Genomic DNA, 52888 nt, shown 5'->3' on the forward strand with positions numbered 1-52888 from the left:
AGAACATGACCAAGATGTTCAAATGTTCATAAATGACCAGCATGGTCGAATAATAATAAGGCAGAACAGTTGAAACTGGAGCAGCAGCACAGTCAGGTGGACTGGGGACAGCAAGGAGCCTTCATGTCAGGTAGTCCTGGGGCACGGTCCTAGGGCTCAGGTCAGTTGAAACTGGAGCAGGAGCATGGCCAGGTGGACTGGGGACAGCAAGGAGTCCTCATGTCAGGTAGTCCTGGGACATGGTCCTAGGGCTCAGGTCCTCCGAGAGAGAGAAAGAAAGAGAGAAGGAGAGAATTAGAGAACGCACACTTAGATTCACACAGGACACCGAATAGGACAGGAGAAGTACTCCAGATATAACAAACTGACCCTAGCCCCCGACACATAAACTACTGCAGCATAAATACTGGAGGCTGAGACAGGAGGGGTCAGGAGACACTGTGGCCCCATCCGAGGACACCCCGGACAGGGCCAAACAGGAAGGATATAACCCCACCCACTTTGCCAAAGCACATCCCCCACACCACTAGAGGATATCTTCAACCACCAACTTACCATCCTGAGACAAGGCCGAGTATAGCCCACAGAGATCTCCGCCACGGTACAACCCAAGGGGGGCAGCCCAGACAGGCCGACCACAACAGTGAATCAACCCACCCAGGTGACGCACCCCTCCCCAGGGACGGCACAGAGAGAGCCCCAGCAAGCCAGTGACTCAGCCCCGTAACAGGGTTAGAGGCAGAGAATCCCAGTGGAAAGAGGGGAACCGGCCAGGCAGAGACAGCAAGGGCGGTTCGTTGCTCCAGAGCCTTTCCGTTCACCTTCCCACTCCTGGGCCAGACTACACTCAATCATATGACCCACTGAAGAGATGAGTCTTCAGTAAAGACTTAAAGGTTGAGACCGAGTTTGCGTCTCTGACATGGGTAGGCAGACCGTTCCATAAAAATGGAGCTCTATAGGAGAAAGCCCTGCCTCCAGCTGTTTGCTTAGAAATTCTAGGGACAATTAGGAGGCCTGCGTCTTGTGACCGTAGCGTACGTGTAGGTATGTACGGCAGGACCAAATCAGAGAGGTAGGTAGGAGCAAGCCCATGTAATGCTTTGTAGGTTAGCAGTAAAACCTTGAAATCAGCCCTTGCTTTGACAGGAAGCCAGTGTAGAGAGGCTAGCACTGGAGTAATATGATCAAATTTTTTGGTTCTAGTCAGGATTCTAGCAGCCGTATTTAGCACTAACTGAAGTTTATTTAGTGCTTTATCCGGGTAGCCGGAAAATAGAGCATTGCAGTAGTCTAACCTAGAAGTGACAAAAGCATGGATTAATTTTTCTGCATCATTTTTGGACAGAAAGTTTCTGATTTTTGCAATGTTACGTAGATGGAAAAAAGCTGTCCTCGAAATGGTCTTGATATGTTCTTCAAAAGAGAGATCAGGGTCAGAGTAACGCCGAGGTCCTTCACAGTTTTATTTGAGACGACTGTACAACCATTAAGATTAATTGTCAGATTCAACAGAAGATCTCTTTGTTTCTTGGGACCTAGAACAAGCATCTCTGTTTTGTCCGAGTTTAATAGTAGAACGTTTGCAGCCATCCACTTCCTTATGTCTGAAACACATGCTTCTAGCGAGGGCAATTTTGGGGCTTCACCATGTTTCATTGAAATGTACAGCTGTGTGTCATCCGCATAGCAGTGAAAGTTTACATTATGTTTTCGAATAACATCCCCAAGAGGTAAAATATATAGTGAAAACAATAGTGGTCCTAAAACAGAACCTTGAGGAACACCGAAATGTACAGTTGATTTGTCAGAGGACAAACCATTCACAGAGACAAACTGATATCTTTCCGACAGATAAGATCTAAACCAGGCCAGAACTTGTCCGTGTAGACCAATTTGGGTTTCCAATCTCTCAAAAGAATGTGGTGATCGATGGTATCAAAAGCAGCACTAAGGTCTAGGAGCACGAGGACAGATGCAGAGCCTCGGTCCGATGCCATTAAAATGTCATTTACCACCTTCACAAGTGCCGTCTCAGTGCTATGATGGGGTCTAAAACCAGACTGAAGCATTTCGTATACATTGTTTGTCTTCAGGAAGGCAGTGAGTTGCTGCGCAACAGCCTTCTCTAAAATCTTTGAGAGGAATGGAAGATTCGATATAGGCCGATAGTTTTTTATATTTTCTGGGTCAAGGTTTGGCTTTTTCAAGAGAGGCTTTATTACTGCCACTTTTAGTGAGTTTGGTACACATCCAGTGGATAGAGAGCCGTTTATTATGTTCAACATAGAAGGGCCAAGCACAGGAAGCAGCTCTTTCAGTAGTTTAGTTGGAATAGGGTCCAGTATACAGCTTGAAGGTTTAGAGGCCATGATTATTTTCATCATTGTGTCAAGAGATATAGTACTAAAACACTTGAGCGTCTCTCTTGATCCTAGGTCCTGGCAGAGTTGTGCAGACTCAGCTACATATTTGTTACCAATTTTAATTGTTTTAACAATAGTTTTTTTTAGCTCAAGGAGCATCATTTAGGCCTCATAGAAATGCTTTGGGTTGTGGTTGATGAATATTGTAATCCACAAATTCCATAACTTTCCACGCTTCACTGTATACCCTGTATTTATGGATTTCGTCATTCTTGTGAACCAACAAATAATCTCCTACTATTGGTGTTGTTTTCACCTCATTTCACTAACTGGGCAGCCCTGCACCTATCAGCATCCCCAGACTACAGAACATGGAACCCTGAGATAAACCGCACACAATGAAATTCCACCAATGATCGACAGAGGACAAAGTAGCGGCCAGCAGCTGCAGTCACTTTTAAATCTCAACCTACAATTCAGTCACAAACAAAACAATGAGCACGGAAAAAAACAATAGACACCCTCCACAACTAATCTTGACTGACACATTCTGTATGTCAAAGACACTACGGCAGGAGCAGAGCTCATTCAAACCATTTGTGTCCTGAACATTGCATCATGACATATTGCATTTCCATTGGCTTTCTCAAATCACTCTGCTCATGCTACTTCCGAAACAATTACAACTATTTGGGACTTCATTAGCTGTGATGGCTGTTCCATTTATGTTGGCCGTGCCTGTGCCGTGATGTAGCAAGCAAAGACAAACTGAACACAACTCATCTTTTTCATTGAGTGCTTTTAGATTTACATTTTTGATTTAAATTTGAAAATGTTTGTTTTAAATATGGCTCAGTATAGTCACTTGCTATACTTACAAAGCATAAAAGGTAACACTAGTTTAATAAAGACATTGTTAGCACCAGCAAACCTCAAGAATAGTTTAACATAAAACAGAGCAAGCTTTTGTTCGTCTCTGGGTACTGATTATTAGGGATAAGCAGGTCAAGGTTTCATCCACAACATCTGTTGGTTTTCAACACTGACTCACTCCCAATGGTAATGAGTCTTGTTCATTTTGGAAAGCCTTTGAAACAACCCCTAGGATATCTGATCAAATGAAAGCCCCAAGGCAAGCATTTCTCTCTGAGGTTTTGGGGAAGAAGAAGATAGTGAGAGCTCCACCAGACTCATGCATATTGTATCACAAAATGTAGAGGCAATACAAATGTACTGACTATCCATATCAATACCGTAGAGCAGTTCAACTCCAGTTTCCTTTTCTTGTACTTCTATAACCATACACCCTCAGTAACAATGTAACACCCCCCTAGAAAAGGCAATTCCATTTGAATGTTAGTCCTTCTGTTCCCAGTTTTCTGCAATTAACAGTCTGAAAAAAAGGACACATCTCAGGCTTACATTTCCTGTCTCATGACTCTCCTCTCTCCCCTCCCCCATCACTAGCAGTCTGTCTCCTTTCTCTCTCTCTTTCTTTCTCTCTCCTCTCTCCTCTCTCCCAAAGGTGTTGGTTTATTCCCCCCTCCAGGCTGTAGGACTGAAGCCCACTCCCGCTGTCAAAGAAACCACCGACAGAGACCAATAAAGGACCCAGTACAACTGGTGTAACTCTGCTGACCAAACCATCGGTGCCTCTAAGAACACATCGGAAACAGCATAGAACACACACTGCCGTTAACAAATCATTTCCCCCCCCCCACACAGATCCCGTTAACAAAACATTTTTTTCGTCACAGATTATATTGCATTTCTGCTTTGGCGTCTTGTCGTTTCTGCATTCCTGTTTAGGAATAATAATTTTGAGCACAGTTTGGATGGACGAAAATTACAGACGTGTTAACGTTGGGCCAGTAACCCGGAAGGTCGCTGGTTTGAATACCTGAGCCGACGGGGGGAAACATCTGTCAATGTGCCCTTGAACAAGACATTCAAGGGCGCCGTAATACTATGGCTGACCTTGTAAAACAACATATTTCACTGCACCTAAAAAATATATTAATGGTTGGCCATTCGCAATTACATTCATTTTACATTACTAGCTTGGTCATTCTTAAAATGTTGTGACAATGTCTGCAACAATGAAAACCTCACATTTTTGAAGGGTCATTTAAATGTAAAAAGCTGTTTGAATAATAATTGTAATTGTTCTGTATATTGCATAAATTGTGTGTGTGCGTGTGTGTACTAGCCAGTCTTGTGAAGTTTTGAAAGACAGTGCAGTGTAATAGCCTCCCCCTGTGGTTCATGCAAAACATTTTATTTTTCTCATTGTTTTTTTTATTACTCACACAAAATGTCACTTCCAAAGTGACAGTTCATTTAAATAGGCCTATGCTAAAATACATTATATTTTACATGCATTGGTGGGGTCCCTACTAGCTACTCCCTTTCAACTGAAATGGTGTTACTTCTGTCTTAAACAAAACATCACCTATTTCCAATTTAAATACATGCACACGGCATAAGCCATAAAAAAAAACATTTCAGGGTAATTTTAACTGCATATAGGGCCGCAACGAGATGTGTAACAAATACTACTACTTCGTCTACATGAGATATGGAACACTCTTTCATGCGCTAGCCAGCGCAGGCGCGGTGGCCAAGTGGTAAGGCGTCGGTCTCGTAAACCGAAGATCGCGGGTTCGAACCCCGTCCGTGCCTTTTACGAGATTATCAATAGCGTTTCTGCTAAATCAAAAATCAATGTACCATTTCCGTACTCGAAATATAATTTATAATAGTAAGCGTGATCAGCCACAACAACAGTCATATTTGTGTTAATTTTCACTTCGACTGAATACCTGACTTTTAAAACATTGTGTGGGACTACTTTAGCATCAATAGGGGGCAGCAAACACTAATGGTTTTAATGCGTCCATACAATCTTTTTCTTTACAATGAATGAGTACATAACATTGTAGCTACCTTAGAGTGAAACTTGACATATAGGCAACAACTGACTAAATTAGTGTGCTAAATTGCGCAATATATTCATATTTTAAAAGAGACATGGGGACTTTTGTAATAATTTTTACAAAATTTTACGCAATGTTTTGTTTTTCTTATATCCCATTTCATCTGCATTTTCAAACCCTTTCACCAAGTCTTATTGTGAATTCCTTTTGGCGCGCGCGGAACCCTGTTCTGGGCACCATAAACGCACAAAACAGTGTGACGCTCCATGGATTTAGATGAATCCATTTCCCAGTCTCAATATTTGTATAATACTTCTAGGAAAATAAAACTCATACTTCCATTTACAGTAGGCCTAGCATATGCCAAACTTTCCCCCCAATAGCTGCAGAAAACAACGCAGGACAACGCCGTATCTGACTCTGATACGACAGCCCTAGAATGATTCTCTGAATTTCAACAGCCTATAATTAACAACAAAAACACATTTATTTGGATAAATGCCATATTGCTGTTGTCTGTTTTTGAGACTGCATCACCCCATTCACGGCCTCTCTTACCTCGTGGCGTGACCATGAAGCAATGTATCGAGATTTTATTTTAATGCATTGAGTCAAATCCGCCAGACACTGCTGAGCTCACCACTAGGAGCACGGATACTTAAAGAAACAACAACACATAAAATCAGACAGTCGTTCCTTCCTATCCTGCTGACTGGTCTGATATTATCATGGTAAGTTTAAAGCGACGTTATATCCATGATACACGGAAGATGTTTTGCTTGAGAGTTCGGAGCGGCTGTCATGTCGTCTGTCTACTAGGGCTGGGAGGGCCAGCAGGTGTGAGGGGGATTCTTATTGCTGTCATTATCTAATAATTATAGGCCTATGTTATTGATCATTTTGAATAGCACAATGAACGCTACACTTGTCAGTGAATGTTTAGATAATGCTATTGTTTTGACATTAGGTATGCATGATTAGTTGTCGTATTAAATGTGCTGGTTTTTTTCACGGGGTGGTCTCTCAGAGTAGCAGACAGATTGTGTCTGAGAGTACCTGAACTCTCTAGGGACCACCAGACAATGTCTGGGACTCAACTAACGCCCACTGAATTCACTAAATGCACACAAGAGCTGTATATTAAAACCTGTTGTTTTACATTCAATACAGAGGGACATATTGCAGCAATATGATATTAATGTGCATGTTATAATCCAGTTGTTGTACAAGGAAATGTCAGCTTGATGCTAATCAAGTGTGTAGTTTATGAAAGGAAATGTTCAAGGATTGCACAGTGATTCAAATCATGAGGATTGCATAATCAGTAATCACATCATTCCTATAAAATACACAGGCTACTGTAAAGCCATTGTTCTTATGAAACCAGCCTTATTGTAGGTCATGTAGGATGTAGCTAGATTAACTCATTATTATAGCAGGCTGACACTGACACATTCTCAATAACAGTGAGTGGAAGTGTGTTATCTATTTTATAGTCAGACAAAACCCCTACCTAGACCATAACCCAATGTCAGTTATGCAATAGCCTACACACAAACTGCACTCTTTGAAAATGAGTTGAGGATAAAAGCTGAGGATGATGTAATATTGTATCCATAAGTAATTGTAATGTGTATGAGAATGTCAGGTGGCCTTAGTGTGGTCTCAGTCACGGGATCTTGTGGGCGAGATGAGTTTGATTAGAATCCAACTGGCCCGCAAAGTCCCGCTTCTGTGACTCACCCTCTCATCTTACCCAATTAGCCCAACTTTCTGTGTGTTTGTGTGATACTGTGGTTATGTTGGGACAGAATAAATAGTCAAACTAGTGGCAGGCGGGGGTGCCCAGTGAAGTTCAAATCTAATGCCGCAGGGAGAATGAGGGGCTTTTGGGGGCACTTGTGTTTCAGTTTCACCATCATAATGCCCCTAAAAATCCTTATTGCTCTTGCACTGATCTCCTATCGCTGTGTTTATGGGGGTGTATAAAATACATATCAGATTAAACTAAAATACATATCAGATTAAACTAATCCAACTCTTTCCCCTCTATACATTTCAGAGTGCCCTTGGATTAATGTCCTAACTATCTTTATTGTATTGGATTCCATTACATGGGCTGATGTTGATGATGATGTTGAAGATGATAATAATAATAATATAATATATGCCATTTAGCTGACGCTTTTATCCAAAGCGACTTACAGTCATGTGTGCATACATTCTACGTATGGGTGGTCCCGGGAATCGAACCCACTACCCTGGCGTTACAAGCGCCATGCTCTACCAACTGAGCTACAGAAGGACCACAATGTAATCATCATTTTTTATGTTTAGTTTCAGTTCAGCATATTTTTTATGATGATGCTGTTGACTTGATGTATTTGATAAGGTACTTAACTTCTATCTAGGTTTTACTTTGTACTATTAGTGGTGCTAATGTTGATCATTAATATTGATATATTTATATTAATGGCTGCCCACCCATGACTAATGCACTAGCATTGTATGTACTACCTTTGCATTCAGTATCTTTGTGATTCATATGTGTTTTTTTAAATGTTTCTAAATCTTATGTGCTCCTTGTTGCAAAACCAAATGCCTTCTGGGACAAATAGAATTGAAACATGAACTAATGTAGACCACCGTTCAAAAAGTTTGGGGTCACTTAGAAATGTCCTTGATTTTGAAAGAAAAGCAACTCCGGGATGCTGGCCTTCTAGGCAGAGTTGCAAAGAAAAAGCCATATCTCAGACTGGCCAATAAAAATAAAACATGAAGATGGGTAAAAGAACACAGACACTGGACAGAGGAACTCTGCCTAGAAGGCCAGCATCCCGGAGTTGCCTCTTCACTGTTGATGTTGAGACTGGTGTTTTGCGGGTACTATTTAATGAAGCTGCCATTTGAGGACTTGTGGGGCTTCTGTGTCTCAAACTAGACGCTCTAATGTACTTGTCCTCTTGCTCAATTGTGCACCGGGGTTTACCACTCCTCTTTCTATTCTGGTTAGAGCCAGTTTGAGCTGTTCTGTGAAGGGAGTAGTACACAGCATTGTATGAGATCTTCAGTTTCTTGACAATTTCTCGCATGGAGTAGGTATAATTTCTTAGAACAAGAATAGACCGATGAGTTTCAGAAGAAAGTTCTTTGTTTCTGGCCATTTTGAGGCTCTAATCAAACTCAAAAATGCTGATGCTCCAGATGCTCAACTAGTCTAAAGAAGGCCTGTTTTATTGCTTCTTTAAACAGAACAACAGTTTTCAGCTGTGCTAACATAATTGCAAAATGGTTTTCTAATGATCAATTAGCCTTTTAAAATGATAAACATGGGTTGCTGATAATGGGCCTCTGTACTCCTATGTAGAAATTCCATTAAAAATCAGCCTTTTCCAGCTACAATTGTAATTTACAACATTAACAATGTCTACACTGTATTTCTGATCAATTTGATGTTATTTTAATGGACAAAAAATGTGCTTTTCTTTCAAAATCAATGAAATTTCTATGTGACCCCAAACTTTTGAACGGTAGTGTACATCTCTGTCAAATTGTTAATTTCATGTCTAAGGATAAAGAAAAGGTTATACCTGTATTTTGTTTATTGGTCATATATGCAAATAGGTCCACGGTGTAATGTTTGTACAGTGCCTTGCAAAAGTATTCGGCCCCCTTGAACTTTGCGACCTTTTGCCACATTTCAGGCTTCAAACATAAAGATATAAAACTGTATTTTTTTGTGAAGAATCAACAACAAGTGGGACACAATCATGAAGTGGAACGACATTTATTGGATATTTCAAACTTTTTTAACAAATCAAAAACTGAAGAATTGGGCGTGCAAAATTATTCAGCCCCCTTAAGTTAATACTTTGTAGCGCCACCTTTTGCTGCGATTACAGCTGTAAGTCGCTTGGGGTATGTCAGTTTTGCACATCGAGAGACTGAATTTTTTTCCCATTCCTCCTTGCAAAACAGCTCCAGCTCAGTGAGGTTGGATGGAGAGCATTTGTGAACAGCAGTTTTCAGTTCTTTCCACAGATTCTCGATTGGATTCAGGTCTGGACTTTGACTTGGCCATTCTAACACCTGGATATGTTTATTTTTGAACCACTCCATTGTAGATTTTGCTTTATGTTTTGGATCATTGTCTTGTTGGAAGACAAATCTCCGTCCCAGTCTCAGGTCTTTTGCAGACTCCATCAGGTTTTCTTCCAGAATGGTCCTGTATTTGGCTCCATCCATCTTCCCATCAATTTTAACCATCTTCCCTGTCCCTGCTGAAGAAAAGCAGGCCCAAACCATGATGCTGCCACCACCATGTTTGACAGTGGGGATGGTGTATTCAGGGTGATGCGCTGTGTTGCTTGTACGCCAAACATAACTTTTTGCATTGTTGCCAAAAAGTTCAATTTTGGTTTCATCTGACCAGAGCACCTCCTTCCACATGTTTGGTGTGTCTCCCAGGTGGCTTGTGGCAAACTTTAAACAACACTTTTTATGGATATCTTTAAGAAATGGCTTTCTTCTTGCCACTCTTCCATAAAGGCCAGATTTGTGCAATATACGACTGATTGTTGTCCTATGGACAGAGTCTCCCACCTCAGCTGTAGATCTCTGCAGTTCATCCAGAGTGATCATGGGCCTCTTGGCTGCATCTCTGATCAGTCTTCTCCTTGTATGAGCTGAAAGTTTAGAGGGACGGCCAGGTCTTGGTAGATTTGCAGTGGTCTGATACTCCTTCCATTTCAATATTATCGCTTGCATAGTGCTCCTTGGGATGTTTAAAGCTTGGGAAATCTTTTTGTATCCAAATCCGGCTTTAAACTTCTTCACAACAGTATCTCGGACCTGCCTGGTGTGTTCCTTGTTCTTCATGATGCTCTCTGCGCTTTTAACGGACCTCTGAGACTATCACAGTGCAGGTGCATTTATACGGAGACTTGATAACACACAGGTGGATTGTATTTATCATCATTAGTCATTTAGGTCAACATTGGATCATTCAGAGATCCTCACTGAACTTCTGGAGAGAGTTTGCTGCACTGAAAGTAAAGGGGCTGAATAACTTTGCACGCCCAATTTTTCAGTTTTTGATTTGTTAAAAAAGTTTGAAATATCCAATAAATGTCGTTCCACTTCATGATTGTGTCCCACTTGTTGTTGATTCTTCACAAAAAAATACAGTTTTATATCTTTATGTTTGAAGCCTGAAATGTGGCAAAAGGTCGCAAAGTTCAAGGGGGCCGAATTCTTTCGCAAGGCACTGTAAATAGTATTACATGTACTGTAGGTAGGAGACAATTTATACTTTTATAGATTGTTATCTCACTTCTAATGATGAATAAATAATGATTGCATTGCATAAATCATAATTCAGTATGGTTATTGGCTTTATATCAATTGTGAGAGGTTTGCGTCAATTACAACACGTAAGGAGGCGTTCATGTTCCTCAAAATATTAACGCAGGGGACTTCTTAGAATTTCCCTGCAAAGAAAGGAGCCGTGTCTTCTTTCAAAGCCACGGATTGTTCCATCCTAGTCCTGAGGCAAAGGCCAGAACACACTCTTTCAGTGCTCAGAGCATGTGACACAAACACAAGCCACTGCTCAATATTTGTTTGTGTTAACATTGCCAATGTATCTCCTTGGCTTGAACAAGCCCTTTGGTAGGGAGTTCACATAATGTCATGCCTACAATTTGTGCTTCTCACAGATGGCCTTGAGTGCACAATTAAGTTGTTTTGCACCAAGATCCGCTCACAACCCCTGTGTGTGTATCACTTTCCTGTTAAATTCCAGCTGACTGGGATCACTGAATTACTATACACTGTAAAAACAAAACTGTAACGGCGTTCTTCGTTTGTGGAAAGAGAGTCGGACCGAAATGCAGCGTAGTGGTTACTCATGACTTTAATAGAAAAAGTGACACATGAAAAAACGATACAAAATACAAAACAACAAACGGAACGGGAAACCTAATTACAGCCTATCTGGTGAAACTACACAGAGACAGGAACAATCACCCACGAAATACAAAGCGAAACCAGGCTACCTAAATACGGTTCCCAATCAGAGACAACGAGAATCACCTGACTCTGATTGAGAACCGCCTCAGGCAGCCAAGCCTATACAACACCCCTAATCAGCCGCGATCCCAAATACTACAAACCCCAATACGAACATACAATATAACATAAACCCATGTCACACCCTGGCCTGACCAAATAATTAAAGAAAACTCAAAATACTAAGACCAAGGCGTGACAAAAACAAAATGTGCTTGGTTCTACTTTTTAAAAATGAACTGTTTGCCTCAGTTTTTTGAGTATTTCCAACATGAGGTATTACTATGTATAATATACAATTCCAAAACAGTTAGATCTACTTCATCTTTTGGATCAGTTACTTTCAGTGATCATGTCAAATGTTTTTTTATGTCTTTGATTATTTGCCATTTTAACCCATTGCTGAACACATTGTGCATTCCACTAGCAGTCAGTGGATGTAGAACTGCAGGCATTGTAAGATGCTGCATGTGCCTCTATAGCATTAAGGGTAGTGTAACCTTGTTGATGGTGGGAATCTCATCGTTGAACGTCAATTTGCCCGATGCTTTTCATATCAGTTCATCATTATCCATTATAACTCATAGCACAACAATCTGCTTAATACTGATACAGAAACATGCATATAAAGTTGTGTAAAAGTATCATAAAGTCAAACAATTTTGAATTACCCACAATCCTCTAGAAATGAGGCCACATGGCAAGTTGTTGAAAAATATATATATTAAGCTGAGAGTAAATATTATGAAAATATAGTAAATTATACACTGTATATTAAATTGAATTGACATTTTCAAATGTAATGCTTTTTGAAAACATACAAATGAAATAAGGTATTACAAATATTGAAGTAAAACCCGAAACCTGAATTTGTATGTGAAAATCATATATTTTTGGGGATAGTATTTACTAAGCCCCTGAATATTTTTTTACAGTGTAGTGCAGTCACAGCAGCTGTGGATTCATGATCAACGAATTGAAATACCAAACCGAGGGTTTAGTTCGATTACCAAAATGTTTTGCAAATTAGATGAGGGTGAACAGATGAAGACCAAAGGAATGTTGATTAAAAGAACACTTTCAGTAGGCCATTTGCAATTCTGCTCATCTTCATGAAATATGCTGCACAGCAAGCGGGCTAAGACATAAAACAGGTGATTAGTGGTCATTCACACACATCAATGTCCACAAGCCTGTAGCTACTGCTATCAGGAGAGCATTTCCTTCTATGTGGGATATACTGTGAGTGAGCAGAATAGATATTTAGCTCTCTTCATCTTTACCTTGTAATTGATGACGGAATCAGAATGATCTTGACAGAATGGGTCATGAAACAAAAGTATTTGGGATTTCATTGTTGTATTTGCATTCATAGAAGAATATCAGTGGAGGTGAACCCTCTTCAACTAAGCCCATCTAAATAATCTCTCAAAATATCGGCGCATAAACACATCTATATCATTGTAAACATATCCTAGCCATGGACATATGGAATCAAAACTGTAATAATTTGCATCGTGAGATGTGATGGTGGAGTCGTAAACACCTTCCCTTGCTGTGAAGGCGCTGTGTGTGAAGAATATGGTCAGGCTGTGTTGAATCACAGAGCATTTGCTGGCTTTCCAGACAGGTTTGTCCTTGCTTATCGTGAGGGAGGCAGTTACAGCTGGGGAAGTCATTATTGACACCCTATACCTTCAACGGAACGTTCCAGTCTAAATGACATGGCAGAAAGGATCTGTGCCTTCATTGATTTTAAATAAAACATCACAGCGAATGCCTATGGTAATAATATTGAAATATGAATATTGCAATATGAGTATTTAAAATATTAAACTGTGAATGACAAGACGAGAAAACAACAGATAAACTATTAATAGACTATTAATAGACTGATTAATAATGATAGTAGAAACTCTAATTGTTGGTATAATTTCTGCATCATGTGGTGCCTGGTGCCTCAGAAAGTAGATGATGAAGTGAATGACTGTCATAGTTGAGATTAGAGGTCGGCCGATTATGATTTTTCAATACCGATACCGATTATTGGAGGGCCCAAAAAAAGCAGATACCGATTAATTGGACGATTTTTAAAAATTGATTTATAATAATAACAATTACAACAATACTGAATTGAACACTTATTTTAACTTAATATAATACATCAATAAAAATCCATTTAGCCTCAAATAAATAATGAAACATGTTCAATTTGGTTTAAATAATGCAAAAACAAAGTGTTGGAGAGGTAAAAGTGCAATATGTGCCATGTAAAAAAGCTAACGTTTGAGTTCCTTGCACACAACATGAGAACATATGAAAGTTGGTGGTTCCTTTTAACATGAGACTTCAATATTCCAAGGTAAGAGGTTTTAGGTTGTAGTTAATATAGTATTTATATGACTATTTCTTTCTATACCATTTGTATTTCATATACCTTTGACTATTGGATGACTATTGGATGTTCTTATAGCCACTATAGTAACAGTATAGCTTCCGTCCCTCTCCTCGCCCCTACCTGGGCTCGAACCAGGAGCACATCGACAACAGCCACACTCGAAGCATCGTTACCCATGCAGAGCAAGGGGAACAACTACTCCAAGTCTCAGAGCGAGTGACGTTTGAAACGCTATAACTAGCTAGCCATTTCACATTGGTTACACCAGCCATTAGGCTGGTAGGCTTGAAGTCATAAACAGCGCTGTGCTTGCGAAGAGCTGCTGGCAAAACGCACAAAAGTGCTGTTTGAATGAATGCTTACGAGCCTGCTGCTATACCTACCATCGCTCAGTCAGACTGCTCTATCAAATCATAGACTTAATTATAACATAATAACACTCAGAAATACGAGCCTTTGGTCATTAATATGGTCGAATCCGGAAACTAGGTATATTATCTAACGGGTGGCATCCCTAAGTCTAAATATTCTTGTTACATTGCACAAATTTCAATGTTATATCATAATTACGTAAAATTCTGGCAAATTAGTTCGCAATGAGCCATATTGGCCAAACTGTTGCATATACCCTGACTCTGCGTGCAATGAACGCAAGAGAAGTGACACAATTTCACCTGGTTAATATTGCCTGCTAACCTGGATTTCTTTTAGCTAAATATGCAGGTTTAAAAATATATACTTCAGTGTATTGATTCTAAGAAAGGCATGGATGTTTATGGTTAGGTACAGTCGTCCAACAATTGTGCTTTTTTCACAAATGTGCTTTTGTTAAATCATCCCCCAGCGTTGCATCGATTATATGCAACGCAGGACTCGCTAGATAAACTAGTAATATCATCAACCATGTGTTGTTATAACTAGTGATTATGATTGATTGTTTTTTATAAGATAAGTTTAATGCTAGCTAGCAATTTACCTTGGCTTCTACTGAATTCGCGTAACAGGCAGTCTCCTTGTGGAGTGCAACGAGAGGCAGGTGGTTATAGCGTTGGACTTGTTAAGTGTTATATTGCAAAATTGGATCCCCCGAGCTGACAAGGTGAAAATCTGTTGTTCTGCCCCTGAACAAGGCAGTTAACCCACCGTTCCTAGGCCATCATTGAAAATAAGAATGTGTTCTTAACTGACTTGCCTAGTTAAAAGGTCGATTTTTTTTTTTTTACATCTGCAAAATCTGCACCCAATAATACAGATTTCCGATTGTTATGAAAACCTGAAACCGGCCCTAATTAATCGGCCATTCCGATTAATCGGTAGACCTCTAATAGAGATATCTTTAAAAGGGACTGCAAGATATTCAGAGACATTTGATGTTCAATATTATGAGATAATAGCATAAGCGTGTTTGACTTTTTCCAATGGATGTAATCCTTTGAGTAATCTCTATTAAAGGATCCCTCAAATCCTAACAACGGAGAATGTTTTCTGACGCATTGCTGTGCATAAACCAAAACTATGTTGATTAGATTCTGTGATAAACTAGGAAACGTTGCAAAAATGAATCCCCAAAAGCCTCTTGCTATGATAAGCTGATGTCAGAGGAGAGGAATGCACTGGAGAACATCATTTTTATTTAGTACATTCACAATGACCTACAAAATGGTTTGGATTGTCACAACCACCTTTAAGATTCCAGATGTGACCAATATTTGCTGGTCCTTGCAGTCCTTAGACTGTTGTGTTTCTGATTGTATAACCTTCCTCTATAGAGGCTTCTTCTACATCAACGTATAGTACTCTACTACACTGAGTATACAAAACATTAAGAATGCCGGCTCTTTCCATGACATAGACTGACCAGGTGAATCTAAGTGAAAGCTATGATACCTTATTGATGCCACTTCAATCAGTGTAGATGAAGGGGGGGAGACAGGTTAAAGACAGATTTTTAAGCCTTGAGACAATTGAGACATGGTTGTGTATGTGTGCCTTCCAGAGGGTGTTTTTAATGTTTTGTACACTCAGTGTATGTGTCTGTCGTCATGAACCTTCCCTCTACTCATCATGGGATGAATGGATCTGTATGTATGAGTGAATAGAAGATGGTGGCAATGAGTCTTCCTAGTGTTATTTAGTGGTCTTCAGACAAGGCAGAGCAGGACACACAACCCCAGTTTACTGTTTAATAATCTCTGCTCGCAGGTCTCCACACTGACAGCCTGCCAGATACAACAAGCTGAGGGTGTGAGAGTTAGCAGGCCAAGAGCACACACACACACACACACACACACACACACAGAGCTTTTAAACAAAATACCAGGTGGCATAACAAGATGAAATGTGCTTTTTCTTGTCAATGCACATAATATTTGAACAGGACCACAAGATGGGATGACACATTTAGTTTCAGTCTTTCAGCATACATCAGATGCTGATCTTACGTGTAAGTAATACAACAAGTATTGTAATTACAGTAATCCTGACCCTAAATACAGCGTAAGAACAATGTCATACCAACACTTGTTACAATGTTAAGTGTCTGATGATAAAAAAGTTTGGAATTGTTCCATTTGGGAATGCTTTACAACAATGTTAGTGAGGAAAAATATATATTTCCTTGTCCAAAAAAATCGAGACATGTGTGAAGCAATAGGCACGGTATGAAACCCTTACAGCCAAGACTCCCACCCACATCTAATCCTATTGTAGATATGGCCATATTGAGTGCTCTACAGTTGCTGATGTCAGATTCCTTTGACATTCACACTGAGCTGCACACACTGTTGAAGTCCCATTTTGAAGCAGGACTACTTACACAGAGGGACACACAGAGAACTTGCAGGGGAACTCTGCAGGGTAAAGTATATTGAAAAATCTCACATGACAAGCCACCCTCACACAGCGAGGGGGATACATTTACCCTTTCTGCCTCAGCAGTTATATTTAGAGCTTCAGTAGAAATGGCGAAGAGAGGACATCATGATGCATTTGAAGCTAAATGGGAAGGAATTTAGATGATTCTCTTGATTCTTATGCCCGAATCAGACACCAAACATGATTAACACAGTAAGATTAATGAATGTAGGCGGTAATGACAATAGAAATGTGTCCAGCCAAATATGACCAAGTTGTCGCTCTCACTTAAACAAAATTCATATATGGCCATCCAATATGTCAAGATGGAGCTGGCTCTGAACTCGGTAAGTGGCTGTCTCCTGGGCACATGTGCATCCAACACTGTCATCAAACGCTGATTTCTCACATAAATGCACACATTGATTCAGGTTACAGACCATGTAACTAAGCCTAGAACCCATAGATAAAGCAAGTGAAACAATATTAGTCAAATTCAAATGTTATTGGTCACATACACATGGTTAGCAGATGTTAATGCGAGTGTAGTGAAATGCTTGTGCTTCTAGTTCCAACCATGCAGTAATATCTAACAAGTAGCTTCAGTAGGCTAGTTATTGGGTTTGTAACAATATACATTTGTGTAACTACTGTGCCAAGGTCCCATTTGAATCACGAGATATTATAATATGTCCAGTGTTAGAAAAAGTACTCAATTCTCATACTTGAGTAAAAGTAAAGATACCTTAATATAAAATGACTCAAGTAAAAGTGAAAGTCACCCAGTAAAATTATACTTGAGTAAAAGTCTACAAGTATTTGGTTTTCAAATACACTTAAGAATCAAAAGTAAAAGTACGAATAATAGAATAGAATAATAGAATAACCAGATAGCACCATTTTTTATTTATTTACAGATAGCCAGGGTCACACTCCAATACTTAGAGATAATTTACAAACAAAGCAGTTGTGTTTAGTGAGTCCGCCAGATCAGATGCAGTAGGGATGACCAGGGATGTTCTCTTGATAAGTCTGCGAATTGGACCATTTTCTGTCCTGCTAAACATTCAAAATGTAACGAGTACTTCTGGGTGTCAGGGAAACTGTATGGGGTAAGAAGTACATCATTTTCTTCAGGAATGTAGTGAAGGCTGTGTAAAAGTTGTCAAAAATATAAATAGTAAAGTGAAGTACAGATACCCCAAAAAAACAACTTTACTTAAGTACTTTACACCACTGAATATGCCTTTGGGGAGTGCAGATCATATGACTCATCTCACATGTCTCGTTTTCTAAGACTGCTTTGTGAAGGCAAAATGTGTTTAGCATTGAGCAGATTTGGACAACATTCATTGTACTAATCACATCTATAAACCATACTTGAACGTTGTCCTGTGACTGATGTGAACACATCAAAAGTGGACCAATTACTAGACATATGGGGATGTGGACTGCTTTATTTCACTGTCATGCTGCTAAGCACGGTTTTTAACCACACAAGTGCATGGACAAACCACACAATTGGACAAGGTTATTAAAAATCTAAGTGCATGTACAATTCCCAAACAAAACTGGGGGCGGTTTAAAAGTTCCAATTCACAGCATAGCACATTTTCCTCACTGAGCAATAAGTAGGATTTACATTAACCGAATCTATGATTCTTGTTAAATCCAGAATTCTTGACAGGCATCCCTGGAGACCAGCTCTGTGCAGTAGAGCTCAGCTTCCTCATATGACTGCCAGGCCTTGGAGAGAAGCCCCCAAATTAATCAGTATCAGGCCCTGCTGACTGCATTCTGGCCCAGTGCTCTCTAGCATGCAGACCCAGGAGTAACATCTTAATTAACAACCACAATAGACATGTACGGTACCTAAAGATAAAACTACATTAGGCAAAGCTGCCAGAAAATAAATGCAGGTAGTGGTGTTATTGTCTTTAAATAGGCAGGTAAAAACACAGGCGAAAAAAGATCCTCCTGTTGATTCAGTGGTTAAGAAATGACTCAGAGATATTTTGGCTGGTTGGGTTATGACTTTGGGTTGTAGCCATGGGGTTGTGGGTCAATGACAAGCTGCACTGCCAGCTATTATGAGTCCACCATAGTCTCAACATTGTGGAAAAGAGGCAGGTAATATGTCTCTATGATTCGGGCCTCTGGCAGAATGTCAACAAACCCCTTAACAGTGTTTCAAGGATGCTGTATTGACAGGGTTCTGAAAAAATGACCACTATTCACATGACAGACATGCTCCATTTTCACCAGGATCTATGCTTTGTCGTCTAGCCCTAACTCGGCACAATGGTGCTTATTTGACTTTTTCTAACATCAAATGGTGACAAACTCCCTTTGTTCAATCCATCATTGCAAATTATCATGTTTCTTACCTTTGCGAGGCCTTTTGTCTAATGGAAATGTTACTGTAAGTTGAATATAAAACAATATGGAGTGCATTCTCTCCTCCCGGTTGAAAAGATCAAATAGGATTTAAAATGCTGACTGGCACAACTTACACAGAATATCGTACAAGACCTACTCCACTGGGCGGGCACACACTGGTTGAATCAACGTTGTTTCCACATAATTTCAATGAAATTACTTTAAATCAACATGGCACAGACGTTCAATTGAAAGCTTCAAATTCAAATCAAATCGATTTATATAGCCCTTTGTACATCAGCTGATATCTTAAAGTGCTGTACAGAAACCCAGCCTAAAAACCCAAACAGCAAGCAATTCCGGTGTAGAAGCACGGTGGCTCGGAAAAACTCCCTAGAAAGGCCAAAACCTAGGAAGAAACCTAGAGAGGAACCAGGCTATGAGAGGTGGCCAGTCCTCTTCTGGCTTTGCCGGGTGGAGATTATAACAGAACATGGCCAAGATGTTCAAATGTTCATAAATGACCAGCATGGTCAAATAATAATAATCACAGTAGTTGTCGAGGGTGCAGCAAGTCAGCACCTCAGGTGCTGAACAGTTGAAACTGGAGCAGCAGCACAGCCAGGTGGACTGGGGACAGCAAGGAGTCCTCATGCCAGGTAGTCCTGAGGCATGGTCCTAGGGCTCAGGTCCTCCGAGAGAAAGAAAGAGAGAGCATACTTAAATTCACACAGGACACCGGATAAGACAGGAGAAGTACTCCAGATATAACTAACTGACCCTAGCCCCCCAACACAAACTACTGCAGCATAAATACCGGAGGCTGAGAGAGGGGTCAGGAGACATTGTGGCCCCATCCGATGTTACCCCCGGGCAGGGCCAAACAGGAAGGATATAACCTCACCCACTTTGCCAAAGCACAGCCCCCACACCACTTATTATATTATATCTTCAACCACCAACTTAACATCCTGAGACAAGGCCGAGTATAGCCCACAAAGATCTCCACCACAGCACAACCCAGACAGGAAGATCACATCAGTGACTCAACCCACTCAAGTGACGCACCCCTCCCAGGGACGGCATGAAATAGCACCAGTAAGCCAGTGACTCAGCCCCTGTAATAGGGTTAGAGGCACTGAGTCTGCGTCTCTCACATGGGTAGGCAGACCATTCCATAAAAATGGAGCTCTATAGGAGAAAGCCCTGCCTCCAGCTGTTTGCTTAGAAATTCTAGGGACAATTAGGAGGCCTGCGTCTTGTGACCGTAGTGTACGTGTAGGTATGTACGGCCGGACCAAATCAGAGAGATAGGTATGAGCAAGCCCATGTAATGCTTTGTAGGTTGGCAGTAAAACCTTGATCTCAGCTCTTGCCTTAACAGGAAGCCAGTGTAGGGAGGCTAGCACTGGAGTAATATGATCAACATTTTTGGTTCTAGTCAGGATTCTAGCAGCCGTATTTAGCACTAACTGAAGTTTATTTAGTGTTTTATCCGGGTAGCCGGAAAATAGAGCAGTGCAATGTTACGTAGATGGAAAAAAGCTGTCCTTGAAACAGTCTTAATATGTTCGTCAAAAGAGAGATCAGGGTCCAGAGTAAAGCAGAGGTCCTTCAAAGTTCTTTGAGACGACTGTACAACCATTAAGATTAATTGTCAGATTCAACAGAATATCTTTGTTTCTTGGGACCTAGAACAAGCATCTCTGTTTTGTACGAGTTTAAAAGTAGAAAGTTTGCACCCATCCACTTCCTTATGTCGGAAACAGACTTCTAGCGAGGGCAATTTTGGGGCTTCACCATGTTTCATTGAAATGTACAGCTGTGTGTCATCCGCATAGCAGTGAAAAACATTGTTTTTGAATGACATCCCCAAGAGGTGAAATATATAGTGAAAACAATAGTGGTCCTAAAACGGAACCTTGAGGAACACCGAAATATACAGTTGATTTGTCAGAGGACAAACCATTCAGAGACCAACTGATGTCTTTCCAACAGATAAGATCTAAACCCGCCTTTGCGGGATACACAGGGGATATGGTCACTAGTGTAACCAGGAGGTGAGGCCTCACACAGTAAATTCATCAGGCTTAAGCCGTGTTTCAGTCAGGCCAATCACATCAAGATTATGATCAGTTAACTTATTAACTGCCTTTGAAGTAAGGGATCCAACATTAAGTAGCCCTACTTTGAGATGTGAGGTATCACAAACTCTTTCCATAATGGCAGGAATTGAGGTGGTCTTTATCCTAGTGAGATTGCTAAGGCGAACACCGCCATGTTTATGAGAGTTAATGCGAGTGTAGCGAAATGCTTGTGCTTCTAGTTCTGACAATGCAGTAATATCTAACAAGTAATCTAACAATTCCCCAACAACTACCTTATACACACATCTAGAGGGGAGAATGAGAATATGTACATACAAATATATGGATGAGCAGCACAGGCAAAGTGCAATAGATGTTATAAAATACAGTATATACATATGAGTAATGTAAGATATGTAAACATTTTTAAAAGAGGCATTATTTAAAGGTGCATTGTTTAAAATGACTGGCGAGCCATTTATTAATGTGGCCAGTGATTGGTCTCAATGTAGGCAGCAGCCTCTCTGAGTTAGTGATGGCTGTTTAGTAGTCTGATGGACTTGAGATTGAAAAACAGCTTTGGTCTCTCCGTCCCAGTTGACGCACCTCTACTGACCTCACCATCTGGATGGTAGAAGCGTGAACACCATAACCAAAAACAATACTCACAGGTGAGGACAAAGTGATATGGAGGTGCTCAAACAAACGAGAGCTCAATACATAAAGAGAGATAGAGACATAGTAGGAGAGAGTGAAACAGCGATATCTACAGACATATGTCATTTAGAGAGAGATTGCGCTCTAGCGCAAACAACTGACAGGGTTTTTAAACCAAGGGAAAGGAACTGTGATTGGGTAGGAAACAGGAGGAGGTGTGTCTTCTGATTGATGATTGATTGGTGACTGATTGGGGAGTGATGATTTTCACCTGTGAGGGGAGAAGGAGAGAAAAGGACACAGGATACACACACACACACACACACACACAGGATACCTGTATCCGTAACACATTGCTCATCCTAATATTTATACATTTCTTAACTCCATTCTTTTCATTTAGATTTGTGTGTATTGTTAGATATTACTGCACTGTTGGTTCTAGAAACACATGAATTTCATTACACCCGCAATAACATCTGCTAAATATGTGTATGTGACAAATATAATTTCATTTGATTTGAATTGATATCTGTGCCCAGTGGGACATTTCATGAACCATAGCCAAGTGTTTTTTTCTCTCGCTCCCTCTTTTTCTGTTATAGGATAATTGCGTGGCGACCTAGTCATCTGCATTCTTTGTTTTAGTATTGCCTGACTGAGAGAAGACCATTGCTAGTCCACACAGAACCATGCTCCTAATTTTCATGAGTCATGGGGTCAAGGAAGAGGGATGGGGAGATAGGCTGAGCTGAACCACACCTCCTCTGCTGATTAATGCAGTGCAGCACAGTCTCTAACCAGAAGCACATGCAGGCCTTTTGCAGCCAAACCAAATGAATGAATGTCTATTATGAGACAAGTAGAGGACAGGGACAGAACAGATCAAATGTTTTTGACAAACAACTTTGTTGCATGGCCTCTTGTTTGGCAGAATCTGTTTGGGCCGTCTATGTTTGCATCTATAGTGTCTAATTAAAAGTGCAATAAAATAGAGCCAAAATGCATTCTCATGGTGAACACATGATAAAAAAGGATGCTATATCCACTTAGAGGTGTCATGGCCATAGGTGCCACAAGGGGACCTCATATTTTTCCTGTTTTTGTTCAAATAAATCATTATTATTATGCATGAATTATTTCTAAAAAGGCCTGTCAGCAGTATTTTGCAGAGCGGGCACACTGATTGGACCAGGCAAAGAGTACTCCTACATCCTCCCAAGTAAGTGATTCCTTCCAAGGTGCATCATGAGCAAAGATATGCTAGGCAGGACGTTAGATACTCTAGTGTGTGCAGACAGTATCGCCAGTGAAGGAGGAGAGAGAGTGTTGATTGACACACAGCATTTGATTCGATTTTAGCTGCTAGTGATTAGCAGAACTTGCTAGAGGTATGTTTGTAAATTAAATTGAACAAGCTTTGTAGCCTTTTGATTCCTTCTTGATGAATACATGAGACAATTTTTTTCTCTCTCTGTAATACTAAACTCAAGCAAAAAAAGAAATGTCCTCTCACTGTCAACTGCATTTATTTACAGCAAACGTAACATATGTAAATATTTCTATGAACATATGATTCAACAACTGAGACATAAACTGAACAAGTTCCACAGACATGTGACTAACAGAAATGGAATACTGTGTCCCTGTCAAAATGAAAAGTAACAGTCAGCATCTGGTGTGGCCACCAGCTGCATTAAGTACTGCAGTGCATCTCCTCCTCATGGACTGCACCAGATTAGCCAGTTCTTGCTGTGAGATGCTACCCCACTCTTCCACCAAGGCACCTGCAAGTTCCCGAACATTTCTGGGGGAATGGCCCTAGCCCTCACCTTCTGATCCAACAGGTCCAAGACGTTCTCAATGGGATTGAGATCTGGGCTGATGACAACAAGCCAAGTCCGATGATGCTGTGACACACCACCCCAGACCATGACGGACCCTCCACCTCCAAACTGATCCCTCTACAGAGTACAGGCCTCGGTGTAACGCTCATTCCTTCAACGATAAATGTGAATTTGACCATCACCCCTGGTGAGACGAAACCGCGATTCATCAGTGAAGAGCACTTTTTGCCAGCCCTGTCTGGTCCGGCGACGTTGCTGCCGGTGATGTCTGGTGAGGACCTGCCTTACAACAGGCTTACAAGCCCTCAGTCCAGCCTCAATCAGCCTATTTCGGACAGTCTGAGCACTGATGGAGTGATTGTGCATTCCTGGTGTAACTCGGGCAGTTGTTGTTGCTATCCTGTACCTGTCCCGCAGGTGTGATGTTCGGATGTACCGATCCTGTGCAGGTGTTGTTACGCGTGGTCTGCCACTGCGAGAATGATCAGCTGTCGGTCCTGTCTCCCTGTAGCGCTGTCTTAGGCGCCCTGGCCACTTCTGCAGTCCTCATGTCTCCTTGCAGAATGCCTAAGGCACGTTTACGCAGATGAACAGGGACCCTGGGCATCTTTCTTTTGGTGTTTTTCAGAGTCAGTAGAAAGGCCTCTTTAGTGTCCTACGTTTTCATAACTGTGACCTTAATTGCCTACCGTCTGTAAGCTGTCTTAACGACAGTTCCACAGCTGCATGTTCATTAATTGTTTATGGTTCATTGAACAAGCATGGGAAACAGTGTTTAAACCCTTTACAATGAAGATCTGTGAAGTTATTTGGATTTTGCCCGAATTATCTTTGAAAGACAGGGTCCTGAAAAAGCGATGTTTCTGTTTTTGCTGAGTTTAGCTACAGCTCTGCTTTAACTAGCCAACTAGATAGGGTCCCAATGCCCTCCCCCTCCATCATCACGTACTTTGTGCACCCTCTAAAATAATGGGTGCACGACGCCCCTGTATCCACATACAGGTTATACTGAGCTGAATTGCATGGCTCCATCCCTCTGTATTTTAATGAGAAATACTCTTCTAACCCAACCTCAATTAATCAAAAGAACTTACATTTCGCTCCTATTTAGCTAAAGTCATATCCCACAAGACAGGTTAATACATGTTTCACTGCACATAGAAAAACCCTGTTGCTGCAAAGCGTTTTCACCTTCTTCTGTTGCAAGTCAGGACATTTCCTTGTGAATCATCACACATTCCCCTTTGTCTTTTCTCAGAAAAGAAGTGAAGATAAAAGTCCATCATATCCCTCATTCGGTTTGACCCGCTGGTGATTAGAAATACAGTTTACTGAATGATTTTCATAATCATTGTATAGGTATCTACAAGAGAGCTACTTCCTCTCCAAGTCATGACAGAGAGGAGACGGATCCCTCTAATTTCATTATCAGATTACTCACACTCCAGTCATCGGTTGATTACAGGTGTAAGTTGCCATGTGAATGATGGTCAACATGGTGACTCAGCAGGCTGAGTGGACCTGAGTGGTAGGTTTGTTGGGTGATGGTAGCATTAATGATCACAGCTGCTCCTCATCATGTCTGCATCAGTGGAGTCTACTCAAAGGAGGAAGGGGAGGACCATCCTTAAAAATAAAAATAGTTAAACATTAAAAAAGTTATTGTTTTTAGATAAACCTACACTAAATATATTCATGTCACCAAATAATTGATTAAAACACACTGTTTTGCAATGAAGGTCTACAGTAATCTCAACAGCACTCTGTAGGGCAGCACCATGGGGCGGCAGCGTAGCCTAGTGGTTAGAGCGTTGGACTAGTAACCGGAAGATTGCGAGTTCAAACCCCTGAGCTGACAAGGTATGAATCTGTCATTCTGCCCCTGAACAGGCAGTTCAGTGTTCCCAGGCTGTCATTGAAAATAAGATAATAAGAATGTGTTCTTAACTGACTTGCCTGGTTAAAAAAAAAGCCTGAGGATATCAAGTTTCCATCTTCCTCTGGGTACATTAACAGAGAGGAATGCTATGTTAGCTAGCTGGCTATCCAACACTGGAACTCTTCCAAGTAAGTGTTTGTTTGAAAAAATGTCAGATGTAAACAGCTTTTCAAGACAGTGAAACATTGTTGTGTTCACTTTTATGAGAAACAGCAGAGCCTGCCAAACAGCTACAGTAATTTTCAAAACATTGAAGCACATGAAAAATGTTTTCCAGTTCAGTCTTTGGTCATGTGACAATAGGTGTTGTGATGCAACACCACATTTCCCACAAAGGGCTGCTCCGCTCCAAGAAATGAACTCCTTGGCAGTCCGAGGCTCTTTTCTTGGCTTGGCCTGTGAGGTGGGAAATGGTAGAACAGGAGGCCCACAAGGCAGCAGCCGACTGTTTGAAAATCTAGTAGATTTTAACTTCTTGTGGTTCCTCATACTTGTTCTTGTCTTGTTAAAATGTCTTACGAACCAGTGCCACCTTGAATTACAGGTAAGAGAGATTTTATAGCTAATAATGTTATTTGACGTATTGTATGTAATTGTCACGCCCTGGGTGTGATTTGGTGTGGGTATTCTATGTTCTATTGTTTGTATTTCTATGTTTTGGCCGGGTAGGGTTCTCAATCAGGTACAGCTGTCTATCGTTGTCTCTGATTGAGAACCATACTTAGGTAGCCCTTTTTCCCATCTGTCTTCGTGGGAAGGTGACTTTGTTTATGGCACATAGCCTTTAGTTTCACGGTTTGTTTGGTAGTGTTTATTGTTTTGTTCGGTGTCTTTTTCCTAGTAAAAAGAATGTACACTAACCACGCTGCGCCTTGGTTCTCTTTCAATGGTCGTGACAGTAATATGAATATACATATTGTATAATGTAATGGAGAAATTGTAGCAGTAAACTCAACATTTGGGTTGCAAAAGCAAAAGGATAGAGTTAAATGATGCACCAGATTATGTCCTCTTAGTCAAATTAAAGTGAGGAGCTTCTAAAAGGAAGTTAACAGGCCCCTGTACCTGGACTTTGAATTACTCCCCTCTGGGCACAGGTATAGGGCACCCCTCAGCAGGAAAAACAGAACGAGACAATCATTTGTGCCAGGTGTGATATCTCTCCTAAATAACTCTGTGTGACTGTTCCCATTGACTCCATAAGGCCAGCAGGCTAGTCTTTTCTTCTTTTTTATTTAATGTTTTATTTCTTATTTCTTTACTATTATTATTTTTATTGGTGCGTAACTGTTATGAAAGTTGTATTGTCAATTTTGTTTTGTATTTAAATGCCACTTTAAATGTGTACATGACACTGCAACTAAATTTCCCCATGGGGACAATAAAGTCAGTAAGTAAGGCCGACTTGAAAATTAGGAATTAAAAGCACCCTCTCTCGTCCTGCCTTGCCATGTGACGACCACAGCATATGACTTCCATAACTTCATCGCTCATTACCCAGTGAAGGGCTGGACACAATTGAGTGAGTGTTGTTTGGGTCATGCCCTAGATACTTGGTTCTCCCAGTCCTCAGCTCTATCTGGCCACTGTGCAGAAGCATCCACTACCATTTCAGGCCAATTCGCCACTGGTCACACTGTCTGCAGGCTGCAAGGGGCTTTACATGATGACCCATACCCAAGAAACAAATACATTTTAATATATTTAATGTCATGCAAAATGCACGTATTTCAAATAAATATAGATACATTTGCATCTTTGCTCAAATGCATGTAATGCCTGACAATATTCCAGAAATGCATGGCTATGACATCTAGTCATAAGGATGGCCAAAGTGGTTCCTAATTTTTTGGGCCACTAAGCCAAAACTTTGGCAGTGATATCATTTAAATTGTGATGGTGAGTAAAAAAAATATAGGATTTCACTGAATTAAAATTATTTAATACAAAGCACATGTTCAACTTCATAAAAAACACATTTTCCTATCTCTCCCCCAAAAATATATAGTAAGTTCCTCTCTTCAGCGTAATTAAATAATTAATTTTTTTTAGTTGTTTTAGTTAATGATTTAAACAAAACAAAAATACATTGTACAACGCTCCACAATATGTCAAAATGTGTTGTGTATGTGTTATACAGCTCTACAGTGGATGGTAAGCGGTGTTTTTGTGTGTTCGTAGCCAAGTGGAAATTTAACACATCTGGGGAAAATCCACTTGTACAGCCCTTCAACTGGTAATTACCAATGATGTACACAAACGCTGGATTGTTGATGCCATGTATTGGCCATTGGGAGGCTTTGAAGCCACCAGTCGTCCATATTGGCTCGTCGGAGCACTCCTCCATATTAATTCATGTAATTCTACAGTATTTCGATTAAATGTTTTAAGGACAATAACATGTATTTTTGTTTTTGTCGTGGGGACAGTAACATCTATAATTTATACTTAGGGAAAATGTTATGTATTTTTATGTTTAGCTCACATAGTACACTGTAAAACTATGCATCAAGTTGTCTATAATATAATACAGTCGGCAAACCCGAATGTAGACATTAATAAATGCATTTCTATAGTTTCTAAAATATTTTCTACAGTGGGGGAGTTGCAAGATTGAGACACAGTGGCTTCAACACAGCTCCCCCTATCAGTCACCTAGTGTATACAGTGCCTTCAGAATGTATTCACACCCCTCGACTTTCTCCACATTTTGTTGTGTAACAAAGTGGGATACATGTTTTTAATTGGCATTTTGTGTCACTGATCGACACAAAATACTCTAACATTACATTTTTTTCATGAAAAATAAAATACTAATACCTTGATTAGATAAGTATTCAACCCCCTGAGTCAACACATGTTAGAATCACCTTTGGCATTGAATGCAGCTGTGAGTCTTTCTGGGTAAGTCTCTAAGAGCTTTCCACACCAGAATTGTGCAACATTTGCCCGTTATTGTTGTCAAAATACTTCACAATCTGTCAAATTGGTTGTTGAGCATTGCTAAACAACAATTTGCTGGTCTTGCCATAGATTTTTAAGCAGATTTAAGTCAATCCTGTAACTCAGAACATTCACTGTCTTGGTAAGCAACTCCAGTGTATATTTGGCCTTGTGTTTTAGTTTATTGTCCTGCTGAAAGGTGAAGCAGGTTTTCCTCTAGGATTTTGCCAGTGCTTAGCTTCAGCTAATTTTTGTTATCCTGAAAAACTCCTCAGTCCTTAACAATTACAAGCATACCCATAACATGGGTATGGTCAACCTACCTATGTGAGAGACACAGACTCGGTCTCAACCCATAACATTTACATTTACATTTAAGTCATTTAGCAGACGCTCTTATCCAGAACGACTTACAAATTGGTGCATTACCTTATGACATCCAGTGGAACAGCCACTTTACAATAGTGCATCTAAATCTTTTAGGGGGGAGTGAGAAGGATTACTTATCCTATCCTAGGTATTCCTTAAAGAGGTGGGGTTTCAGGTGTCTCCGGAAGGTGGTGATTGACTCCGCTGTCCTGGCGTCGTGAGGGAGTTTGTTCCACCATTGGGGGCCAGAGCAGCGAACAGTTTTGACTGGGCTGAGCGGGAACTGTACTTCCTCAGTGGTAGGGAGGCATTTCAGGCCAGTTGAACGCAGTGCCATTGTTTGGGTGTAGGGCCTGATCAGAGCCTGGAATGCCGTTCCCCTCATTCTTGTAGCGGATGCGAGCTTCAACTGGAAGCCAGTGGAGAGAGCGGAGGAGCGGGGTGACGTGAGAGAACTTGGGAAGGTTGAACACCAGACGGGCTGCGGCGTTCTGGATGAGTTGTAGGGGTTTAATGGCAAGGCAGGGATTGTAATCCAGACACAAGTGCCTGGATTAGGACCTGCGCCGCTTCCTGTGTGAGGCAGGGTCGTACTCTGCGGATGTTGTAGAGCATGAACCTACAGGAACTCCACCTATGTTAGTTGAGAACGACAGGGTGTTGTCCAGGATCACGCCAAGGTTCTTAGCGCTCTGAGGAGGACACAATGGAGTTGTCAACCGTGATGGCGAGATCATGGAACGGGCAGTCCTTCCCGGGAGGAAGAGCAGCTCCGTCTTGCCGAGGTTCAGCTTTTGATCCGTCATCCACACTGATATGTCTGCCAGACATGCAGAATGCGATTCGCCACCTGGTCATAAATGCATTTTAATGATAGGAGAGACCATGTTTATGACAGAGCCAAGTGACTTGGTGTATAGCGAGAATCACACCAGTGGTGAGAGCGCGTGGTGAGGAGACAGATTCTCGCCACGCCACCTGGTAGGAGCGACCTGTCAGGTAGGACGCAATCTAACGTGGACCGCGCCGGAGATGCATTGGTTCACAGTATCGAAGGCAGCCGAAGAAGGATGAGAGCAGAGGAGAGAGAGTTAGCTTTAAGTGCGGAATGATGCAGAGAAGAGCAGTCTCAGTTGAATGACTAGTCTTGAAACCTGACTGATTTGGATCAAGAAGGTCATTCTGAGAGAGATAGCGGTAGAGCTGGCCAAGGACGGCACGTTCAAGAGTTTTGGAGAGAAAAGAAAGAAGGGATACTGGTCTGTAGTTGTTGACATCGGAGGGATCGAGTGTAGGTTTTTCAGAAGGGGTGCAACTCTTCTCTTGAGGACGGAAGGGACGTGAGCCAGCGGTCAGGGATGAGTTGATGAGCGAGGTGAGGTAAGGGAGGAGGTCTCCGGAAATGGTCTGGAGAAGAGAGGAGGGGATAGGGTCAAGCGGGCAGGTTGTTGGGCGGCCGGCTCACGAGACCGAGATTTCATCTGGAGAGAGAGGGGAGAAAGAGGTCAGAGCACAGGGTAGGGCAGTGTGAGCAGAACCAGCGGTGTCGTTTGACTTAGCAATCGAAATCGGATGTCGTTGACATTCTTTTCAAAATGATTGGTTGAAGTCATCTGCAGAGAGGGGGGAGGGGAGGAGGATTCAGGAGTGGCTTCCTAGGGTTAGAGGCAGATGCTTGGAATTTAGATTTTTTAAGAGACAGATTTAAGGATGCAATCCTCCATTTCCGTAACGGAGAGGGAGGGGAGGACCGAGCCGGCCTGGAGGATAGGGGACATAGAGAGTCAAAGGATGCAGAAAGGGAGGAGAGGAGGGTTGAGGAGGCAGAATCAGGAGATAGGTTGGAGAAGGTTTGAGCAGAGGGAAGAGATGATAGGATGGAAGAGGAGAGAGTAGCGGGGAGAGAGGCGAAGGTTGGGACGGCGCGATACTGTAGGGGCAGTGTGGGAAGTGTTGGATGAGAGCGAGAGGAAAAGGATCAAGGTATGGTTGGAGACTTGGAGGGGGGGAGTTGCAATGGGGTTAGTGGAAGAACAGCATCTAGTGTTTTAGTTTATTGTCCTGCTGAAAGGTGAGAGGGTGAGGTCAAAAGAGGAGAGGAGTGGAAAGAAGGAGGCAGAGGTTTTCCTGTGAGAGGTGAGCCGTCCTCAGGAAAGGAGCTTATTTCATGCTCTCCGAGGAACCTGGAGGGCGAGTAAGGATGTTAAGCTTGAAAGGGCTGGTAACTGTGACAGCATGGAATTCAAAGGAGGCGATAGACAGATGGGTAAGGGAGAAAGAGAAATGACCACATGGGAGAGATGAGGATCCCGGTGCCACCACCCCGCTGACCAGAAAAACTCTCTGTGCGAGAACACGTGGGCGGACGAGGAGAGAGCAGTAGGAGTAGCAGTGTTATCTGTGGTGATCCATGTTTCCGTCAGTGCCAAGAAGTCGAGGGACTGGAGGGAGGCATGGCTGAGATGAACTCTGCCTTGTTGGCCGCAGATCGGCAATTCCAGAGGCTACCGGAGACCTGGAACTCCACGTGGGTCGTGCGCGCTGGGACCACCAGATTAGGGTGGCCGCGGCCACGCGGTGTGGAGCGTTTGTATGGTCTGTGCAGAGAGGAGAGAACAGGGATAGACAGACACATAGTTGACAGGCTACAGAAGAGGCTACGCTAATGCAAGGAGATTGGTACGGCAAGTGGACTACACGTCTCGAAACATGGAATGGTCTGCCTACCTATGTGAGAGACGCAGACTCTGTCTCAACCTTAAGTCTTTACTGAAGACTCAACTCTTCAGTGGGTCATATGATTGAGTGTAGTCTGGCCCAGGAGTGTGAAGGAGAACGGAAAGGCTCTGGAGCAACGAACCGCCCTTGCTGTCTCTGCCTGGCCAGTTCCCCTCTCTCCACTGGGATTCTCTGCCTCTGACCCTATTACAGTGGCTGAGTCATTGGCTTACTGGTGCTCTTCCATGCTGTCCCTAGGAGGGGTGCGTCACTTGAGTGGGTTGAGTCACTGACGTGATCTTCCTGTCTGGGTTGGTGCCCCCCCTTTGGGTTGTGCCGTGGCGGAGATCTTTGTGGGCTATACTCGGCCTTGTCTCAGGATGGTAAGTTGGTGGTTGAAGATATCCCTCTAGTGGTGTGGGGGCTGTGCTTTGGCAAAGTGGGTGGGGTTATATCCTTTCTGTTTGGCCCTGTCCGTGGGTATCATCGGATGGGGCCACAGTGTCTCCTGACCCCTCCTGTCTCAGCCTCCAGTATTTATGCTGCAGTAGTTTATGTATCGGGGGGCTATGGTCAGTTTGTTATATCTGGAGTACTTCTCCTGTCTTCTCCGGTGTCCTGTGTGGATTTAAGTATGCTCTCTCTAATTCTCTCTCGGAGGACCTGAGCCCTAGGACCATGCCTCAGGACTACCTGGCATGATGACTCCTTGCTGTCCCCAGTCCACCTGGCCGTGCTGCTGCTCCAGTTTCAACTGTTCTGCCTGGAACCCTGACCTGTTCACTGGACGTGCTACCTGTCCCAGACCTGCTGTTTTCAACTCTCTAGAGACAGCAGGAATGGTAGAGATACTCTTAATGATCGGGCTATGAAAAGCCAACTGACATTTACTCCTGAGGTGTTGACTTGCTGCACCCTCGACAACTACTGTGACTATTATTATTTGACCATGCTGGTCATTTATGAACAGTTGAACATCTTGGCGTCTGTTATAATTTCCTCCCGGCACAGCCAGAAGAGGCCTGGCCACCCAGTCACCGTGCTTCTACACCTGCATTGCTTGCTGTTTGGGGTTTTAGGGTGGGTTTCTGTACAGCACTTTGAGATATCAGCTGATGTAAGAAGGGCTATCAGTCATCTAGTGTTTCTATAAATGATTGGTAATTACTCGTCAAATCTGCCATGACGGGGAATGGAAGCTTGTTTTGTGCAACGGGGAGGGCCAATTGAATGCAAAAGCTACCCAGTACACATTAAGTTGGACGTTGGTTACAATGCTCTCGTTAAGTTTATTTGTCACACACTGTCACTACATGACGGATAATGTATCATGTGTGTAGTCATGTATGTAGTAATTTAAATGCTTCTTAGTGCTTTTGGCATGTGTCAAGTAAAATAATTGGCGGCAGCCTATTAGAAGACTTGGAGGCGTGGCTTGTTGGGAGTGTATCTCCCATGGGACGGTTTGTCATGCCAGTTAAAGTGTTAAATTGTGTTCTGTAAAGGTTAAACTCCTGGGGATTCGCAAGATAAAGGGGTACACCTGAATGGTTGTCGGACTTGGGAACCCATTAAAGTGGGTAGGAAAAAAGGGAATAAAGTATAATATTAAGAGTAAATAGAGTGCTGGAGAATGAAATTGAACATAACGAGACTGAGGATTAATTAACTGCAGTGGCAGGTGTCGGGAAGACCGCCGAGTTTGAGCCTCGTCTGATGAGGAAATTTTTGTGAGTGTGAGTGTGAGAGTTGGAGAGAATGTGTCCTTGACTTCTGGCTGATCCACATATGGTTTCGGGTTGAGTGGAGTAGAGGTTGGAGAATGTTGGGTCGGTGAAAGTGACTCGAAGTGGAATCATGTGGATTTTTGTTTTTGCGTTTCTGCCATCCAGAAGGACAAGAACTGAGACTTGCTTTCCTCTCCATTGCAGGGCGCCGTTGAAAGGAGTGATAACTGGAGTTGAAGATTCCTGGTGTCTGTGACACCTGCCGTTTGGTGCGATGCAGACCCGGTGGAGAGCGTGGTGAAACAGAGAAGACACTCTCTGTAATACTGAGTTTTGATGCAGAGTTTTTACCAGATAAAGTCAAGTTATGGTCATGTGGCAGCTGTGAGTATGAGGGAGATTCATAGATGTGAGAAGTGTGCCGGAGGAATGCTTAGTGTCGTCGGGAAAAGTTGTGTGTGTGTGTGTGTGTGTGTGTGTGTGTGTGTGTGTGTGTGTGTGTGTGTGTGTGTGTGTGTGTGTGTGAGAAACTGTAGGGGTACCCATTGCTTTGTCTCAGATGTGTCAGGTGAGAGAAAGGCAGGTTTAGGTTGCCAGGATCAGAGCTAAAAAAATATATTTGACATTTTCTTTTTTTTTCTTCGTGTCCCGTGTGAGCTCGAAAATGGGACACCGGCTTAGCTACTTCACTGTGCTCTGTGAAAAGTGGATGCACTTACTGAAGTAATCAGATTACACTAATATGGTTGTTTACATTAGTTCTCATGATGAAGACCGTTGTACTTCTGAGTTTACTGGTCAGTAGTGTAATACAGTATATAGCAACAGAGATCATCGGATCATATAAGTGGGAATGAATTTATGTGCAATATAGTTGGGGTTCAAAATAGGAGTCAGACATAATTATCTCTTGACCCTACTGCTCACACTTATTGGGAAAGTATTTTAATTCATTTTGGGTCCTTGTGCATTACATGAGGTACAACAGTAGACACAATGTTCAGCCAAACTAAAGTACAACTATTTATTTCTTATCAATTGAATTGAAATATGATTCAGACACAATAAACATCTGTGTTGTCTTGTTCCTTCTCCATTCAGGTCTAGTTAACTATGTGTATGACACCACCTACTGGTGCTGAGTACTCGCTGACACTACCTACAGCAGATTATGAAACAAGGAAACCATTCAGCTGGGGGAAGAGCTTCCACCACCACACCACTAACACACAAACAGATTTCCTTCCTAACCTCATCTCCTCAAACTCAGGTCTGGAAACTGAGGCCATCTCTGTAAGGAACTCACTGTTGGTCCATGTGAGAGTGAGGTGGGAAAAAGCATCATACCAATGACTGTATTGAAGGAGGAGGGCCTTCTTCTAACAGCCGTTTCCTGTGCCCATAGCGGGAGCCAGATTCCTTTCATGAGCATCTGTAGAGCTGCATCTGCACTGCTGAAGGAGAATGCCCAACATTCCCAGAATACGAACACATACCGCTGTAGATCAGACTAAAGCAGGACTTCTATACAGACTACTTATAGTCATAGCATCTGTATGATATATCCAGCTTATTACATGAGTTTGGGTTTCTAATGAAATGTCTCTCTTTAAGGCTATTGTTGTCATTAATCATTTCAAAGAGCCATGCCCAAAAACAGAAATACCAAGACATTCTAAACAGCTTAATCTTTTGAAGTTAGGAATGCAATTTCGGATGCAGCGTCGCAGGACAAACATGCCCAAATAAAGTATAAGACAGACTTCAGTTGCCTCAAATTTGACCTTCCCTATGCTGGTCATATGTCACAAACGTAGACAAGAAATGTATCTACCTCAGAGCAGACCTGGGTTCAATACATGCATATCTGTGTATTTTCAAATGATTTCACCAAATCAACTCCTTTAATTTTAAGTATTCTTTAATAATTATATTAATAGCCATTCTCAGTTACTTCAAATACCCCTAGGACCAAATGGACAAATGCAAAGAGTATTTTAATATTTGTATTCGAAAATACACTTCTGTGTATTTAAGCATTTAAGTACATGCCAGTACTTTTAAAGTGTATTTCCAAGTACATTGCAATATTCAACTACTTGTATTTCCAAATAAAAAATATCAAAATATTCACTTCAAGTGTTTTTGTAAGTAATTGTGTCACGTTCGTCATCACGCAGCGTGATACGAATACATACTCTTTAATTAAACGAAGAAACACTAAACAAACTTACAAAACGAACGTGACGCTATATAAACCGATTGCTGACACAGGCAACTACACATAGACAATAACCCAAGGAATATGGCTACCTAAATATGGTCCCAAAATCAGAGACAACGATAAACATCGTTGATTGAGAACCAATCTAGGCAACCATAGATATAGATTAGAAACATCCCCATAAACATAGAAAAACCCGAGACAGGGTCAACACATATATCACCCTCGTCACACCCTGACCTAACCAAAATAATAAAGAAAACAAAGAATACTAAGGTCAGGGCGTGACAAATTGAAATACCCTAAATAGTATTTGCACCCAGGTCTGCCTTAGAATTCATTAGGCTAGATGTAAGTATACAGTATGCTACTAATAGTGTATGAACGTGTTTGCATCTTTACTGTAAACTGTAACATGAACATGCATCTTAGCTTTGCAGTAAACATTCAACATCGCCATCTGTTGGCCACGTGCTGTCTATTATAATTTACGGCTACTGAGCTCCAGCAAAGTAAACATTAAGTTGAAAACGTAAATCCGGTGAAAACCTCAGGATGCTTTTAGAATCCTTTTTAAGGGGTGAAATATCATGCTGGGTTAGTTAGAGAGGATTAGAGCAGTGGAAACAAGACCTCGGCAGAGCCTCAGGGAGTATAAGGTAAGGCACAACACACACTATTGTAAGTACTTAGGCTACCTGATCTCACCTTGGCTGCAACATTTCACCCGCTAAGAATAAACCCTGGGATGTTATGTAACCACTACTGAGCTCTCTCTGTTTTGTACACTAGTTTGTTACCTGTGCTTGTAATTTCTGGTCACTATGCTCAATTTGGAGAGCCTCATCACACAGTTTGTTTATCTAATGACATATTCACACTGTGATAGTGTTTCTCCTTTTCATATAAATGGAAAAAAGGAGATATCCATACAAAATGCCCTGAAATATTACTGCAATTACATGTCATTATAATGTTGTGAAGGAGATACATATGATATTCTATTAACATAAATAGACACACAGCAAATGTAAAAATCAACAAGTGTACATTTATTGAATTAGTAGATATTACATGTTGGCAGTGTACACCCACAGAGAAAGTCTGGCCACATAGCATATTTCCGTATGAAAGGTGCCTTTCTCAAGCATTTGGCTGCCTCCCTGTCACATTTGCAGAGAATCTTCTCACATTTGTCCTTGAGATCATCTGGAATGAAAAGAGGGTTAAGTGGGTGAGTAGTTCCCTTAAATGACAGCTGATGTGAAAGGAGTGGTCTGTGGAGGATGTGAAGGAAACACTCTTGAGTTTTAGAAATGTTAGAAAATGTCTGATGCTCAAATAAACACCGTAAACATCCTGAACTGTGTTGCTTGTCCTATGTGCTTTTGCGATTAGCAATTATGGTGAGAGCTTAAAATACCTGAAAATGTGGGTGAGAAATGATTCCTTTCGTGCCCATTCCCTCCTAGCCCTCCTGTCCCCTATAACGTCTGCAGTGTTTGTAAACTACTTAGATGTTTGTTGATGACACATCTGTTATTTTCCATGCACTGAAAAGACCCATTCATTTTCAACAGCAAAACTATACAAAAATGACAAAGTCATAGCATGCAGTATTTTCTTTCTCTAAACAACCACACCTCTGTAAGGGGAGGGATAGGCTTACTCAGCTTGATTTAATCATTATGTCTCATTCATGTGCATAAAACTGAGATGGCATACCACATTCTGCAGTCCTGTCTTCACATGTCCATTGATACTTTCTTGTCTTGGTTCGGCAACCAGCAATTTCTGCATCTCCGTAGCAGCAGTCATGTTTGTGACAGCACCTTAATCAAGGAAAAAATACACTACCGTAACACTTAAAAAAGAGCATTATAAGAACTATTTGCTGTCTCAGTGATGCATTACATAAGTAATACAGGCCCTTTTTTTAGTTAAAAAAAGACCCAATTAAAACTATTATTGTATAAATAATGTTTGAGAAACTATTAACAGAAAAGGCAGAGAATGGGCGTTTTTCCATATTATTGTAGCTTGGACCAACATCAGCTCTATTTAACACAAAAGGAAATGAAAGAGGATGGGCTCAACTATTGTTAGTAGGCAGGCATATGAGAGATCTGGAGGCTGGAGGTTCTGTAGTTTAACAGTGTTGTGGGCATTCATGTCTGTGATTAGTGGACAGAAGTAAGTTATGGTTAGGATTTTGAGTGTGGGAGTGCTGGTTGTGCATGTCTATTTCCAAATATCCAATTGACGAGGGAAAAATCTCAAAAGAAAACCCCAAATGATACACTTTGCAGTTTGAACTGCATCGCATAATGCAGGTTGTTATTGTGGCCTACCAGACGGAACAGTTGATTGAGGGGTTTTTCATTCAGTGGTACTCTAAATGATCTGAGTTTGTTATGAAATGGCACTCCCCCCCCCAAAAAAATATATATGTTTATAACATGTTTATAACACATCATTACAACTATATAGCTCATCAGCTTCACAGAACATGCCAGACTTTTACATGCTAGAACATCTCATCGCGCCTCTGTCCTACTGCCTCACCAGTCTGCTTTATCCCTGGGCCAGCCCTGACCCCCCAGTCCACAGTAGCAGCCATACATCATATAAGCCAGGGCTGATCTGCCTGTGCTGCACTTGATGACTCCTGCCAGCTCCAGTAGCCCTCTCTTAGTTCGTGGAGGCCTCTGTAGTGCCATAGAGGCTATTACCACTGCAACAACAACAACAACAGAAGAAGAACATGAATCTCAGCCCAACACAGGTACACCAATCACGTGTGCACACATCTTGTTCAAAATGTGCACTTGCTTATACTTGTATGGATGTAGCAGCCTTGCTTAGTATGTGCCATTTGCTTCATACTATCTCTTTAGTCATATGTCCTGTCATCAAGTGAATATTGAGAAGTGTAGCTCTGTGATTAGCCTCTCATATGAAAATGATTCTGAATGTCTAAGTGTTCAAAGTGTATGGATGGACATGCTGTATTATTACAAGTCTATTTATGAAGTGACAACCTAATATTGCAATTGCAAGTCCCTCACATTTTCCAAGAAAGATGCTCTTTGTAATGGGGGAATATTTAAGACGAATGAAGTTCATATTCAGTTAAGAGTAATTAACACAATGCTTAGCAAATGTTTATGTTTTCCCTTTCTGTCAGACACATGATTTCCAGTGTTCTATTTGTGACACTCATTTGTGTACGGGTTGATGGTCACGAGACTTGTCCCTGAATGTTATGGATTGTTCTCATATCGTTTGATAGTGATTGACGCCAGAGCTACTGAAGGTACAAGGACTGAGGTCACAATGACATTTGGAGCACCGTGATTCTGTAGCTGCTGGCAAAGTCACTGTCTTTTGTTTTGACTTCGTACAAGCCTCTCAGGCTGATGTTTCGAGAACATTTGATACGGTCTGATTAATATATAAGTACCTTCGCAGAGAAGGCCCGTTCAAAGTTTTCTATGCTTCTATGCTGGGGTGTCTCCTTTTTGCAACTTGTATTAAACCAAATGTGTTTATGATTGACTATACTTTCTCTGACACTGATGTTTTTAGACAACCACAGCTTATGAAATTAATACAATACAAAACAACTTCACACGTTTTATGGCACTGATCTCCTTTTTGTTCAGCTGGAAATTCCCTTTACACTCTTATACTCTGGTCTAGTTCTATAACATCTTTTCCCAGATCAGATTAACATTCATTTGTAATGTGCATATTGGTTTTCAACATACAAGACATGGCAATTGACATTGGTAGTGATTTGTTAAATCATTAAACATGTATTAAAGTACAAATTTAAACATAAAATGTGCTCTATATAAAGATCACAAGATTATTGAAATAAAAGATTCAACCATTTCAAGATAATACAGTTGTATTGTTGTGTGAAATTAAGGAGTTAAATCATCAGACTATAACAGATCTAAGTTCCTTTCATGTTAGATCTCTGAAGGCACTCATAACATTGTCCTTTAACATGACTTCACTCCCTCTCAATCCCTCTTCATCATTCCCTGCAAAATGTGTTAAAAAGGTAAAGAAATTCAAGCAGCAATTTACCAGAGAACAGTAGAAGTATCCGATAAAGTGCAGGCATGGTGTGCAAGAGGGAGTCTGCATACACTGCTGCTTATTTACACTGGTGGACATAGGCTTTCAGTGCAGTGGAGAGTTTTTAAAATATTTTTTTTAAGAGTCTGGTTTGAATAATCTCCTGAGCATCATTCCCTCCTCCTCTCGGAATAATCTGCTGTAAACTAATCCTTGAACACTTATCTGAACTTGGTTAGAGTTCCCTCTCTGTTAGAATCACCCCAGAGTCCAAAATTTAGTATTACTTAAAGCCAATTTCTAAATGACTTTTGTTCAGATTCTGAAAGACCAAGGACTTCAGTTGACTTTTGTTCACGTAGAATATGTGCCATGTAGAATACTAGAAGTAGGTCTAATTGATCAATAAATGAATGTCTGTGGTCATTGTTTTATCAACTCATCCCTGACCGCTGGCTACGTCCCTTCCGTCTTCAAGAGAGCGAGAGTTGCACCCCTTCTGAAAAAACCTACACTCGATCCCTCCGATGTCAACAACTACAGACCAGTATCCCTTCTTTCTTTTCTCTCCAAAACTCTTGACGTGCCGTCCTTGGCCAGCTCTCCCGCTATCTCTCTCAGAATGACCTTCTTGATCCAAATCAGTCAGGTTTCAAGACTAGTCATTCAACTGAGACTGCTCTTCTCTGTATCACGGAGGCGCTCCGCACTGCTAAAGCTAACTCTCTCTCCTCTGCTCTCATCCTTCTAGACCTATCGGCTGCCTTCGATACTGTGAACCATCAGATCCTCCTCTCCACCCTCTCCGAGTTGGGCATCTCCGGCGCGGCCCACGCTTGGATTGCGTCCTACCTGACAGGTCGCTCCTACCAGGTGGCGTGGCGAGAATCTGTCTCCTCACCACGCGCTCTCACCACTGGTGTCCCCAGGGCTCTGTTCTAGGCCCTCTCCTATTCTCGCTATACACCAAGTCACTTGGCTCTGTCATAACCTCACATGGTCTCTCCTATCATTGCTATGCAGACGACACACAATTAATCTTCTCCTTTCCCCCTTCTGATGACCAGGTGGCGAATCGCATCTCTGCATGTCTGGCAGACATATCAGTGTGGATGACGGATCACCACCTCAAGCTGAACCTCGGCAAGACGGAGCTGCTCTTCCTCCCGGGGAAGGACTGCCCGTTCCATGATCTCGCCATCACGGTTGACAACTCCATTGTGTCCTCCTCCCAGAGCGCTAAGAACCTTGGCGTGATCCTGGACAACACCCTGTTGTTCTCAACTAACATCAAGGCGGTGGCCCGTTCCTGTAGGTTCATGCTCTACAACATCCGCAGAGTACGACCCTGCCTCACACAGGAAGCGGCGCAGGTCCTAGTCCAGGCACTTGTCATCTCCCATCTGGATTACTGCAACTCGCTGTTGGCTGGGCTCCCTGCCTGCCCTACAACTCATCCAGAACGCCGCAGCCCGTCTGGTGTTCAACCTTCCCAAGTTCTCTCACGTCACCCCGCTCCTCCGCTCTCTCCACTGGCTTCCAGTTGAAGCTCGCATCCGCTACAAGACCATGGTGCTTGCCTACGGAGCTGTGAGGGGAACGGCACCTCAGTACCTCCAGGCTCTGATCAGGTCCTACACCCAAACAAGGGCACTGCGTTCATCCACCTCTGGCCTGCTCGCCTCCCTACCACTGAGGAAGTACAGTTCCCGCTCAGCCCAGTCAAAACTGTTCGCTGCTCTGGCCCCCCAATGGTGGAACAAACTCCCTCACGACGCCAGGACAGCGGAGTCAATCACCACCTTCCGGAGACACCTGAAACCCCACCTCTTTAAGGAATACCTAGGATAGGATAAAGTAATCCTTCTCACCCCCCCCCCCCTTAAAAGATTTAGATGCACTATTGTAAAGTGGCTGTTCCACTGGATGTCATAAGGTGAATGCACCAATTTGTAAGTCGCTCTGGATAAGAGCGTCTGCTAAATGACTTAAATGTAATGTAAATGTTTTATCATGTCAACAGCCTTATTGCATGCAATTCCTCACAGAAAACATGATCATAAAGACCCAGCAAGTCAACTGTGTCAAAAGGTTGTATATAACGCTATATTTCCGTTAATAATGAATATGAATTATATTGATTTGTTGACATTTCAAGATCTCATATACATAGATAGCACTGTAATTTCATAGTTTACTAAAGTAAAAAGTCAGAACACAGTTTGTGGTCAACAGGGGGCCCTGTTTCCTCGAGTAAGTATGGAATCTAGCAAACATGAAAAACATCAGGCCAGAGATCAGGCCACATCATGATTCGTGTCCCCAACACTCAAGAAATCACTGATGCTGGCCAGGGAACAAGTCATACATCTTAAGCTGTACTCATTTAGGTGTGGACTTTTTATTTTTTACATATACACATTTCTTAAGGGTGAGCATATTTTAAATGTCATTATTTGTAACATGGCTAACTAGCTAGTTTGCTATCTAGCTGCTAGCTACACCGCTAACAGTCGTGTACTGTTAGCTCTCTTTCATCTCCCGCCCGACATATTGATAACTAGCTTGCTAGGAAGCTAGCTAACGTTACTGTAGAAAAATGTACAGGTACTCTACTAGTGAACGTTATCTTTGACAAGCATGTAACTGTAAACTCTATAGCCATGGCTATCTAGCAATCACAGTACATACTGTTTGCGTTTAGAATATCAATATCTTTCTCGTGCCAGATCGGTTGGTCTAATTTAGTTAAGATAGCCTACCTAGGTTGAGGTATTTGTTCGACCTAGATGCTAACTAGCTAGCTACATATATCAGTGGGTATCGAACATTTCCTCTGACATTATGGGGCTAACTTGTGATAATGTACACTTTATAACGTTCGTCCAGGATCAACTCTCCCAACTAATGTACTGTAGATTTGTATAGCCAGACTCGTTGTCAGTCGTAAGCAGACTCACTTTAGCTAGTAAGATTTGTATCTTCTCGAAATATTGACCGATTACTTTGAACTAACTACCTCGTGAAGACGACATACAGGAAGTTCAAAGCATGACGAATTTTAAAGCCATGGGGTTTTCGAGGCTTTCGCATGCTTTGTTGAGTCAGGAGCACATGAAGCCTGAAAAGTAATTTTCACCTGTTTAACGTTATACAAATTCACGATGGGAATTGTCTCGTCTTTATTTGAGTAGTTAATGAGTGAGTAACTTAATGAACATGTATGTTTGGACGTATTCTTACTGTATGCAAGGCTTACGACAAAAAACAGGTTTGACAATGATACAATTATACCCCCGAGAAGGCCTAAGTAGCAAGCTAACTAACTTTTAAAATGACATATTGTGTTGACAGAGACCAGGACCTAAAGAAACAGGTGAACATGTCAACCCTGTGTCAGGACCGAAGCAGTCGCTGGCAGGATATTGAGAATGGGCTGCAGTTCATCCAGTGAGTATGATCAGGACTCCCCAGTCCAAGTCAGTGTACCTAGGGAATGCTGATTGGTTGAGCGCATAGGGAAATCAGGCTACAGGGCTGTTGCCAGCCACCAAGGGCTGGTCTTGGGGGAAGAGAATAACAATTAATTTTTGCAGGAGACAGCCTAAGTGTTTGCATAGTGTTAACTGCCTGGAACTGTACAACAAATCAGATGTTGTTGAGCTATTTCTGGATCTTGTGTCTCAATGTGAGTAATATTGAAATTGTATTATTTTGGAAAAGATTACTCTATGATGTCCTTGAATGGTGTAACACTTGAATGTTTTCAGTGTCAACGGAAGGAGCTCTAAGTTTGAACTTGTTTGTTTCTAGGTCAACTCTGCCCTATCCTGGAACTCAGGAACGATATGAGGTGATTATGCAATCAACCCAAATGGCAGCACCTACATTAATGACATATGAAGCTCAGAATGCACCTCTTATTTTGGTATTTAGAAGTTGAATTTGTTTTTTCAGGTGTTCATTCAGGACCTTGTGAGGAATCTGTTTGGTGAAGGAAATGACGTGTTCAATGAAGGGGAATGGATGCGATCTATAGAAATGTACACTGAGGCCTTGAGCATAGCAGAATATGCAGATTCGGAAGACATCAGTGTACCTACTGGAACGTTGGAAAAGCTGTATGCCAATCGAGCTGCTGCTTACTTGAACATAGTACCGGTAAGTCAGGTTTAAGAAAGTGGTGTGTTTTTGTCTTACATTTATGAATGAAGTATTATTTATTCTCTGTTCAAAAAGTCGTATAATTTGGGAATTTTATTTCAGGGTCTGCATGATGAAGCACTAGTAGACTGTGAGAAAGCTCTTCAATTGAATGAGGGAAACCATAGAGCTCTTTATAGGAAAGCCAGAGCTTTGAAAGAGCTGGGCAGGCATAAAGAGGCCTATGAGGCTGTAGCGAAGTGCTCCCTTGCAGTGCCTCAGGTGAGACCACAGAGAAAATACACCACGTACATTTTTTGTTGTAGATTGTTCCTTTTATTGTCCTAAGTTCATAATCCTTATTGTCAATATGTGATCGTTTTTTTCAGGATCCCAATGTCATACGATTGACTCAGGACCTGGCCAAAATGTTGGGATTGAAAATCCGTAAAGCCTATGTCAGGAGTAAGGTGAGGGTGTACTGTGTGGAGTATGAATTATGGCACATGGGCTACTTCAGTATGTGACTTAGTATCTAACCTTGAGACATGTCTTTCAACAGCCTGCCTTAAATGTTTTACCTGGATCAAGCTATTCAGGTGCATCCAATGACAAGGTAAAGGGAGTTCCATGTCTTTGTGGGAATTCCCACACAAGACAGATTACTTGCACCAAGTGAACATGGTGTACCAGCAAGTAAAGGTGTTAAGATAATTATTTTTTATTTGTTTCAGTCTCACGGATCTACATCTGTGGAAGATATAGAAATTGGTAAGACATTCTGTGATTTAGTTTGAGTAATTTACTTGTGTTTTGTATACACTGAGTGGAATGGTAGAAACCATGTTTGATATGTGTTTGATCCCATTCCATTAGCGCCTTTCCAGCCGTTATGAGCCGTCCTCCCCTCAGCAGCCGCCACTGTTTTTAAGCCTTGAGATGATTGAGACATGGATTGTGAATGTGTGCATTCAGAGGGTGAATGGAAAAGACAAAATATTTCAGTCCCTTTGAACAGGGTATGGTAGTAGGTGCCAGGCTCACCGGTTTGTGTGAAGAACTGCAACGCTGCTGGATCTTTCACGCTCAATAGTTTCCCGTGTGTATCAAGAATGGTCCTCCACCCAAAGGACATTCAGCCAACTTGACACAACTGTGGGACGCCTTGGAGTCAACATGGGCCAGCATCCCTGTGGAATGCTTTCGACACCTTTTAGAGTCCATGGCCTGACGATTTGAGGCTGTTCTAAAGACAAAAGGGGAGGTGCGCAACTCCATATTAGGAAGGTTTTCCAAATGTTTGGTTTATTTGGTGTATATTTCTACCATGAGGTTGGAATAATACTGTAAAATTATTATGAAAATTATAATGCCCCTTTAGTGTAAGAGCTGTTTGAAAAGGCTGCCTGAAATTTCAGGCTGTTTTGGTGGGATGGAATTTTGGATTGCCTTACTAAATTAGTTAATAGACCAATAGATGGGTTGGCTGACATCACGTAAATGATGCACGTGCATTGATGTGGCTGGAAAGGGTGCGTTGTTATGATTCTGAACGGTCTGATGGCTAGTAACACTGACGAGAAGCTGCCATGTGTGGAATTGTAGTAAGCTCGCTTCAACTCGCTGTATATTGTTATTGATACCATGTCTTGTTTTGACTGTCATGTCTATGCTGATATGGCAAAAATGTCCTAGCTAGCTAACCAACAACTGTAACAATGTATACTGAACAAAAATATAAACGCATCGTACAACAACTTCAAAGATTTTACGGAGTTACAGTTCATATAAAGGAAATCAGTCAATTGAAATAAATAAATTGGGCCCTAATCTATGGATTTCACATAACTGGCCAGGGGTGCCGAGAAATTGAGCAATTGAGAAATTGCTGTTTGCGAAGAAGTTATTTTAAAATTGTGTAACTAATTTTAATTGAAAACAATCACAGTAAGTTACTTAGTTGTTACCCAGAAATGATTTTGATGAGAGAAAAATGGCTGCATTGGACCTTTTTAAAGGGGGAAGGTCTTGTTGCAAAAAATAATATGTTTGCACTTTCCAAATTCCCATCTGTGTTGTAGAAGTGAATCAGCCCCCTCAGGAAACTGATGGTCCAGACCCAGCCCCCCCGAACCTAGACCCATTGGCCGCCATGAAGGTGCACCCCCCTCGGAATGAGAGAATAGAAGCTGAGTCCCCCCCTGTCAGCATCATCCCTTCGGTCTCGCCTGTTGAGGTTCACACCCCAGAGCCCATTCATGTTCCGGTGCCCCTGCCTATGCCCATTTCCATGCCTATGCCTACGTTGGTCAATGGTGCCAGAGCCAGCCCTACCCAGTCTTACCATTTGCCAATGCAAAAGTCTCGCCCGGACTTCGATGCGGAAATTATTGGAGATGACCTGGATGATCTGCTGGACCAAGCTGGCCCCGGGCCCACAGAATCTCCCATGGTAGGTTCATGGGAGATTGCTGTTAATGTAGGAAAAATGTTGTTTTTTGGTTGTTGTCTTTTTGCACATTCAATTATAGTTCTTTATCTGTTTTTGTTTTAAATTTGGCCTTTTCACTATCATGTTAAAGCAATATCTAATGTAGAGTGTATTGTTCTCTCTCCTCTAGATCATCCCCACCATGAAGGGCCCTATCCCTTTTCCAACCAGTGCCCCTTCAAATTCCATGTCTAGTCCTTTCCTTATGCCATCTCACATGAACCGCTTTATGCATGTGGCATCACAGTGCACAGTGACTCTGCCTCCTCCCTACCACAAGCCACAAGCCAGCGGGTACTCTTTAGGTCTGGACACCTTCGGGGTCTCCTCTCCATTGGATTCACTGGATAGTCTCTCCATGTCAGAGCCTCAGACAGGTATGCAAGTAGTTGCATACAGCCAGTTTAACGGTAATACCTCTCGAATGTGTTGAACATTTGTTTACTATCCTTATATCTTATATTTGGGGCGGCACGTAGCCTAGCTCTTGAGAGCCAGTAACCAGTAAGCTGGTTCGAATCCCGAGACGACTAGGTGAAAAATCTGTCCATATGCCCTTGAGCAAGGCACTTAACCATAATTGCTCCTGTAAGTCTCTCTGGATAAGAGTGTGCTAAAAGACTAAAATGTAAATAACTTCTTATTGGATAGTGGAATCTCAATGGCTAACAAATTTGGATTTTGACAAACCAATCAACTGAAATTTGATTTTTTTCGTTATTTACTTTTCATAAACTTTTTGTCAATGTTGTCTCTGATTTGTATTTTTCTCTCCCCCTGAAATCTAGGATATAGTCAGCATCCATTCATGCAGGTGAGTCTAGCTTGTCTAGTCTTCATGTCCCACTGATATTTTCACAACAGTACCTTGCGTTCATATGTCGTTTGTTGATATTAATATTTACATTTGTTTCCCCTCCAGTTGACTGACCATGATAAGCCAATGGGAATGGCCCTGGGGATGCCAGATGTAACCCCCCTCCCTGCAATTGTGGATCTGGCCAAAAATCCCCTGGCTGAAACTCATGAATTCAAACAGGCATGCTCAAACTGCTATGTCAAAACTGGTAAGAACATACTTTATGTAATATAAACGTAACATGCAACAATTTCAAAGATTTACAGTTCATTCAAGGAAATCAGTCAATGGAAATAAATGATTTAGGCCCAAATCTATGGATTTCACATGACTGGGCAGGGGTTTATTTCAGCTCATGAAACATGGGACCAACACTTTACATGTTGCGTTTTATATTTTTGTTCACTGTATATGAATAAATCTATTTTGCTTATTGTGCGACATCTAAGAGTATGAAACTGGGTTGATGTATGGGACATGATAATTATTGTATGTTAAAGCTCATGTTGATATCCTATCACTAGGACTTGGAGTGTTGGATTTCACACTCTATAACGAAGAGCACAAATGCAAGAAGGACATATTACTTGGAAGGGTAAAAAATCAACCAGACAAGTCATGGAAGCTGATCAGACCGAGACCGACAAAATCCCAGTATGTTGGACCATACTACATCTGCAAAGGTAAGCCTTGAAAATACTATTACTATAATAATACTACTACTACTCCAATACTACTACTCCAATGTGCGTCAGGGTCCGTCTGTGCCAGTGTTCAGCTGCCTATGGGGATGTATTAACTAAAACGATGATCTTGTAGATGTCGCCATTGGAGAGGGGTGCAGGTACCCTGGTCACTGCACATTTGCCTACTGCCAAGAGGAGATTGATGTTTGGTCCCTGGAGCGCAAAGGCTTCATCTGCAGAGACTTTCTCTTTGATCCATTTGGGCCCACCAGTAAGATCAATCTGACTGTCCCGAAGATCCTACAGGAGCATCACGGGATATTCATGTTCCTCTGCGGGGTAAGTTGGGCTTTTTTAATGGGAGGAGGGGGAGTGATATGTTCCTTCTGTAATGGGGTGTCTTCATTGATACGTCTGTGCATTGCATTGCCATTGTTGTGCTAGAGCAGCAAGGGTGCACAACTCTGGTTCTTGAGTGCTGCAGTGGATGCTTGGTTTTGCCTTTTAATCAGCCCAGATTAATAGTGTGTGGACTCTAGACAATCAATTATATTAAGCAGGACTGAGGACATCCAGCAGGACTGAGGACATCTTGGTCCTTCTGTAGCTCAGTTGGTAGAGCATGGCGCTTGTAACGCCAGGGTAGTGGGTTCGATTCCCGGGACCACCCATACGTAGAATGTATGCACACATGACTGTAAGTCGCTTTGGATAAAAGCGTCAGCTAAATGGCATATATTATTTATTATTATTATTATTATTATCTGACTGGAGTGGAGCACCACTGTGTCATAGAAAGAATGCTTGACTTGAAGTTCCGCTGATATAACCTGACTTTAACCACATCATGTATCCTCGTTCTTCTCACGAGCAATAGAATTCCACGGTAACAATGATGCTGAGACTACAATTTGTTTCTGTTTTAAAAGGATGCCAAACAAAAAAACAATTATTGCCAAGTTAAACCATACAAATCTATGCACTAGAACAACTTTTTACCAATTTCCACTTACTTGAAGAGCAGTGCAGATACAAAGTTTGGTAACAGAATTACGGTTTGTTGTTTTTGCGGTCATTCTGTTACCGTGGAATAACCCTAATACAACACTAACGTTGACTGTCACATTACTGCCTCTGGTATAACCTTCAGCGTCAGTTTTATGAGTTGGAGCTGTGCCCTTTTAAAACCTGTACTGTGTGTAGTGTCTTGTAAAGAGCTGTTTATCCCTCTAATGTATCTGGTCTGATCTCCAGGTGTGTTTTGATCACAAACCCAGAATAATCAGCAAAACCAATAAGGACAACCCATCTCTTTGCTCTCACCCTGTGACAAAACATGCCTTTGAAGATCAGAAGTAAGCCATTTCACTTGTGTACACATGCTGAGAGATGCAGAGGTTTTTAAGTGAATTAAGCAGCGGTCTACCTTGTAACTGATGGTTTGTGGCTGACCGCTCTGGTTCCTTTAGTAATTAAAAACTTTCTTATACTGTAAGAATGTTCATTTTGGAAACACACATTCGACTAAACATTGTGTACAGTTTTGTGGCATAACTGCATGTGAATTCAAACAGACTTTTTCACTGAATCTTAATTTTGTGAAGAATGTAGGTGTGTTTTTTGAGTTTTGGCAACTACATTTTTTTTTGTTGCGTTAAGCCCACTAGTGTATATTGTAACATGATTCTATGCTCTGCACAGTGGGGTTGTGAACTTGATATGAGTTCTTGTGCTTTTCAGGTGCCTGGTCCACATTCTGAGGGAGAACACTGTGCGCTACTCCAAAATCCGTCCGTACAGTCCGCAGAACCAGATGGACATCTGTCGGCATGAGGTGCGCTACGGCTGCGTGCGGGAAGACGAGTGCTTCTATGCCCACAGCCTGATCGAGCTGAAGGTGTGGATGATGCAGCACCAGCTAGGTAAGCTGTTATCGCCTATTAAAGGTGCCTTCAAATAGCATCTAATCAAAGAATGTTATTGGTAATTCATCAAGATGACTTTTCCCAGTTGTAAGATGGTGCCGTAGCTCATGGACATGGCAGCTCTGCTTCTAGCTCCTAAGCAACTTTTCAGTATTTTGTTTTTTGTGTGTGTTATTTCTTACATTATTAGCCCAGAACATTTGTTTGTGTTATTACATACAGCCGGGAAAGAATTTCTTCTTTTTTTTTAAGGACCTTCTTGTAACTTTTGTGGGTTTTCTAAGTGAACATCCCTCTTAAAACTCTTTGCAATCTGTTTATGATCATATAGGCATCACTCCTGAAAATATAGTCCATGAGGCCAGTAGGTTTTGGAACATGGAGGCAGGCTCCCAAGGCTCCCTGGTAAACAGTCATTGTACACAACACTATATTCAGAACATGCTTTATTTCCTAAATGTATTTCTAATGTTCATTTGACTGCAGATTTTCCACATGACCTGACACAAACCATTTATTTTGTGTCATTCCAGCAATTCACCACACCACTGAAGAGGTTTGGACCCCCAAATCTGAAGATGCAGTTTGTGTGTGGGCAGTGTTGGAGAAACGGCCAAGTTAGTGAGGCTGACAAGAACAAGAAGTACTGCACTGCCAAAGCCAGGCATTCGTGAGTAGTTCTCTTCCCTGAAACCATTTCAGGACAATTTGAATAATGAAGCCTGGTCAGCATAGTGAATTTCATCTGACCGGTGTTGCAGGTGGTCAAAAGACAAACGAGTGGTGCTGGTGAGTTCCATCGAACGCAAGAAGTGGACAACGATCCGCCCTCTCCCAACAAAGAAGCCCATCCCGTCTCAGTTTGAGGTAGGCCTAGGAGGGCTGAACATGCTCCCAGAGCAACTGGTCTGACCACATACTCAGCTGACTCGTATGGGAGTCTCCCAGAGAGGATCATGTTTTGTCCTCGTGTAAAGTGCTCATGTTTTGTTTGTGTGTTTTGCTTACAGATTTGTATGCACGTGTCTACTGGCAAAAAGTGCCAGTACATCGGAAACTGCACATTTGCACACAGCACAGAGGAAAGGGACCTGTGGACATACATGAAAGAGAACAACAGTGAGTTCATGTTACAGGTGGACTGTAGTATTTGTACAGCAGTTCATGCCTGTGTGATGTACAATAAATGTATTATGATGAGTAATACAAACTTAATCAGATACTAAACTGTGTGTGTCCATTTAGTTCCTGACATGGAGCAGCTATATGAGCACTGGCTGCAGTCTCAGAAGCCTGGCTGGAGCGAGGAGGCCTCCAACAGCGCCATCAAGGAGAACGGGAAGCAGATCCACATGCCCACAGACTATGCTGAGGAGGTGGTAAGCAATCTCTGTTTTAACCACGCCCAGATGGTTATATGACCGTCAACATGCTGTACGTGTCCACAAACCATCAACATGCTAATATCATCTTGATGATATCTGTTATGCTAGGCTGGCAACCACTGTTGGCTTTGTGGTAAGAACTGCAACAGTGACCGGCAGTGGCAGCAGCACATCACCTCAGAAAAACACAGAGAGAAAGTGTTTAACTCTGAAGACGATCAGAACTGCTGGCAGTATCGCTTCCCCACTGGCACCTTCAGAGTTTGCGAGAGGTAAGGTTTCTATGCTTATGCAACGTTTATTTAGGTCACTGGTGCCTAATTTGGTTACTGGAAATGGTGTTATTGGTGACTGACATTTCTGATAATGCATCCATTTCCACAGATACCTTAAAGGCACTTGCACAGAGGAGGAGTTGTGTAAACTGGCTCATGGAAACGAGGAACTAAAGGAATGGACGGAGCGCAGGGAGTTCCTTTTGATGAAACTGGCCAAAGCAAGAAAAGACCATCTTATAGCCCCAAATGACAATGACTTTGGCAAATATAGTTTTCTGCTTAAAGACATAAAGTAATGATTTGATGACCATGATTATGTTGGGATGCAATATATTTTGCAGTGTTAAGTAAGAGGTACAGGTTCAGGTTAGCCTTTGGGAGGCTCTAGTCTACCATTAAGAGGAGAGATGCAGATCACAGCTTGATTTTAATGGAAAGTACAAAGTTGGCCATGTGTTCCAAATGATCAGAGCTGTGTTCCTTTTATCACAGATAAAGAGATGCACCATTGCCTTTTACGTAAACGTAGCAATCATTGACGCGTCACAAAGATTGCTTGTCATGAAATGGATTGATGACCTGTTCAGAGAAGCCAAAGCATGGGTAGACACTATCAGACTAGCTCTTATGTCAAAAGGTGACGTAAAAGGCTTGTTTTGTAGGAGTTTTTAAGAAAGGTTCTTATGACGGCTCCTTTTTGTTTTATACGATTCATACGTCGGAAGATTGGAATGTTTGAAATGGAATTCTGCGTCCATTCACAAATTATGTTGATGTCGGTCTTTTTCATTATTTCCATCATTTGTTACATTTATGCCTGTTGGTTTTGGAAGATGCTGACCAACCAAAATAAAATCTTGATTTCTTGTTGCAAGAATTGATTTTGTACTTGTTCATTAATGTAGCAGCCTAAAAAATGTAGGTTGACATTCTATGCAATGTGCTTAGTTGTCATGAAGTCTAAAATGGAAGAACTTTCACAAAGTTTCATCAGTGGTTGCATGTGGTATGAAGAATACCATGGTTTGTGGGATGACGAATAGTCGAGTTCCTGCCTGACTACATTGCAGATGCATGCCAGATCTTACAATTCCAGTATAGGTATTTTACGTATCAGCTAACCACACACTATATATACACAAACGTTTGGACACGCCTTCAAATTAGTTTATTTGACTATTTCAGCCACACCCGTTGCTGACAGGTGTGTAAAATCGAGCACACAGCCATGTAATCTACATAGGTAAACATTGGCAGTAGAATGGCCTTACTAAAGAGCTCAGTGACTGTCAACGTGGCACGGTTATAGGCTGCCACGTTTCCAGCAAGTCAGTTAGTCAAATTTCTGCCCTGCTAGAGCTGCCCCGGTCAACTGTAAGTGCTGTTATTGTGAAGTGGAAACATCTAGGAGCAACAACAGCTCAGCCCCAAAGTGGTAGGCCACACAAGCTCACAGAATGGGATCAACGAGTGCTGAAGCACATAGCGTGTAAAAAATAATCTATCCTGGCCTGCAACAC

At 41.8% G+C, this 52888-nt stretch overlaps 2 protein-coding genes, 1 long non-coding RNA gene and 1 other non-coding gene across 8 annotated transcripts; 3 read left to right on the plus strand and 1 right to left on the minus strand.

Moving 5' to 3' along the window:
* Positions 1 to 4976: 4976 nt before the first annotated feature.
* trnat-cgu (transfer RNA threonine (anticodon CGU)) lies at positions 4977 to 5048 on the plus strand. Its single transcript has one exon. It is a non-coding gene; the product is annotated as a tRNA-Thr (tRNA).
* A 20865-nt stretch (positions 5049 to 25913) lies between these two features.
* On the plus strand, positions 25914 to 35421 carry LOC118365338 (uncharacterized). Its single transcript, XR_004821757.2, has 3 exons — positions 25914 to 26075; positions 33493 to 33672; positions 34390 to 35421. It is a non-coding gene; the product is annotated as an uncharacterized LOC118365338 (long non-coding RNA).
* Positions 35422 to 35557: 136 nt separating this feature from the next.
* Positions 35558 to 39709, minus strand: LOC118365332 (phospholipase A2-like). The gene is made up of 4 exons (XM_035747470.2): positions 39611 to 39709; positions 38078 to 38246; positions 37238 to 37344; positions 35558 to 36721 (listed from the first exon to the last, which is right to left on the minus strand). The coding sequence occupies exons 1-4, from the start codon at positions 39645 to 39647 to the stop codon at positions 36573 to 36575; spliced, it is 462 nt and encodes a 153-aa protein (XP_035603363.1). The 5' UTR covers positions 39648 to 39709; the 3' UTR covers positions 35558 to 36572.
* Positions 39710 to 41839: 2130 nt separating this feature from the next.
* Positions 41840 to 52245, plus strand: LOC118365304 (zinc finger CCCH domain-containing protein 7A-like). 5 transcript variants are annotated; one of them, XM_035747411.2, is made up of 23 exons: positions 41840 to 41991; positions 42956 to 43051; positions 43415 to 43454; positions 43559 to 43762; positions 43868 to 44026; positions 44134 to 44214; positions 44307 to 44360; positions 44479 to 44515; positions 45826 to 46196; positions 46366 to 46612; positions 47024 to 47049; positions 47158 to 47302; positions 47619 to 47777; positions 47914 to 48119; positions 49035 to 49135; positions 49521 to 49702; positions 50037 to 50110; positions 50239 to 50375; positions 50467 to 50572; positions 50716 to 50824; positions 50951 to 51084; positions 51199 to 51362; positions 51475 to 52245. In XM_035747411.2, the coding sequence occupies exons 1-23, from the start codon at positions 41945 to 41947 to the stop codon at positions 51662 to 51664; spliced, it is 3069 nt and encodes a 1022-aa protein (XP_035603304.2). In that variant the 5' UTR covers positions 41840 to 41944; the 3' UTR covers positions 51665 to 52245. The 5 variants fall into 5 exon arrangements, with proteins under 5 accessions (XP_035603304.2, XP_035603305.2, XP_035603303.2 ...); XM_035747412.2 differs by having other exon boundaries at positions 41867 to 42032; XM_035747410.2 differs by lacking the exon at positions 41840 to 41991 and adding an exon at positions 42544 to 42729.
* The last annotated feature ends 643 nt before the right edge of the window (positions 52246 to 52888 follow it).

The sequence above is a fragment of the Oncorhynchus keta genome, chromosome 5, assembly GCF_023373465.1.
Source record: "Oncorhynchus keta strain PuntledgeMale-10-30-2019 chromosome 5, Oket_V2, whole genome shotgun sequence".
In the NCBI taxonomy this organism is placed as follows: domain Eukaryota; kingdom Metazoa; phylum Chordata; class Actinopteri; order Salmoniformes; family Salmonidae; genus Oncorhynchus; species Oncorhynchus keta.

Excerpts from the sequence above, each read along its gene's own strand:
- LOC118365332 (XM_035747470.2), bottom strand. The coding sequence starts at position 39,647 with ATGCCTGCACTTTATCGGATACTTCTACTGTTCTCTG. Across the intron at positions 37,345-38,077 it reads CCCAGGGATAAAGCAGACTG|GTGCTGTCACAAACATGACT; the intron begins GTGAGGCAGTAG and ends TCCTTGATTAAG. Across the intron at positions 36,722-37,237 it reads AGACAGGACTGCAGAATGTG|ATGATCTCAAGGACAAATGT; the intron begins GTATGCCATCTC and ends TTTTCATTCCAG.
- LOC118365304 (XM_035747410.2), top strand. The coding sequence starts at position 42,653 with ATGACGAATTTTAAAGCCATGGGGTTTTCGAGGCTTTCGCATGCTTTG. Across the intron at positions 42,730-42,955 it reads GAGCACATGAAGCCTGAAAA|AGACCAGGACCTAAAGAAAC; the intron begins GTAATTTTCACC and ends TTGTGTTGACAG. Across the intron at positions 50,111-50,238 it reads CAGGCTCCCAAGGCTCCCTG|CAATTCACCACACCACTGAA; the intron begins GTAAACAGTCAT and ends GTGTCATTCCAG.